Source organism: Bacillus rossius, chromosome 2 (assembly GCF_032445375.1).
Source record: "Bacillus rossius redtenbacheri isolate Brsri chromosome 2, Brsri_v3, whole genome shotgun sequence".
NCBI classification, from domain to species: domain Eukaryota; kingdom Metazoa; phylum Arthropoda; class Insecta; order Phasmatodea; family Bacillidae; genus Bacillus; species Bacillus rossius.
Genome location: NC_086331.1, coordinates 87,104,856 through 87,176,944, shown reverse-complemented (window position 1 = coordinate 87,176,944; position 72,089 = coordinate 87,104,856). Strand labels below are relative to the sequence as shown.

At 37.5% G+C, this 72,089-nt stretch overlaps 1 protein-coding gene across 1 annotated transcript; it reads left to right on the top strand.

Moving 5' to 3' along the window:
• Nucleotides 1-13,818: 13,818 nt before the first annotated feature.
• LOC134528918 (trypsin-3-like) lies at nt 13,819-70,941 on the top strand. Its single transcript, XM_063362585.1, has 5 exons — nt 13,819-13,861; nt 14,780-14,964; nt 35,993-36,127; nt 68,261-68,503; nt 70,666-70,941. Exons 1-5 carry the CDS (start codon nt 13,819-13,821, stop codon nt 70,939-70,941), a joined length of 882 nt encoding a protein of 293 aa, XP_063218655.1.
• Nucleotides 70,942-72,089: the final 1,148 nt, after the last annotated feature.

Genomic DNA, 72,089 nt, shown 5'->3' with positions numbered 1-72,089 from the left:
GAAAAATATACAAAATACAGTCAAACCTTTTTAACTAGTCTAGTAATACATATACTACTTTTAGACAACTATTATGGACGTAACCAATATTTAATATATTACATAATATTTTATTTTTGTATTGAAATATTTTTTTTGTAAATTAAATTTAGAATTTGTTTGAATGCAGTGGCCATATTAAATTTCTGTCCATATGACTAGAATGGTTGTTACACATCAATATTGAATTTTCCTCCGATATTACTTGAATTTTTTCAGATCTCGTCAAACTCTAAAGAAACTCTTGTTAAATACAGTCTTAAATTTCCTTTATGGCTCTTTCGTTTTCAAGACGCATCACATTTCGCCATGAGCCCAATGCTTTGTGGCACAGATACACCGCACATGTATATACAACCTATAATTAATCTGTTCATAGCACGTTTAGCATTTTGAATAGTAATTTTACAAATTTTAGCTAAATGTTTAATTTTTAAGTAGTCAATTCTAGTGTCTTAGGATATTTATGGGGTAAGTACAATCAAAACTATATGTTTCATGGTAATTTTTTTAATAATATTGTATTGTATTTTACTAAGTGAGTATGCTAAATGAAGTTAGATATTAAATTGGATACAAATATTTCACCCAAGTATATCGATTGAAATCATATTTTTATTATTTTACAAGCTTGACAAAAGTTATTGTTCTTTATAAAGTTACATTAAAAATTAATAATCGTTTAATAATACAAATTTTATTAATGTGAATTCACAATTTTGAATGCTGAGGATTGATGATTATATCAGTATGTTTGATTTCTAAACGTATGTATCTCTTTTTTATTCATAATTCGTAATTTATATACGTAGCCTAATTAATTTTTACTACTTCACATTTAGTAAAGCCAAATAAATTTTTGTTGCTTATTGCATGTAATTGTGGTGGAGAGCCACAAAAATGCTTAATAGTATCTTCAGTAATACTTAACGAAATCGTTACGAGGGAATCGTTGGGCGATTGTAAGAATTCGAAAGAAATATTGATAAGAGCTTAGAAATAATAATAAAATCAAATGGAATTTTTTAGGCTAAATTACAATACAAATGATTATATTAATAGTATAGGAATGGAGCTCCTGGCGATGGTGCCGGTTCGTGGTGCATGGTGCCAATGTGCGCCATATTTGATTCTAATGTCACCTCGGCCATCTTGGATTACCTTGACATATGAACATGACCTTGAATACGGTGGCAATAGTGGATCCGCCATTTTGTTTTCCACCATATTGGTTTCTAGAATATTCTGCCATTTTGAATTCTAGAACTTTCCACCATGTTGGAATCGAATGTCCCACTCTAAAATGTTGCATTTTTCGTTATAGCCGCCATCTTTAAAGTCTATAATTTTCATTTAAAAAATCGGGAAAAATGTTAACATTTATAAAAAATTTAATTAATAAAATTTTAATATAAAGACCTCGGCCATCTTGAAAATCAATCACCATTTTAAAATCCCTAAATAGGTATTATCCTATTTTAGTGGTAAAAATAAAACTATAAAAAATTAATTAAATTTTAATAAAAAATTCTGCCATCTTAAAGTATGACGTCACCAACTTATCATTTTGGTCGACATCTTAAAAATCCGAATATTTATTGCTAGAAAATCGAGAAAAATTTGAAAATCATAAAAAAAAATTATATAGTACAATTTTATTTTTAAAAAACGCACTTACATTATGCAGTCTTCAGATCGAACCCTGCGAGGTCATCCGATTAAAAATGGTGATGGATCCTTCCTTCACGGAAGCCACCAGCAGACTGACATCCCACAACTAAAGCCAAAGAAAATATTATGTCATCCAGTATGAGATGTCACGATGGCCAGCTTGTTTTTGTCTGCTGGAGTCCGCCATCTTGGTTCATGCATATTGTTTTCTTCTGCTAGAGGGCGCTGCCTCCCTATTAGTTTAATTTCCACCCACTAAAGAGCAGAAATTATTTATTCCCGTAACGCCCGCCATATTTTCTTATATCTTGGCTGCCATCTTGAAATGGTTTAATTTTTACGATAGAAGTAATCCAAAAAATTAGCAAAAAAGTCGTTTTTTAAAATAATTATTAATTCGATTGGCTACCAACAGGTATTTTGCGACGATGTTCGGCGAACAATTAAACAGGTCATTTTCAATGTTCAGATGTATAGACCAGGCATCTCCATATCACGAGACCAATCATGACCTGACTACAGTCTTGACTACGCACAATAAACAAAAAGACACACATTCAACAAAATAAAATAACACGTTTAACACACTGGTCACACAATACACACATACACATGACACACAATTAACACGCAATACACACTCCGTACATGCAAAGGACACAACAAAATTAGTTTCTACCTTCGCGGTATTTAAAAAAAACGACAATCTGTCAGGGCGTCGGCATAACACACCACACATATCGCACTCCGTCTAATAAAACATGTTCATTTGACAGATCCAGTTTTTATGATGTCTAGCATGCTGTGCTACCATAAAGGTTCTGCCACGGTTTTTGCAAACAGGTTCTTGATTGCACTTATCTGATCCAGTACAGATTTCATAATGTAGATTTAGACTATCTAGTCGTGAAATTAGTTTACTGCATTTGATGCACTGAAACATAATCCTTTGAGATTTATTCCTATATCCGCCTCTTTCATGTCTGCGAGCGTTTGAAGTGTTAGTGAATGACGCACCACAGTGTTTGCACTGATGTGATAAACGTTCGACGTCCTTTGAAGTCTCCGAGTTTGCTGACGAAACTAAAACTGATGAACAGCACCTGTAGATGCCTCCTCTGCAGCCGGTATCACAGATGTCAACGTGATCTGAGTCGCCGTCGGTGTCTCTGCTGCCGTCGCCAACGCAGCAATCTGTATCCCCAACGACGATGCTAGCCCTTCCACCAAGATATCTGCAGTTATTGGCATTCCCACCATCGAGCTATTTGATGCTGATGGTAGACCATTCATCAAGGTCGTCTTTGGAAAACCAACTAAATATTAGGAAACTTACTGCAGAGAGCCTATCCGCACTGCATAATATCAGAGATTAACTGAGGGTCCTTGTCGTCAGGAACTCGTTTGTACACCCATGGGTGCTAGTTTAAAATGCAGGTGCCATAAAACTATAGAAATAAAATAACACTCGGTCAAGTTATACAAATTTATTTTAAAAATACACAATTACATATTAGGCCAAAGCATTAAGCATTTTCGTAAGCAAAGTCTATGCTGCACGGACTACCACGACAACTGTGGGTGCTATTTCTTCGATTCCGGTTGCAACTGGTTCGCTGGTCTTGGGCTCACGAACACGGGTATCCGACTGGCCATCTTCTTCGACGACGATTGCTTCTGTGAGACATGGATGACGATGTCTGCGACCACGGCTGCGACTTGACTTTGACTTAGTGCTTGTTATGGCAACATCACTGACTGAACTACAACGAGACGCAAGTCATTTGGTCATCTGCGTGGATGTTTCGTAGATCGCAACAGGTTGCAACAAGTCCAAGTTTGGTTATTCATGTGCAGACGAAGAGACTACTTCTTCAATGGTGGCTGAAAGGATCGTGTGCGGTCTCATGTGATAGACGGCACAGTTTCCAGGTTAGCAGCAATCTAGCAGCTGCTGAGTCAGTTCATAGGACACATAAAAGTGTGACAATCGCCAGTGATGAGCGCCTTCATCACAGGCTTCGGTATATGTGCGCAGATATCCTGCATCCCAGTAACTGTTCTCGACACTGCTGAAGTTAGGTCTTATGCTCTCGTACAACTTGGCAGGATGAAACGAAAACATCTTATAGCAGGTCGGACAAAAACTGAAGGCACGAACTGTTGCATTCCTTACATATATGCAGGCTGAGAGTGCAATTTCCGCATTGGGTGCGATTTTGTAAGGCACATACTCGACTTGCCGTGTGGGTGCTCGCCATACATTGGAGCTTTTGGTTCAATTGGAGCCTTGGAGCTGTTGGAGCTTTGGAACTTTGGAGCTGTGGAGCCAAAGACATTTGTACCTTCCTTGGCGATATCAGGCAGAATATTATAAATCAGTTACTGATGACGTAGCAACAATCGCTCCTGTACAGTATAACTTGTGGTTGTACTGTATATATATGGAATGCCATATCCGTTCGATGACAAAGTGAAGAAGTGTGCATTCAAGACATCGGCTGAAGTAATTTAGTATTCTGACGATGTGAAGCAAACTGTTGGTGTCCAGAAACTCTGTCAAGAAGAGGAAGACTATGTCTGTAAAAGTTCTCGTTGATCTCTGTCCAGTATAAACCGATTGGAGCTTAGAATTAACCATTTCACGCCATTGCAGGACTGAATGTTTATAGGATTGTTAACTTTCGCAAGTGTTCCTATCGTAGATTAGAAATTATGTAATAAATTTTATGTTTGTAAAAGAACTTTCGGTGTTTTATTTCTCGAACCTGACACTTTTCTGGTAATTTTAATTAAATTAATTTTAGCTTCGTCCAGAGATCGAACCACCTATCGAGTCAATATGTAAATCAAAGAGTGATTTTTTTATGAATCTTGGGATTTTCCCCGAATTTCTATTTTAATTATGACAATTTTTCAAGATGGTGGTCGTAATGGCTTATAGGATAATAGTTGACTTGGAAACTATGCTCTTTTTTTAGGACTTTGAACATGATTTATTGAAATTAATATTTTTTTACATAAAATTAAAAATTATTGCATCGCCAAGGGATCGAACCGAGGATATGAACTGATCGAATCTATCAGTGTATTGATTGCGAATTTATTTTTAATGAATTTTGAATTTTTTCCAGAATTCCTAGCTAAATAATTACTAATTTCCAAGATGGTGCCCAAATGTCAAGATGGCGGGTGCCACAGTAATAATAAATGATTGCTGCACTCTAGCAGGTTAAATTTTAACTAATACGAAGGTAGTGCACTTCAGGAGCCAAAAACAAGATGTCAGTCTCCAGCAGACATAAACAAGATGGCGGCCATGACATAACACCAGCTGATGATATATATACCTTGTTGTTGGTGGTGGGAGGTCAGTCTGAGGGCGGCTTCTGTGGAAGAAGGAGCTATTGACCTTTTTTTTTTGCTCTTACCAGGTTTGCTCGAAACAAGGACTTCAAGGCCTTAGTGCGTTTTTAAATATTATTTTATTAAAATTTTATTAATACATTTTTTAATTTTTGAAATTTTTTCCTAATTTCTAGCATAAGAATTACAGTTTTTCAAGATGGTGGCCGTAACGAAAATTGCAACCATCTAGAATCAAATATGGCGGTCGTAACGAAACGTATAGCCTAATGGTGACATCATACTCATTCAAGATGGCGGGCGTAACGAAACATGCAACATTTATAGAATCCAAGATGGTGGCCTAAACGATATTTGAAAAGGTGATTTTTAAATATTTTTTATTAAAATTATATTAATTGAATATTTTTATAAATTTTTAAATTTTTCCATAAAAATCGGATAATAAATAAAGATTTTCAAGATGGCGGCCGTAACGGAAAATTCAATGGTGACATCATAATCCTAGGTGACGACAGATACTTATCGGAGGCTGTAGACATGGATGCTTAAGAGCGCGTGGGAGATAATATTTTCTCGCGCGCGGTCAGTTGAAGTGGTTCATTTTTTCCTCGTAGTATAGCGTTGCGTTCGGCCACGGGCGTATGGAGCGAATCGAAGTGGAGATACCGCGAACTAGTAGGAAAACGGACGTGGGGGGGGGGGGGGGGGGGGGAAGTGAGATACAAAGAAGAATGAAGGAGGGCTGATAGGGGTGGGATGAGTCAACTGTAGCAGCCAACACAACTGCTTTGTGATGTGCTGAGAAGCACAAGACGACACTGGACTATCACGCCCGTTTCATACATAACCAGGCAGAGCGGATAGAACATTTTTTTTTTTTTTTTTCGTTTAAAGGAACGCCGTTTTTATGCTTAACTGTTTCGGCGTCCGTGGATGTTACTGTGTGATACAACACCACTTCGTTTAAATAAAAACCGTACAACAGTTCTGGTACATAAAATATTACAAAGTAAATTTATCACTCATGTTTATTTTACATTTTACTGCAAGCGAAACAAAAAAAAATAGAACTTTCGATACAAGGTTACACTACATACCTAATAGTTTAGTATTGTCATCTGCCTGACAACTTCAGAACGAAACTTCTTATTTATACCTTTTTTAATACACTTGACGTTTCTGACTCGTGTTTTGTAACAAATGTACCGTTGATTTGTAGAGAATAAAACACAACATAATTTGTTAATAGTTTGAGAAGATAACAGCATATTAAACTCTGAAAAATCACCGATCTCGGCACTTTCCGCATTACAAAATATCGGCTTGACCTCAACTTTTTCTGCTCTTATCGCGCGAGGTTGCGTTAATACCAATGGCGCGTCCTGATAGGCTGGAACAGTTTTCCGCTCTGTCTGGTCAGCGTTGTCTGGCTGACCCGAATTACTAGGGACTGGCTCAGGCAACTGAAGCTGAACTACTCCAGGAAATATTATTCTAATCAGTTTGCTAGTGTACTATTTTCTACATAAACATTTGCTAATTGTTTCTCCAAATTTCGTTTCGAAGTTTAAAAAAAAAAAACATGAAGTCCGTGTAGTCTACGTTTTTGATTGAAAAGTCAAACAAGAATTTGTCCTTTTTTTTCCCCCCGCAATGGACCTAGATACTAGTTTCTATATTTTCTCTAAATCCAAATGTCCATTCTTTAATTTTAACTTTAATTTAACTTTTATAAATGTATGTTGTGTATAATTAAGAATGCCTTTTTTTATCGATCAACATAATATTTGCTCCGTAACCAATTAAGTGAACTTAAAAGTGAATGTTACTGACATTACAGTATATTACACATAAATTATTATTGCAATCACAACTGGTAATCATAATTTAAACAGAACTACTATAATCTATTTCACTGTCCGAATTTTGACGTTTAGCTTGTGAGAAAGGTCTCTGTAAACAGGATTGCAAAGATCTTATTTTACCAGAAAACTATTGGCCTGCCAGAAACTTTATAAAAAAGTGAACGTCAAAATTCGTACAACATGGACTTCATCTCAATGGAAGTTATATCGGTTTTTCGAAATTGAATGACAGTTCACTATATAATTATTGTGTTATGTTGAAATTGAGCCAACTTCTCGCTACAGAAAGAAAACTTCTGTCTCTTCACATATAACGTAGTAACGTAGAACATGGTCGTGGTAACTACCCACCTATGTATATACTACCTCTGAAGGTTCTATTACTGAACTCGCATTCGCGTTGGCCTTAGTTTAAATCATTTTCCAGCGAGTCTTGTTATATTTTAAGTAGTGTATCTATATTGCGGCAAATTTTAGACTAAATTATATGTGTCGTTAAGAGCGTCTATGGTGGAAGGCCGCGGCCTAAGGTGCGGGAGGGCTTGCTGCCTGTCGCTCAGTGGCTATTCTGTAATTGAAGCTACGGTATATCTAAATATGATACAGAGACTATAACAGCTAGTGAGCGACAGCCATTAACCCTAGCACACCACGGCCTTCCAATAAAGATGCCCACGAAAGAGCCCATCGAAAATTAATATTGAAACATGTAATAAATTTGGGTGAAAAATTATGTATTACTTTAGAATTTTTTTTCTTTCATGTTACGTAGCGTTTTCTTTCAATTTGCTAGTCATAGGTTCAGCAACTTAACCAAAGTAAGTTTACTCTTGGTTATTGAGCTGTATATATATATAATACACATATATATAGAATACATATAAAGTTGGCATATATACACAAAAACTATTTAAAACATACGTACAAACTTCGGCAGGCTGTTTCTGGAAAGAATACAAGACGAAATCCTAATAACCACTTTACTCATAAATCGAGTTACGAACCTCCAAAAATGGAATTTTCCATATCTTGAAATTAACAACATCAGTAAGTAAACTGTGGCATATGATTTTTTAGGAAGGAAACTTTACACCTTGCAAACGTGCTTTGTAATGCCTGCCCTGGTTTATTTTTTATTAGCTTTTCAGGTGATAAAATTTGCTAAAACAGAAATGCCGTTATATTCATTGAAGGATGTTCATTACCAGGGGCGTAGCCAGGAGGGGGGGTTAGGGGTTCAACCCCCCCCCCCTTTAGCACCAAATATTTAATTAAATTTCTTATTCATCACTCAAACAAATTTCATATTGAAAATTAATAAAAATTTTTACCATCAATATTTAAATTTAAGTACCGAAAACTGCTAAAATAGCACTATTTTACACCTTAAAATCAAAAATTTTCCGGGGGAGGGGCATGCTAAATAACACCCCCCATACACAAATCCTGGCTACGCCACTGTTCATTACAACCCACGTATCTCGTGGTGAACAATTTACGTTCTACAAAATCATCAGACGCAGTGCAAAGTTATTCAAGAATAGGAAAATTTTATTTTTGGGGGTTCAAAACTCCGAATCCATTTACGAGAAAAAAGTATGGTACACAGGTTTTCGTCTTGTATTTTTGCCAGGAATATTCTGCCAGAATTTGTCAGTATGTTTTAGATACACGTTGTATATAGAATGCATTAGAAAGTTTACACACACACACACACACACACACACACATATATATATATATATATATATATATAAATGGAATACAGGAAAAATATTGGTTCTCTGTAAAGTCGGTTTACGGACGATAGTTTAACGTGATAACGTCATACAAAACATTGATGAAATGATTGCATACTTTTATGAATAAAATTGAATCATTTTTATTGAATTATCACTATTTTGTATGGATACAAAGGAGTGAAATGAAATCTACAATTTAATTGATAAATTTACTTTTATTTGCAGTCATTAATTCAATTATGTTTATTACTTCAACGAAGAGATTATTTTAACTATAACTTTTATACATGTTTGATATTTAACTTCTTCCAATCTGTGTTATTCTGTTAAGGATATGACGATGATAGGAAAAGTATGAAATGAATGGGAGTGTTTCAAGGATGATGTGAAGGAAAATGGCTTACCCAACACCAAGATGCAGTCAAAAATAATATATTTGCGCCACGGACTCTGCAGCAATGCTAGGAGGAACGGGTTAGCAAAGAGCAATGAAAATGTTACATTGAAATGCATGAAAACAGAATTACGCCACGGACTCGGTCGCAATGCTAGGAGGTTCAGGTTAGCAAAGAGCAATATAAAATGAGCGTAACGGGACACAGAGAAACGGGACAATGTGCGTAACGGGACACTTTTTCGTGCGTGCAGCCGGCGTTCATTGATTTATTAGACGTGGTCACGTCAAAAATTTTACACATATAATATATAGAATACATTACTAACTTAAAAAATGTATATAGAATACTTTAGAAAGTTGACATTCCGTGTTCGGCCCTTGCAAGAATCGAAGTTTTACAATTCGCATCCACAAAATAATAAGTAATGTGTGCAGAAAAGATAACAGATTATGGAGTATATATTAAGTTAACGATATGAAATGAATTTACAGTAGGATAGGTCTTACAGTAAAGCACACAAAAACACATTTACTATGTACTTCTTGCATCAGAAAATAACTTTGGCGAAACCTTGTATTCATTCAAACCTTCATTTGAAAGTTAGCCTATCTTGTGTACATGCATCGTAGTTAAAACAAATTTTTGTTTCAATTTATACAGTTAAAATAGTAAGGAACATATTCACATATCATTATAATTTAGGTAACTATTCTATATGTAAATTAATCATGAACATACCTTACAAAATGGCGGGTTTTAAAGCATGCTTTCTTATAATAGGCCTACTTACACATTTTTATATTGAACCCTACAATACAGCACATAACATATATTTTGGGTTAAAGTTACAAGAACAATGAGATACTTAATTACTAACAATATGTAGGCTACACTGATACAATTATGATTGCTACAATGAATATTTCAAACAACATAAAAGAAAACATCTGTTGTTTGAGTTAATATGCACACAACTGGCACTTGTCAAAGCTCAACTAACCAAAAAAATTTTCATAAATCGTACGCATCTAGGTACATAAATACATATCGAAGTAGCCGTTTTATTACATTATTCTACTATTACTGGGAAGTTACTCCACCTGGCTCCACTTGCATTTAAACATGCAAAATGTTACTAAGATTACTTTCTTGTGTAACTAGAGAATTTGACTTGAAATAAATTAATGTTGTAGATAAATTCAAACCTATAATGTCGGTTTTTAAATAAATAAATGAAATTATACAGATGCTTTGAATAATAATAGACTATTATCTTCATTTTGAATACAAATAGTGAACGAACGGTGCGTGATTGTTAAAGTCGCTAGTAGCTAAAGTATTGGCGCCTACGGAGCTGTATTTGATGTTCTGAAACATTGTTAGATAGTGTTATAAATATAAGTATTAGTAACGGTTGTTCTTAAATTTCATTAAGATCTTCGGGGTATCGAATTGCTTCGAAGCTGTAGGTTCCAACAAGTCTTTGAGCGATAAAATACATAAACTTACAAGTTATTTTCCACCAATAAGTATTTTAAATTTACTATATAAAGTACGTCAAAATTTATTTTGAAATGAAGCATAATCTTAGTAGAAAACCACATATGATACCACAAATTAACGATTAATTGTTAAAAAGGCTGGAATAGTACTTTAGTAGTCATTGCAATTTGTTTTCTATTCATCTGTTCATGCGTATTTATGAAATTTTTAGACACGTGAGATTTTTTACAATGTTCTCCAGTATCAGTCGCGGTGAAAATTACGATTATTGTAATGTACTCGCACAAAACAGAACAAGGGTACAAAAAGTCTTCACCACCAAAAGTAGTACACATTAAATAATTGAAGCTATAGCATCTCGTAAGATTCGTTTGCCGTGCCCAAAAGTTTGAAATAGTCCTCACTTATAAATAAGTGTAACTATGTTACACTGCGTACTGATACAAACATTTCGGGACCAATAACATTTTACGATGTAATTATAATATTCTATTAAACTGTACTCCTCCCCCCGTGTATCCGGCATCCAGTTATCCGGAACTACAGTTATGAGGAAAAAATATGCTGGCCCGTACAACCTCACAACACGATGCCCTCCTCCCTTTACTTTTTCCCCTCTCCAGATGTAGCAATCCCAAATATGTAATGACCTAAAAGAGTCCTGGATAAATGTTTTAAATTCTTTAAACTAATGTTTTTAATAGACGAGATATATAATTGCTATGCTACGCTTATTTGATAAGTTTCCATTTACGTGTGACATTTGAAGAGTAGTATTGCATAAGGCTGTACGAACGTTTGAAATTTCGAACTCGAACCGAACTTTAAAATAGTTCGGTTCAAGTTCGTGTCAACAAATTTGGGTTCAAGTTCGTTTTTTTGTGACAACACTAGAACTTGTTAGTTTCCACATTTTAATAATACTAGAACCACGATTTTATGTATGCTCACGGCAAGGGCGCCCATATGGCAGTTTGTAAGGGGGGCCAGACTATAAAATAGTTTGTAAGAGGAGGGGGCAGACCTTCAAAAATTGACAAAAAGTGTCAAAAATTACAATTTGCCAAAAATCCTCAAAACCCCATACATTTTTTCCTCTTCCTGAAAGCTGGGGGAGGGGGCCACGGCCCTACCCTGCCCATGGGCATGGGCGCCCTTGGCTCACGGTTCCAAGGATGGCATTCGTAAAATCGCTGCCTTTGTAAAATCGGGGCTGGCCCATTTGCCCCCCCCCCCCCCTTTTTCTCCCCATTTTATTTCTTTAACTTTTCGAACTAAATATATATGGTATTACTTGTGTGTATTTTGTCGTTATAAACAACATATCATTAAATATTAACGACTATTACTGCAACGAGGGGGGAAAAAAACCTCCGGCCGCAGCACATAGAGTAAGTAAAGGGAGAGGCGCCACTCCCATAGTAATGATCGTTTACTTAAATTTGTAAACAAAACACTTGCGATCATACCATTTCTTTGCAACTTGACAACAAAAAAATTACAGCCAGATACAACTTGAGAAAGGTTTAGTGTGTGATAGTTGGCACCTTTGTAGTCGCCATATTTTATATTGTTTCGATAAAGGCTACTGACATTGTAAAATTGCTTTATGTTAGTACTTATAATGGGACGTTAAACTATTTCCGCAATAGAAAAAAAAAGATTTGATTCAAGGTGAATTCGAACCCTCAAGCGCTAGTTTAGAGTTATGACGCCTTTACCCACATGATCAAATTTATCTTGAGTAAAGTTCAACAAGTGTATGTACTTATATAATATTTTTCTGCACTAGTAAAGTCCAAATTAATTATACAGCCAGATTGAAACTGATGATCGTTTAGTAATGATTTTATTTCTGTTGATTATATTTATTTTCCATTCCATTATTAATTTTTTTTAATTTTCAACTTCAAAAACTACAGTAGCAGCCCTAGCAGGTAATATGGAGAACGACAGGCCAACGTGTTCTAATTTTCGTTTTCGGCAAAATGCCACGCAGTATCTAGTTTTCAGTGACATTTTAAATTATATACTTTTACTTTCAAATCCCATTATTACCACGAGACAATACAAAGATGGCCGTATGTAATTATAATAACTGGATATGTAATAAACTAAAGAGATCAAAACTTGTAATTTTTTTTTCCGATGTTGGTGAAACATGGTATGATCTCATTTTTAAGGATTCAGTTTGTCCTATCTACTGTCACCAGCGTGTGAACGTGGAATGCGCACTGGCTTCGCCAGCCCGGCGCCGCCCGCCCTTTCCCGCGCTATCTTCCCACGCTGCGGCCGGTCTCGGATGCCGGTCTCGGATGCCACAGTCTCTGCGCTGCTGTTTTTGAAATATTCAGATACATGGAAAGTGTTATACACTCGTTTTAAAGATTTTGGAATCAAAAACAAACTAATATCATCAATTTAAAAATAAGTTACCGAACTTTTATTTTTCCGCCTTGCAGAAAGAAGCAGGTTTCCAAACGCGTCTTATTGCTACCAATTGCAGCGTTTCCCACCTATTTCAATTTAAAAATGTGGCTTCGTGGTAGCGCGATACAACAAAACAAGTAGTGACGACCTCCGACATGTGCGACATCTGTTATGTGTTACTGCAATGAACCTCTGCGTGGGAGTGCCCGACATCTGTGTGTTGACGCGTGAACTACGATGTGTAAAATTCGTTCTTCGTCTACCGATTACAAAGGTTACGGCGGAACAGATTTTTCAGCTGGTATTGCTTCTAAATGCATCCTGCTGTTTCTAACTCATGCACACATATGTTTTGTATAATATTATTATTTTGTTTCCCATTTCCAATCAAATTATACTAGCATTCGTTTACTAAACTTCGCCGTTTTTAGGAATAATTAATTAATAAAATAAGACGCATACCAAAATTTCGAGTAATAACATTTTAAGATCCATCCTTACTCTGTAAATAATATTTTACCAAAATCCAATTTATGTCATGGTATTTACAGAATCTGCTCCACCGCAAACGTCGATTTTGCTGCTCGGAACCACATGTATCGCGCACTCTTAAGCTTATTTTAGGAATTTGTGTACTTTCTAAGGCAAAAGTATTTTGAGGTTTTTCGAAATCCTAATTTTTGAATTTTTGAGGAAGAAAACGAAAATTTTTATCCTCAAAATGGGCATTTTTGAGTCATTTAAGAGGAATTTTGAGGAATTTTTGAGTCCAAGATGGCTGCCGTGATGTCACAATCCAAGATGGCTGATCGGATCCTGGTTCCACATCCTGAAGCCTGTGCCAGTAGCCCCTTTTAGATGCTACTAATATAGCTGACAAATTTTTAAATGGAGGAATATATTTTAAAAATTTGATTAGTTATTTTTTTTTATAAATTAAAGAAATTCCGAATTTCTTGCTTAATATTTACGGATTTTCAATACGGCGGCCGTATCGAAAATTACGAAAATGGTGGTTAAGCTCCCCTCCAGTGTTTTATTGGAGGCTTGTACATGGGGAATTTAAGCCTCAATGGGAAAATTTCAAGCTTCTGGAGTTTTGGGGAATATAAGTGTAAATTTCCTTCAAAATATTAATTTTCCCTTCAAAGTAGGGAAATTTCTAGGAATTTTGAGGAATTCTAAGTAATTTTTTTAGAAATTTTGAGTCATTTTTGGGGAATTTTAAGGAAATTTTACTCCAAAATTGGCCAACGTGACGTCACAATCTAAAATGGCGGTCGGCTCCCTGCTACTTCACCTGGACCCTAGCGCCGGAGGAACATTTATATACTACTTATAGTATACTTTAACTCATATTTTATTACGGTAATTATAACAACTGTATAAAACTGCAACAATCATATATTAAATTTAAATAATAATAAAAGACAAACAGGCTATGTCTTTGAAAAACCATAGTCTGCAGTTGCATAGTGACTGTTTAAAAAATGATAATATATTAGTTTGAATTTGTAATATTTTATGATTTGGGGGGAACTGGAAAAGGAAGTGTGGGGGCTAAAGTTTATCTGCCCATAGCGCTAGCTTCCTGAAATCGGGACCTGCCTATAAACTGTTTCGGCTTGACGTTGAGTTACATTACATCCTTACAAACTACATAAATATGAGTGGTATGATTGTTTAGATATTGCAGTTTTAAATTTATGTATATTATAAAGAGTTTGAACTTTAAATAACATTTTTCTGTGAAATGTTTCAGGAATTGTTGAAAATAAGCGGGTAAAAGACAACAACTTGTTACGTAATTCGAATAAAACGAAGATTCGACAATGTGGTGTAAGTGCAAACATCAGATTTGTAGTGCCTAACCTCAAAATTGTGGGAGGACGTCCCGCTGCCAGGGGGCGTTGGCCTTGGCAAGTCGCTATTTTTAATGAAAAACAGGTACGTTTTTGAGGGTATTTGATGTACATAACATATAACTATGTCCTACATTTTATAGAACACTCAAGTAAATCACAACATTCTAAAATTAATCAAATAATAATTGCTTTATGTTAACACTTAGGCAGTTTAAGTACTACTACGCAAGGAACGTAACGTCCCAAAAACGCAACACGCAAACAACGGAAGAAAATCACGGTCGCTTTTAAAGCACGAAAGTTGCAAGACGTCAACAACCCTAGAACTTGAAACTGTTGAACAGTTTAAATCAAACGTCTTCCCCGATTTTACTTTGATGATTAGTTTTTATCTTGAAAAAAAATTATAAAATTGTTAATATTTTTTTTCAGTGTGTCAAAGTTTAACAAGTGAAAATGTGTATAATAAAAACAACACCGTGGCCATTTATGGACATAATTTCTGCATCTTTTTAAGTTTTCGGAACACTTCACTTCAAATATGGAAGACGGAAATGCTTGCCGAAGTGCAATAATTTAAAAGTTGCCCGAAGATTGCGTTGCAATTTTGCGTCTAGCTTACCTAGTTTATAAACGTGTATTTATAAACTTCGTTGTACTTTTTTAGTCTTCCGTTTCGGGCGTTCTTGAGTTTCTTGCATTTAGCTTATAAAGCCATCATTAAGCTAGTCATTGGAAATTGAGGAACATTTAATTGTTTACTCATCAGAATTTGCTCAAAATTATGTCACATATTTTTTCTCTCGCCACATTTAAATACAAACACGTCATCGTTATTAATTAGATGCGTTTATTTGAATTCATATGGCTTAAATAAAATTTCTTCGTCTAGTAGGACTTCACAAAGTTTTCCGTAAAATATCAGTATAGACCAAAAACGTTACAAGGAAAACAATGAGTGTTTTAAGGGGCCCGCCTGGCAGGGAAATGGAGATGAAAGTGTATTGAAACTCATTTTAGTGCTTTGAAGAACCTCTACAGAGCTTTTTATGGCTAAAAATTATTTCTATCACGTGTTTTAGCTAGGTTTACTCTCCTAAAAATACAGTTTAAAAAGGAAACCAGGAAACTGAACTACTTATCCGCCCTCAGCGTATTCTTGAATGCTTTTCGTAAAAAGACACCACTCAGATATATCTTGAGCGGTTTTGAAATCGCGTGGGTTTTTTTCTGCAGCTCTATGTTTGCCCAGGTAGGCGGAGCCATAAATCTCTAAATCATAGAAATGTACTGCGGTGCAGATGGTCAGGTTACATACATTGAGGAGGGCATGCAGTTTGGTTCTTAGTAACTTGGTGCTATATTGCTGGTGAAGCCCAGCGAGCCTCCAACTTGTTGGCTGCCTATTAAGGATCAGTCTCACATGCCAAGTTTTGGTCATTTCTATTATTTTAGGTATTTTTCTGTAAAATTATTCCGATAGCTTTCATGAATTGGTAGTTGGCTCACAGATTTTCTTACAAGATATTTACAAAACATTATTTTCAAGCTAAAAAAAAAATTCACACAAGTGATCTGAATTATTGATACTTCTGTGACTTTTGAACTTAATTGTATAACATCTAGAAAATGTTTGTTTGAAAAATTTCAGACGAAACATTATATGTAAGCAAGCCAAGCCATCGTGACAAATTTACAGAAAAAACCATCAGTTAACAGTAACAACAAAAATGAATTAAACAATAAAACTTGTGATACCAAACTGTAAAAACACATTTATTATGCCAATACAAGGATATTTAAATATTGTTAAATGAGACATAATCAATTTTATGAAAATAGATATAAGTAGTAGGTAGTATACGTTGGTTCCGCCGACGACATGTACAAGGCTGTAGTACCCTGATGCTGACCGCCAATTTGTATAGGGTCATCACGGCGGCCATCTTGGATGAACTTTGCCTTGTTTTTGACCTTAACCTTCAGAATTGGCCAAAAAGTCTCAAAAATAGTTTTAAAATTCGCCAAAATAACCCGTATTTAGAAAACAATTTTAGCCAAAAAAATATAAAATATCAAAAAAATTACAATTCCCAAATCGAAGGGAAAAATTGGCTTTTTGAGAAAAAAAAATTAGCATTTTATTCCACCAAAAATTTCATAAGCTGGAAAATACCTAAAAGGGGCTTAAAATCCCCATCAAAAGCCACACAAACTGCTTAGGTCATGACCTTGACCATTAACATATTGACATGGCCACAATTTTGAATTATGGTGTCACAGCCGCCATCTTGACAAACCGTAATTATTAACATAGAAAATTGAAAACATAATTTTTTTTGAAAAATATTCTTAAATCACAAATTTAATAAAATTTTAATACAAAAACAAATTTGAACGGTTAGAACCTGGTGAGAGAGAAAAAAAATAGTTATGAGTAGATGGATATAGCCGATTCTGGGACAGGCGCAGGATCCAGGATCCAGCGGCCATCTTGGATGACGTCATCGGCGGCCATCTTGGACTCAAAAATTCCCTAAAATTCCTTAAAAATGACTCAAAATGACTCAAAAATTCCCGTTTCGAGGGAAAATTAGGATTTCGAAAAAACTCAAAAGTCGTTTTGCCTTAGAAAAAACCCAAAATCCTAAAAGCGGCTTAATAATCCTTTGAGCTAGCCACTCAATTAATAAAATTTTAATAAAAATATGAGTCCTCGGTTCGAACCCGGCAAGTGCAAAAAAAAATGGCGTCCGATCCTTCCCTCTTGGTGGCTTCTGGCAGACTGACTCCCACCACTTTGTTCATAGTATATTTATCGTCAGGTAGTATGATGACATGTCCGCCATCTTGTCTTCGATGCTGGAAGCCATCATCATTGTATCGTCGGCGAGAGTACGCTGACGCCATGTTAGTTTAGTTCTTATCCGCTAGAGTGCAGTAATCATTTATTACTGTGACACCAGCCATCTTGAAATTTGGCCGCCATCTTGGAATCGTGTAATTATTTAGCTAGAAATTCGGGAAAAAATCCATAATTCATTAAATAAATCACTCATTATTTTACATATTGATTAGATCAGTTCCTGTCCTTGGTTAGATACTCGATCGATGCAATAATGTTTAATTTTATGTAAAGAAATAATAATTTCAATAAACCATGTTCAAAATTCTTAAAGAGGCTTAAAATCCTCTACTACCATCATCTTATAAGCCATCATGTCCGCCATCTTGGAAATTCGTAATTTCAATGCTAGAAATTCAGGAAAAAGTTCAAAACTCATTAAATAAATTTTTCAACCAATAAAATGATTAATTAGATCGACTTAGGTCCTTGGTACGATTCTGGATGCTGAAGAAAAAATAAATATAACAATTTAACATAATAGTGACAGGTTCGTAAATAAAACATCGCAAATTCTTTCACAAAATAAATTTTATTACAAAATCTATATTTTACTACAGGATCACTTGCGAAAGCCCTGCATAGGCGTGAAATGACTAATTCTTAGCTCCAATCGGTTTATACTAGACAGAGACCAAACGGAACCTTTACAGACATAATCCTCCTCTTCTTGACAGAGTTTCTGGATACCGTTTTTAACAGTTTGCTTCACATCGTCAGAACTGTAAATTACTGCAGCCGATGTCTTGAATGCACACTTCCTCACTTCGTCTTCGAATGGATACGGCTTTCCATATATACAGTCCAACCACAAGTTATATTTCAAAGGTCCGTTTGTTGCTACATCATCAGTAAGCTGATTGATTATGTCCTCTCTGATATCATCAAGAAAATTACAAATGTCTTTTGACTCACCTAACGTATTTAGATAATAGTAATCTTTCAATTTTCCACGAAATGCAGACTGCGCCAAGTAGAACCCATTATAATTCACTAGTAATGCACCGAACACAGTATTAGGTTTATTTTCATGTCCAGACATTATAGCAATCGGTTGCTGCACATTGGTTTTCTTGCTTGTACGCTTACGAGTCTCCAATCTAAAGCGAGGAGTCGAAATTTCTACAGGTAGTTCTTCAGTAGACACACGGACTTTACCGTTGCATTTTTTCACATGCCGTCGCAAACTATCAATACGTGTAAACCATTCATGACACTCATCACAGCGGAACTTCATGCGAGATGGATTCTTCTTGCATTTACTCCTCTCATGTCTTCGTGCTACATGAGAAAAAGTGAACGACATATCGCAGTAGCTGCAAGGATACCTTCCTGATGAAGACGAGCCTTTCAGACCCGATCCAGATACTGACGTTGCCGCAGTTGCGACATCTCCAGGCATACTCTTATGAACATCAATGCATCGTTGTTGAATAGAAACCTTTACTTTCTGCCGAACAGCAGGACCTTTGCATGTCTTCATGTGCGTTTTCATATTATCTTTTCTGGCAAACTGCTTATGGCATTTCTCACAAACAATCATTTTACGATAAAGGTTCTTGACACATTCTCTCTTTTCGTGTCGTCGAATATTGCTGTTGTTTGTGAAAATCTTGTCACAGTAACAACACCGATGTCCGTTAGTTGTTGAATCACCAGCCATTGAAGTCTCCATTGAGGCTGAAACGAAGTTCGTCGTGTTTTCCTGTGTAGCCAGCACCACCGGCATTAAATTCTCTTCTGCTGGTGGTACCACGACTGTTGAAGTCTCCTCCAGTGTTGTCAGAGGCGTTGCCGTCGAGATCTGCTCCTTCCTCGTCGCCGTTGACGTTAGGGTTCCTGTAGACGATGGTACATCCTCCATCAAGTTCGACGTTAAAGTCGGTAAAGATGCCATCGAGTTCACAAGAACAGGTAATTACGCGACTTATGCACCAGAAGAAACAAACTAGGCGATCCTTACACCGATAACGTCAGTAACAAACTGAGCATCCTGCTGTCTAGGACTCGCTTATTTACATGCACAGGATGGAATAATACGCTAGTCAAATCAAGAACCATCAACAATAATACTCGAGTCAAAACTACATTAAAAATAGAAGCCCACTCAACGAAAAAGGCAGCACATTTGGAAGCAAATTCGACATATGAAATGGACACGCAATGCACGCACTTGCAGATTTCATCACAAAGTTAACATTTAAATTCCATTCAAGCGAAGTAGCAAGCCAATGTCACATCATCATATTAACATCCTATTGGTCATACTATCCTCAAAATTTCACAGTATTATAAATCACACCAGTTATAGACGGACTTATGGTTTCTAACACACAACATTTCAGTCATTTTTCTTTAATAAATTCATATTTTAAAATGCAAAATATACATGGTAAACGAAGAACCAGGTACGTAAATATTTTATATACTTTATGTACACTGTAGACGTCAAGAGCTTGAAAGTACATATGTAAGAAAGATATTTAATAAAACTCATATTAAATTGTATATTTATTCCCATTAATACACATCAGATCAAAAAAAAGTAGGTTTTATTATATAAACCTCGAATTTCTTAGTTCATGTTTCTTTGAGGACGTATAAATTTTCAGCATTTCGCGAACCAAGTAGAAGTTTTAGTCTATTCTTCAATCATTTGGATTGTCTCTCGATGAACAATTGGTCTCATGTGCTACGGCTTCCATCTTCTTTACATATTTGTTATTATTAGTCTTAAAATCCACGCATCCGTGTCACTATCACAGACGCAAAGTTATCATCATCATCGTAGCTGTCATCAATATTATCATGAGCTGCATCAATATCACTCATTTTATGATATCGTTTCCGCATTTCAGTTGTCAGAGATTTACCACAATCTATGATCTTGTGAGCTTCACATTATTCTCTATTGTTTTGTAGACATGGTTAGTTCCATTCTCGTTTTCTTTAAAAGCGTGTGTGTCCAGTTTTATTATTTAATCCTTCAACCCATCATCCCAAACACAATTAAATCATCGTAGTATACAGAAAAAAAATCATCAAAGTTCCTTTCATTTAGTCTTAGGAACCGCATCATCCTTTCCACCTATAGTATAGTTTCTTGAGCCCAAGAGTCTTTCATTATATACCATGCAGTGTTCTTCAAGAGATGTGGTATACTTCTAGTTCTACATACAAATCCATCCTATCATTGATTTGTTGACACATTAGAAAAAAAAACCTTAAAGTTAATTTTTACTTGTTTTATTAAATTATCACTTCGGCTAAAAATAATTACCACACATAGTGTGTTATTACATTTCCTTCTTCATCTGCAATGCTAAGTTCCTTGATAATAAATCCATACTGACTAGAGAAGCCTTGGAGGTTTACACATTTCGTCATGGTGGTCGAGACGAGACTAAGCCGGTAATGTACTGTCAGGTCTTAGATAATAGATGACACAATCTACCTTGTTGCAGGATGTCTCGATGATGTCCGGAGCCTCCTCGTCACAATCACTGGTGCAGTGATGACCGAAGTTGCAGACCTCTAGTTGGAAGTAACCATCCTCGGTGACGTAGTGCACACGGCGGAATCAGGGCGTTACTTCCGCGTACTTTGCAGTTGGAACGATCAGCATTTGCTTGAATTTGTAGCAGCAGCTCTATACCCACACGACTATGTGTTGACTGCTGTGTCTAGGGTGTTGACCTCAATTTATTCCGCTAGGACCACCCTCCAGTCCAGTCACATGTACCGTTGCTTCCGTTGTTGTCCCCCGCCTTGCTGGCGACCTCCAACATTCCAACACGGTGATCAACCATCCAAGCCCTAAGCATGCTAGCATTGTGTCTTGAGATCGGACCTGGACATCCAAGTTACATAGAGTATAATATACTCTGAAATACATAATAAAGATAAAATTGATATAAATAACATTATACTTTGCTTAATAGTTCCAGAAGTAATGAACGCACTGCTTGACCAGTGACAGGTGTAACTAAATATTGAATATATTTAATATTTTATTTTCCATTACCTTTCGTGGTATTTATTAATCATTCACTCTACAAAAAACAACTCAAGACAATAAACCTGACCAACGAATTAAATACAGTACCGCTATGCCTTACATGAAAGTATAATTTTTCGATAATCTGAATAACCTATAAATCGTTCATGTACAAAGCCACACATACAGGCCAATTGTCTATGGACCATGAGACCGAGTCATGACAATATCAGACGTATAGGCTAGAAATTTCAGAACCGCAGGACCTTCTTCGTCTTTAGATAATTACAGTCATTTAGACCATCATGAAATTTTAATACATACTAAAGGACCAAGCGACCTTGAAAAATATTTTTGTAACACCAAGAGGTTTTGAACTAGTAAATATTCAGTCACTACATATTTTACTACGCGCAATCAACAAAAAGGAAGCACCATCAACGAAAAGGCAGCACAATCTAAAAAGGCAGCACATTTGTAAACACCATCAACAAAAAGGAAGCACATTTTGGATGCACCATCAACGTAAAGGCAGCACATTTTGGAAGCACAATCAATAAAGAGAGCAGATTTGGAAGCACCATCAATAAAAAGGAAGCACTTTTGGAAACACCATCATCAAAAAGGAAGCACATTTTGGAAGCACCATCAACATAAAGGCAGCACATTTTTGAAGCACCATCAAAAAGGCAGCACATTTTGGAAGCACAATCAATAAAGAGAGCACATTTGGAAGCACCATCAACAAAAAGGAAGCACATTTTGGAAGCACCATCAACATAAAGGCAGCACATTTTGGAAGCACAATCAATAAAGGCAGAACATTTGGAAGCACCATCAACAAAAAGGAAGCACATTTTGGAAGCACCATCAAAAAGGCAGCACATTTTGGAAGCACAATCAAAAAAGGCAGCACATTTTGGAAGCACAATCATTAAAGGCAGCACATTTGGAAGCACCATCAACAAAAGAAGGAAGCACATTTTGGAAGCACAATCAAAAAAGGCAGCACATTTGGAAGCACCATCAACAAAAGAAGGAAGCACCATCAAAAAGGCAGCACATTTTGGAAGCACAATCAAAAAAGGCAGCACATTTTGGAAGCAGCATCAAAAAGGCAGCACATTTGGTAACACAAGTTACGAGAACTAAGTCTTAGTTAGAAATCAGAATGCAAGAAATAAAAACATTAAATTTTTACTTTTAATATTTAATTTATTTCTTAAGATTATACAAATAGAAGTAAAATAAGCCATTATTGTATGTAGCCAGCTTTCCTCAGTTCTTCGAGTATGAATGATATTTCTTTTATGCACGAATAGTTTCCTGCACAAAGCGAGCCATGTAGAAGTCTTAGCCGGTCAACCAATAAGTTTAAATCTTTCCACGATGTGTAATCAATCTCTTCTACCACCATCTCACTTGCTTGTTTATTATAAATACTTTTAATATCACAATCGTCCCAGTGATCATAATAAGCGTTATCAGATTTATTTATTATAAGACCGCGTTTCCATCGTTTCGGTCTCAGGACACCGTTACATTCTTCGATCTTGTCAGCTTTAGGTGCTTCATCACAGTCTATGCTTTTGTCAACAGCCTCAGAGTCACTGTTACAATCACTGTAGAAGACATCCTCTTCACCCAGATTACCATATGAATTCGATATCGATGATGTCGAAGTGCCATTATCGTCTTCATGCTTCCTTTTTAGGAGTCCATCATTTTTACAAAGTAAGAAAGATCTACTTGAATTCGGCTGGAATGTATTCTCACTTTTCACGATAAGGATTCTTCCATTGTCTTCATTCTTCCATAAATCATCATCATCCTTCAATTTAAGTTCTTCGTCGAGATCGGAAGAGCTACGAACATAATCTCTCTCAAGACAAGGAAAATTATTGTCGTAATGCAGATCACTATTACTTAGTCTAGTAGATCCATCGTTGTACTCTGGCTTGTACGCAGGCTTAACGTTACAAGTTCTATCATGTATTTTTAAGCTCTCTCTCCGCGTAAACGACTTGTTACATCGAACGCAACTTATCATATTGCGTAGTGGATTTTTAACACAGTCATTCTTCTGGTGTTGTCTTCCATTCTTTCTCAAGGTAAATTCTTTGCTGCAAAACTTACACCTGTGTCCTTTCGATACAGCGACAGACACCGAATCAGGATTCATATTAGTTACTGTGACTAATGTTAGATACAAACAGACAGTTTTCCAATTGGAACCATTACTTAAATATATATTTTTTTAAATATTTCTTAAGGGAGAGTTAAGTTATCTCATGCAAAGGTACTTGTTGTAAGTAGTTCTGCTTTTCAACAACAGATGACACCACGTATTGCTTGCAGGTAAATAATATTTCTTTCTTTCATGCGGGATGCAGGATTCTCACTAACGATCGCAGTAGAGGGATGGCATCGCTAGACTCCAAGGAGAAGGTAGTTTGTTCTTCCAGTTAGTGTTTCTCAGATTTCTCAGGGTATATATTATTATTTGACTGAATAATGATTTTTTTTAAATTCCACCTAATAAAAATAAAATAGAAGCACTCAGAGATAACCATCAGGGATGATGTCGTTTATAAACATCATAAATTACCAATTTTTTTTAAAAAATTCCAAATTATCCTGCTTAAGCAAAGAGTTCACAAGCCCGCTTGTGCTAGAACTCTCATGTTGCTATAGCAAAGAGTTCACAAGCGGGCTTGTGCTAGAACTCTCATGTTGCTTAAGCAAAGAGTTCACAAGCGGGCTTGTGCTAGAACTCTCATGTTGCTTAAGCAAAGAGTTCACAAGCCCGCTTGTGCTAGAACTCTCATGTTGCTTAAGCAAAGAGTTCACAAGCGGGCTTGTGCTAGAACTCTTTGCTTAAACAGGATTTAATTTGGACTTTTTTAAAAAAAAATTGGTAATTTATGATGTTTATAAACGACATCATCCCTGATGGTTTTCTCTGAGTGCTTCTATTTTATTTTTATTAGGTGGAATTTAAAAAAAAATATTATTCAGTCAAATAATAATATATACCCTGAGAAATCTGAGAAACACTAACTGGAAGAACAAACCACCTTCTCCTTGGAGACTAGCGATGCCATCCCTCTATTGCGATCGTTAGTGAGAATCCTGCATCCCGCATGAAAGAAAGAAATATTATTTACCTGCAAGCAATACATGGTGTCATCTGTTGTTGAAAAGCAGAACTACTTACAACAAGTACCTTTGCATGAGATAACTTAACTCTTTGCTTTAGAAATATAAAAAAAATATATATATATTTAAGTAATGGTTCCAATTGGAAAACTGTCTGTTTGTATCTAACATTAGTCACAGTAACTAATATGAATCCTGATTCGGTGTCTGTCACTGTATCGAAAGGACACAGGTGTAAGTTTTGCAGCAAAGAATTTATCTTGAGAATGAATGGAAGACAACACCAGAAGAATGACTGTGTTAAAAATCCACTACGCAATATGATAAGTTGCGTTCGATGTAACAAGTCGTTTACGCGGAGAGAGAGCTTAAAAATACATGATAGAACTTGTAACGTTTAGCCTACGTACAAGCCAGAGTACAACGATTGATCTACTAGACTAAGGAATAGTGATCTGCATTACGACAATAATTTTCCTTGTCTTGAGAGAGATTATGTTCGTGGCTCTTCCGATCTCGACGAAGAACTTAAATTGAAGGATGATGATGATTTATGGAAGAATGAAGACAATGGAAGAATCCTTATCGTGAAAAGTGAGAATACATTCCAGCCGAATTCAAGTAGATCTTTCTTACTTTGTAAAAATGATGGACTCCTAAAAAGGAAGCATGAAGACGATAATGGCACTTCGACATCATCGATATCGAATTCATATGGTAATCTGGGTGAAGAGGATGTCTTCTACAGTGATTGTAACAGTGACTCTGAGGCTGTTGACAAAAGCATAGACTGTGATGAAGCACCTAAAGCTGACAAGATCGAAGAATGTAACGGTGTCCTGAGACCGAAACGATGGAAACGCGGTCTAATAATAAATAAATCTGATAACGCTTATTATGATCACTTGGACGATTGTGATATTAAAAGTATTAATAATAAACAAGCAAGTGAGATGGTGGTAGAAGAGATTGATTACACATCGTGGAAAGATCCAAACTTATTGGTTGACCGGCTAAGACTTCTACATGGCTCGCTTTGTGCAGGAAACTATTCGTGCATAAAAGAAATATCATTCATACTCGAAGAACTGAGGAAAGCTGGCTACATACAATAATGGCTTATTTTACTTCTATTTGTATAATCTTAAGAAATAAATTAAATATTAAAAGTAAAAATTTAATGTCTTTATTTCTTGCATTCTGATTTCTAACTAAGCCTTAGTTCTCGTAACTTGTGTTACCAAATGTGCTGCCTTTTTGATGCTGCTTCCAAAATGTGCTGCCTTTTTTGATTGTGCTTCCAAAATGTGCTGCCTTTTTGATGGTGCTTCCTTCTTTTGTTGATGGTGCTTCCAAATGTGCTGCCTTTTTTGATTGTGCTTCCAAAATGTGCTTCCTTCTTTTGTTGATGGTGCTTCCAAATGTGCTGCCTTTAATGATTGTGCTTCAAAAATGTGCTGCCTTTTTTGATTGTGCTTCCAAAATGTGCTGCCTTTTTGATGGTGCTTCCAAAATGTGCTTCCTTTTTGTTGATGGTGCTTCCAAATGTTCTGCCTTTATTGATTGTGCTTCCAAAATGTGCTGCCTTTATGTTGATGGTGCTTCCAAAATGTGCTTCCTTTTTGTTGATGGTGCTTCCAAATGTGCTCTCTTTATTGATTGTGCTTCCAAAATGTGCTGCCTTTTTGATGGTGCTTCCAAAATGTGCTTCTTTTTGTTGATGGTGCTTCCAAATGTGTTGCCTTTATTGATTGTGCTTCCAAAATGTGCTGCCTTTATGTTGATGGTGCTTCCAAAATGTGCTTCCTTTTTGATGATGGTGTTTCCAAAAGTGCTTCCTTTTTATTGATGGTGCTTCCAAATCTGCTCTCTTTATTGATTGTGCTTCCAAAATGTGCTGCCTTTACGTTGATGGTGCTTCCAAAATGTGCTTCCTTTTTGTTGATGGTGTTTACAAATGTGCTGCCCTTTTAGATTGTGCTGCCTTTTCGTTGATGGTGCTTCCTTTTTGTTGATTGCGGGTAGTAAAATATGTAGTGACTGAATATTTACTAGTTCAAAACCTCTTGGTGTTACTAAAATATTTTTCAAGGTCGCTTGGTCCTTTAGTATGTATTACAATTTCATGATGGTCTAAATGACTGTAATTATCTAAAGACGAAGAAGGTCCTGCGGTTCTGAAATTTCTAGCCTATACGTCTGATATTGCCATGACTCGGTCTCATGGTCCATAGACAATTGGCCTGTATGTGTGGCTTTGTACATGAACGATTTATAGGTTATTCAGATTATCGAAAAATTATACTTTCATGTAAGGCATAGCGGTACTGTATTTAATTCGTTGGTCAGGTTTATTGTCTTGAGTTGTTTTTTGTAGAGTGAATGATTAATAAATACCACGAAAGGTAATGGAAAATAAAATATTAAATATATTCAATATTTAGTTACACCTGTCACTGGTCAAGCAGTGCGTTCATTACTTCTGGAACTATTAAGCAAAGTATAATGTTATTTATATCAATTTTCTCTTTATTATGTATTTCAGAGTATATTATATTCTATGTAACTTGGATGTCCAGGTCCGATCTCAAGAATCAATGCTAGCATGCTTAGGGCTTGGATGGTTGATCACCGTGTTGGAATGTTGGAGGTCGCCAGCAAGGCGGGGGACAACAACGGAAGCAACGGTACATGTGACTGGACTGGAGGGTGGTCCTAGCGGAATAAATTAAGGTCAACACCCTAGACACAGCAGTCAACACATAGTCGTGTGGGTATAGAGCTGCTGCTACAAATTCAAGCAAATGCTGATCGTTCCAACTGCAAAGTACGCGGAAGTAACGCCCGGATTCCGCCGTGTGCACTACGTCACCGAGGATGGTTACTTCCAACTATAGGTCTGCAACTTCGGTCATCACTGCACCAGTGATTGTGACGAGGAGGCTCCGGACATCATCGAGACATCCTGCAACAAGTTAGATTGTGTCGTCTATTATCTAAGACCTGACAGTACATTACCGGCTTAGTCTCGTCTCGACCACCATGACGAAATGTGTAAACCTCCAAGGCTTCTCTAGTCAGTATGGATTTAGATAAAGAAGGAAATGTAATAACACACTATGTGTGGTAATTATTTTTAGCCGAAGTGATAATTTAATAAAACACGTAAAAATTAACTTTAAGGTTTTTTTTATTCGGATGTGTCAACAAATCAATGATAGGATGGATTTGTATGTAGAACTAGAAGTATACCACATCTCTTGAAGAACACTGCATGGTATATAATGAAAGACTCTTGGGCTCAAGAAACTATACTATAGGTGGAAAGGATGATGCGGTTCCTAAGATTAAATGAAAGGAACTTTGTTGATTTTTTTTCTGTATACTACGATGATTTAATTGTGTTTGGGATGATGGGTTGAAGGATTCAATAATAAAACTGGACACACAGGCTTTTAAAGAAAACGAGAATGGAACTAACCATGTCTACAAAACAATAGAGAATAATGTGAAGCTCACAAGATCATAGATTGTGGTAAATCTCTGACAACTGAAATGCGGAAACGATATCATAAAATGAGTGATATTGATGCTGCTCATTATAATATTGATGACAGCTACGATGATGATGATGATAACTTTGCGTCTGTGATAGTGACATGGATGCGTGGATTTTAAGACTAATAATAACAAATATGTAAAGAAGATGGAAGCCGTAGCACATGAGACCAATTGTTCATCGAGAGACAATCCAAATGATTGAAGAATAGACTAAAACTTCTACTTGGTTCGCGAAATGCTGAAAATTTATACGTCCTCAAAGAAACATGAACTAAGAAATTCGAGGTTTATATAATAAAACCTACTTTTTTTGATCTGATGTGTATTAATGGGAATAAATATACAATTTAATATGAGTTTTATTAAATATCTTTCTTACATATGTACTTTCAAGCTCTTGATGTCTACAGTGTACATAAAGTATATAAAATATTTACGTACCTGGTTCTTCGTTTACCATGTATATTTTGCATTTTAAAATATGAATTTATTAAAGAAAAATGACTGAAATGTTGTGTGTTAGAAACCATAAGTCCGTCTATAACTGGTGTGATATATAATACTGTGAAATTTTGAGGATAGTATGACCAATAGGATGTTAATTTGATGATGTGACATTGGCTTGCTACTTCGCTTGAATGAAATTTAAATGTTAACTTTGTGATGAAATCTGCAAGTGCGTGCATTGCGTGTCCATTTCATATGTCGAATTTGCTTCCAAATGTGCTGCCTTTTTCGTTGAGTGGGCTTCTATTTTTAATGTAGTTTTGACTCGAGTATTATTGTTGATGGTTCTTGATTTGACTAGCGTATTATTCCATCCTGTGCATGTAAATAAGCGAGTCCTAGACAGCAGGATGCTCAGTTTGTTACTGACGTTATCGGTGTAAGGATCGCCTAGTTTGTTTCTTCTGGTGCATAAGTCGCGTAATTACCTGTTCTTGTGAACTCGATGGCATCTTTACCGACTTTAACGTCGAACTTGATGGAGGATGTACCATCGTCTACAGGAACCCTAACGTCAACGGCGACGAGGAAGGAGCAGATCTCGACGGCAACGCCTCTGACAACACTGGAGGAGACTTCAACAGTCGTGGTACCACCAGCAGAAGAGAATTTAATGCCGGTGGTGCTGGCTACACAGGAAAACACGACGAACTTCGTTTCAGCCTCAATGGAGACTTCAATGGCTGGTGATTCAACAACTAACGGACATCGGTGTTGTTACTGTGACAAGATTTTCACAAACAACAGCAATGCTCGACGACACGAAAAGAGAGAATGTGTCAAGAACCTTTATCGTAAAATGATTGTTTGTGAGAAATGCCATAAGCAGTTTGCCAGAAAAGATAATATGTAAACGCACATGAAGACATGCAAAGGTCCTGCTGTTCGGCAGAAAGTAAAGGTTTCTATTCAACAACGATGCATTGATGTTCATAAGAGTATGCCTGGAGATGTCGCAACTGCGGCAACGTCAGTATCTGGATCGGGTCTGAAAGGCTCGTCTTCATCAGCAAGGTATCCTTGCAGCTACTGCGATATGTCGTTCACTTTTTCTCATGTAGCACGAAGACATGAGAGGAGTAAATGCAAGAAGAATCCATCTTGCATGAAGTTCCGCTGTGATGAGTGTCATGAATGGTTTACACGTATTAATAGTTTGCGACGGCATGTGAAAAAATGCAACGGTAAAGTCCGTGTGTCTACTGAAGAACTACCTGTAGAAATTTCGACTCCTCGCTTTAGATTGGAGACTCGTAAGCGTACAAGCAAGAAAACCAATGTGCAGCAACCGATTGCTATAACGTCTGGACATGAAAATAAACCTAATACTGTGTTCGGTGCATTACTAGTGAATTATAATGGGTTCTACTTGGCGCAGTCTGCATTTCGTGGAAAATTGAAAGATTACTATTATCTAAATACGTTAGGTGAGTCAAAAGACATTTGTAATTTTCTTGATGATATCAGAGAGGATATAATCAATCAGCTTACTGATGATGTAGCAACAAACGGTCCATCAAAATATAACTTGTGGTTGGACTGTATATATGGAAAGCCGTATCCATTCGAAGACGAAGTGAGGAAGTGTGCATTCAAGACATCGGCTGCAGTAATTTACAGTTCTGACGATGTGAAGCAAACTGTTAAAAACGGTATCCAGAAACTCTGTCAAGAAGAGGAGGATTATGTCTGTAAAGGTTCCGTTTGGTCTCTGTCTAGTATAAACCGATTGGAGCTAAGAATTAGTCATTTCACGCCTATGCAGGGCTTTCGCAAGTGATCCTGTAGTAAAATATAGATTTTGTAATAAAATTTATTTTGTGAAAGAATTTGCGATGTTTTATTTACGAACCTGTCACTATTATGTTAAATTGTTATATTTATTTTTTCTTCAGCATCCAGAATCGTACCAAGGACCTAAGTCGATCTAATTAATCATTTTATTGGTTGAAAAATTTATTTAATGAGTTTTGAACTTTTTCCTGAATTTCTAGCATTGAAATTACGAATTTCCAAGATGGCGGACATGATGGCTTATAAGATGATGGTAGTAGAGTATTTTAAGCCTCTTTAAGAATTTTGAACATGGTTTATTGAAATTATTATTTTTTTACATAAAATTAAACATTATTGCATCGATCGAGTATCGAACCAAGGACAGGAACTGATCGAATCAATATGTAAATTAATGAGTGATTTATTTAATGAATTATGGATTTTTTCCCGAATTTCTAGCTAAATAATTACACGATTCCAAGATGGCGGCCAAATTTCAAGATAGCTGGTGTCACAGTTATAAATTATTACTGCACTCTAGCGGATAAGAACTAAACTAACATGGTGTCAGCGTACTCTCGCCGACGATACAATGATGATGGCTTCCAGCATCGAAGACAAGATGGCGGACATGACATCATACTACCTGACGATAAATATACTATGAACAAAGTGGTGGGAGTCAGTCTGCCAGCAGCCACCAAGAGGGAAGGATCGGACGTCATTTTTATTTTTGCACTCGCCGGGTTCGAACCGAGGACTCATATTTTTATTAAAATTTTATTAATTGAGTGGCTAGCTCAAAGGATTATTAAGCCGCTTTTAGGATTTTGGGTTTTTTCTAAGGCAAAACGACTTTTGAGGTTTTCGAAATCCTAATTTTCCCTCGAAACGGGAATTTTTGAGTCATTTTGAGTCATTTTTAAGGAATTTTAGGGAATTTTTGAGTCCAAGATGGCCGCCGATGACGTCATCCAAGATGGCCGCCGGATCCTGGATCCTGCGCCTGTCCCAGAATCGGCTATATCCATCTACTGTTATGGGGTCCTTCCTCCACAGAGTCTACCTGAATGCAGAAAACCTCACCGCTTACCTCAAGTCACATATTATTTCTACATTAAGCAGTCTTGGCAGCCATCTTGGACTGGCAATTTTAATTTTTTATTCTAGAGTTTGCTGGAATTTTTTTAATTTAAGGAGTAATAGCATTATCGCCAGCAATTGCCACCATAATTATTTTCAGTACTTGCTACTAGCAGTGCTAGAGAGTGCTGCCGCCATATTGTTTTCAATATTCGATACCAGAATTGCTAGTGTCATGTAGTACACACATCTGCTAGTGAATGCTGCCGCCATATTGATTTAATTTTTAACCACAACAATGCAGTAATATTTACTACCATGGAAACCACCATGGTCATCTAGGCTGCAATGTTGATAAATCTGTAATCATCAACGAAGGAATTCTGGAACAAATTCCAAAAATCATAAAATATCATCTACTAATTTACCGATTGATTCGATAGATTTCTATCCTTAGTTCGATCCTTTGTCGATGCCAAAATGTCAATTTTAGCCTATAAAATATACTATACAAGTAAAAGGTTCGAGATTAAAAACAAAACATTAACACAAACAAATTTGTAATATGTAAATTCTATACGAACAAAAACAAGCAAATTTCTAGAGTTTATATATTTCTACAGTCATCTTAGAGTGCGAACCATGCCTTGGCATGTGTTTTCAGGGTAGCTCCAAATAACAGTTGATTACCACTTTTTTTTTTACACAGTTTAGAGTTTTAAGTTTTGTTAAAAGGACAGTGATATGTTTCATTATGTCTCGTACTGAACATGTGTACAGGCATCTTGCCACAGAAGGTAGATTTTGATCCCGATGAGTGCGCAACCAGTACGTCGCAATTCCTGGTGTGTCTTTAAATCTTCCATAGCATATAAACTGGCTACAACACCTATTGTACTTATATTTAACAAGTTTGGAGTTATTATTAAAATATTGTATTACATACTCGCGAAATTTCAAGTTTTTTTGTTGTCACAGTACGTACAGTTGATTGATGGAACACCACCAGCTGCTGCTGATGACATTACACAAATTAAAGTCTACCGTTGTGCTGTCCGTGACAATGGTACACCTTCAACTGAGATCTCTGGAGATCTCAGCCTCGTTGCCATCGGGATTTCTGTCGCCATCAGCATTTCTGTAGTCGGCATTCCTTTCAACCAAGTCATGTAAAATGTCAGGCGTAGATAAAGGTCAAGTGTAACTGAACCAAGAGGACTTATATTTAGATTCTGGTTATACCTGACGAACAGGTCATGTCCTACGACAAACATATAGAATTATCATCTCCGATTCATGAGGCCAGGCTATGTCCAATGTCAAGCGTATAGTCAAGCCGTATCCGAACCACATTACCAGGCCATGTCCAATGTCAGGCGTATAAACCAAGTGTATCCGAAGTGTAGCACTCTCTAGCAGATGATGTGTGCACTAGCCTTGCTAGTAGCAAGTATTGAAAATAATTATGGTGGCAATTGCTGACGGTGAAGATATTATTCCTTAAATTAAACAAAATAATCCAGAAAACTCTAGCAGACGAAATTAAAATGGTCGACCCAAGATGGCCGCCAAGAAGTCATAATTTCTGCCTTGACAGAAGTGGTGGGGTTCAGTATTCAGGTAGCCTCCGTGGAGGAAGGACCCCGTAACAATTTCTTTCTCTCACCATGTTCGAACCAATGAAAGTAGTTTTAGTATTAAAATTTTATTAAATTTGTAATTTAATAATATTTATCAAATAATTTAACTTTTTCAATTTTCTATGTTAATAATCACGGTTTGCCAAGATGGTGGCTGTGACACCGTAATCAAAAATGGTGGCCATCTAAATATCTTAATTGTCAGGGTCATGACCTAAGCAGCTTAGTGCGGCTTTTCAATGGGAGATTTAAGCCGCTTTTAGGAATTTTCAAGACATTTTCTGACATGGCACATTTTCCCTCGAAAAGGGAATATTTTCCTCGAAAAGGGAATTATTCCCTCAGGAAGGGAAGTTCAATTTTTTTTTTTTTTGGCTGAAATTTTTTCTTAAAAACTTAAAACTTTGCTCAGTTATGACTAAATTTTTTTTTGTCCTTTTCGACCATTTATGAGTCTTTTTGGTCAATTTTTTGGCAAAATTTAGAATGTCAAGGTTAATAGTCGAATTCAAGATCATTCTATATGGCTGCCGAGACGTCGCAATCCAAGATGGCTGTCGTCACCACGGCACCACAGCCGTGACCTGTCCCCGGTGGAACCAACATGTACTACTGATTTAAAATCCTAGAACAAAGAAGAATTCAATTATACATGCATTTAGTAAATTTATAATTTAAAATAATGATTAAAAATATTATTACAAAATTATTTAATTCTGTTTACAATGAAAATGACTACAAAAACGTCTACAAAACGTATTACAAAGGGGAGAATATTAACATCTAAACAGAGAACTAAGTGATAAACATAACGGGATGGACACTATCGACAAAATAAAAACAATTTTTAATGAACAATAAATAACATAATAATACACATAAGATTTAAGATAAAGTAGTGTTCGTAAACTTAAAAAAAATTGTTTTCTTACTATGTGCATTATATTACTAACTAACAGTGAAATGCAGTGGACAGAATAAATGTTCTATGTAAATATGTATAATATGAATACCCTAAAAGTTCCACTATACAAGATTGTTTATTTTTTTATACAGAAAAACTTCAAATAACAAATTTTTTCAAATATATTTAATATTTTTTTTATTAAAAGTAGTTGTAAGTAAATATTTTTAAATATTAAAAAAAAGCAGCAAAACTGAATTCCCTTATATTTTTATGAGCTATAATTTTCATATTCTTTCTCAGTTTAAGCACATGTGCCATATTTACCGCTGTATTTATTTTTACTCTTTTTCTCTTTATCATTATTTTTTATTTTTACGTTATTTTATACAAAGTTAAAAAAAAATTGAGGAGCTGGTATTTGTAACGATATGAATTTTGTTTGAAAAAATGTAAGTAAATATATTTTTAAATTTTAGAATAAATGTTTATTTGATATTAAAACATTCGATCTCTGTAAATGAAATTAAAGATTTACTGAGATTGGTAAAGAACATTATGGCCGTTACAATTTTTGTCAAAACCTCAAGACAATAATTTTTCAGGTATTAAGAAATGTTTATAAGTAGAATATAAAGGTATAATGAAAAAGTAAATAAAAAATTTAAAATGTGACCAGATAAAAAAATTATAAGAATCATAAATATGAAAAATTAATTATTCAATTATTTTATAATTAATTTTTCTGAACCACCAAACCCACATTCTTGTTATTATTGCACTGTTGAGCGTCTAAGGTCTCTCGTACATGTAAGCGAATTTTAATAATCAAACTATATCTTATTTTCAACTGAGTGAAATGGCGGAGAAACGAACTCAAGATATTATGTAGTTGTTAGTCTAACGTATTAACCTCTCGATCAAGGTGCATGATTGAGGAGAAGTTAATATAATTATAAATTGTTTTTTTTATCACCTTTATCTTAATTTGTGTTAATAATATAATTTTCAAACTACTTTCTAATAATGTTTGTTAAATATAATATTTTACACATTAAAAGTCTGTTAACCAATTAATATTAAAAGAGTTAAATCATAGCCAAGTCATCATTGCCTTTAACTTAAAAATTGTTTTAAAATGAGTTTTGAAAAGCGGATGGATATAAAAGACATTACAAATTTTGCCAAATCGATTTACAAAGTTCTAATCAATCTGTAACACAGTGCCCAACCAAAAATTTATAATTATCAAAACAACAAGTGTTTAAGAAAACGGAATGCTAGTATATCAATAATTTACTTTTTGAAACGCGGATGTATATGAATTACATACATATTTTACAAAAACTATTTACAAGATACTAAACCTGTAATAAAAAATATGTTCGCAAAACACTTAACTAAACTAAAAATATATGATTTAAAAATATTTAAGGTCATATTTCAAAATAACTTATTAGTAGTAATAATTAAACCATGAAAAATAATTTAAAACTCATAACATATTTTAAACTGCCCAACCGATTCACTTACAACAATTTATGAAAATATTTAACATAGACAGCAATCGTTTTCTAGGACGTGTATTGCGGAGGAACTCTAATTGCACCGAAGTGGGTCCTGACTGCAGCTCATTGCTTTCGAACAACAATGTACGTGAGGATAGGAGAGCATGATTTGAACCACTATGAAGGAACCGAGACTGATATAAAGGTAAGTGTCCTTAAGAAATCTTTATTTTTGTAGTCAGTATTGCATAAAATTAGCTGCCGGATTGGATGTTATTTATTTATGAGCTAGTCTAAGGCGGTTTATAATAATTTATTTTTTGGTAAAATATTAATATGTAGCCACACTGGATAAATCGGTGGATTGAATAAAACATCTATAATGGGTTCCATCTAACTGAAACTTTTGGAATAAACTTTTAGCAGTCATCCCCATCATAATTTGCACACCGTTCACCTTTAACATAGCCTGCCTTACGCGTGTTCTAGCTGAAAACCATAAAGGGTACAATGTTTTTAGTGATCAGATTTGTTGGAACGAACCCGAAATAGTTTGAAAAATAATATTTTCATCTAAATTTACAGCTACAAATAGTTTCGTACTTTATTCTAGACCATGCCAAGCTATTCGATGATTCAGTTAATAAAGCAGCAATTTTGTCCAATGGCAAAACAATCTTCATACTAATAAAGCAGTTTTTAAATGGTCAAACACAACGTTCTTCATTGTAATCGTTTGTAATTTTAATAAATTGAGGATGGGTGTGATATTGAATAATGCCTAACGTGTAGAAAAAAAAACTGAAATTTGCCTAGAGTTGGGATACAAAACGTATGAGATGTATAATCACCCAGGACATATAACATAAGTATACAGATTGAGTCTGAATCCGGCCAACAGGCTTCGGTTGCACGTTCATAACGGAAAAAAATAAGTTGGAAACATCTATACGACCCAGGGTCTAATTGCTTTTCAAGGCCGGCATACGTATTTGAGTTGAAGCTCAACAACTGGTTTATTGCTAATCACATAGAAAGTATTTAAGACGGAATACTAAACGTCGGTATAATGAATGCTTAAACAAAATTATAAAACCACTGCAAAATGTTTTACTGCCGTGAAATTATTTAATTGAAATAATTGGGTCCTTTTACATTTCATAAATTTTTGTGACATGTTGGTAATAATAACTGTTTGGGAAACCTATGTTGCGCACGAAGGTATTGCTATCTAGACGCTTTTATAGTACAGTTCGACTCGACAGATATCGATGACGATTCGCACGCCTCGGCATAATAATTGTGATTTATTTAATTGACAACTGCTTTGATGTCAGGATATAGTGTTGCGCACTAGGTGATTAAGACATCATACTTCTCTATTTGGCTCGTAGACGAGTACCTCCACTGCAAAATGTTTTACTGCCGTGAAATTATTTAATTGAAATAATTGGGTCCCTTTATATTTCATAAATTTTTGTGACGTGTTGGTAATAATAACTGTTTGGGAAACCTATGTTGCGCACGAAGGTATTGCTATCTAGACGCTTTTATAGTATAGTTCGACTCGACAGATATCGATGACGATTCGCACGCCTCGGCATAATAATTGTGATTTATTTAATTGACAACTGCTGATGTCAGGATATAGTGTTGCGTACTAGGTGATTAATACATCATACTTCTCTATTTTGGCTCGTAGACGAGTACCTGTTTTTATTACTACGTGGGTGTTTCCTCACATATATGGAGACTCAAGGACAGTATTGTTGTAAGGACAGCTGTTGTAAAACCACGCTTGAATCTGCCAGTGAAAGTTGGCCTGCAATCTAAACATGAACCTATGGAAACTACTGCAAATTAGTGAAATTTCATTGGCAAACTGTTAAAAATTCTCCATTATTCACCACTTCGAATAATTGTATAAAATTTTAGAAGTGCATTCCAAAATTAAAGATCCAGGGTCAACTTCTGACAGTATGGTGACAAATTCAATAACCGAGCTTAATGCATCGTGTTTCCCAAGTTAACACCGTGGAACCTGTCCAGCACGTGCTCAACTATATTACTCGCAAATCTTTCAACTGTAAAGATTTTTGTGACATCTGAGTTTCTTAATTTACATCAAAACATGAAAACTGCCTCGTTTTACGCCATTTTTCATGCTTGTCAGTGGCAGTACCATGGAAGAGGCGATAGGGGCAATTTATCTCTCCCCCCTCACAAAATAACCATCGTAATTAATAATAATTTAAGATAATTTAAAATATAAAGAAAATTTAAATACCTCAGACATTTTTTAAATAGCTTAGAGAGATATAACTTTTTTTAAATTTATAGCTCTCTATTTAACTGGGAACTGTTCCATACCTACCCCCTAAAGCGATTTGGCCATCCGCTTCCCCCCCCCCCCCAACACCCCTCCCCAAAAATTGTGTCCCACCCAAATTTATAAGCTGGGTCCTTCCGTGATGCTTATACATTTTAGTGATTGTATGATACGTCTGTGATGCGATAGTGCCTGAAATCCCAATAGTGGAAACGTTCTCTGAATAACGAAAACATATTATTGCGAAGTTAAGAAAACCTCTTATCCTAAGTCTTAAAAAAATACTTGATATCTTTTGTTTTGAAGTGAAACTTCTTGGCTGAGGGGGTACAATTTTCGAGCGTTACGAAAATTCCGATCGCATGAGGGGAAAAGTTAGATACGTGGTGGGGGAACCGGTAGAGGAGAAGAGTGCGTCAGCGGCGACCCCACTCCAACTTATGCACTAGCGGTCGAATGGGAAGACGGCAAGGTTCGTAGCGTAGCATGCTATAAGCTATTTGTGACGGTCGGAAGGGGAAAAGGCAGGTGTGAGGTAGAAATGACGCAGCAGTGATGCTACGGAATTCTCGTAACGCTACTTGTGTTTGTCTTCTCCTTAGTTTTTTTTTATTGGAGATCATACCGTATTCTTACTATTCTCAATTATTATCTCTTATTCAATAAAAAATACTAATAATTTATTTTTTCTACACCTAATAAGCATGAAGTTCCACTTCTGTCGCACGTGGATTTCACGCACACACTTTTTTTTTAATTTTAGAAGTTATACTTATTTAAGCTCATTTAGGGTAAAATTTTAGAACGGAAACGGATAGATTTGCGCGCGTACCAAGGACAGATCTTTATGATGAAGTCTATAAAGCGCATGCGCCCACGAGCCGTAGTCTTCTTCCGGATAGCCGACCGCATGAGGTGTCATTAGCCTATATATATTAGCTTTCATGAACATCAGGGGACGTACCAAGCGTATCGGTGTGCCAAATAAATATTTTTTAAAAACTAAACTATCCTGGAATAAATTTTATAAATGTGAATATTCTAAAAAATAAATAATCTAAACCTTAAAAAATATATTTTTATATTGAAATTACGCAATTGATATTCTAACATTTCTTTCATTCTGTTATCGTGACTGATAGCTCGGTTGACAGTCCGGCTTGGGAGTACAGGCACGTGGACGTGTGTACATGTGAGTGTGTTCGACATACGTGAGAAGAGACTGTTTCAGCTAGACTCTGCCTGCACACATCTACCTACCTAACAAACACCGCCGTATAATCCTGTTAAAGTGGATGTGCACACACCTACAAAACGCGTCAACGTGCTCTGCGTGAAAGCCATTGGCTAGGGATGTACACAACTGGATGGACGTGACATTTCCCATACACGAAGACGAACTGGTGACTGTCCAGATGGACGGTCGCCAACGATGCGTATTTATCAAGCAGACTTCCATGACACACTGCGAGAGGATCATTCTGACGTCTGGCGATACATCCCAGATTCTAACAGCGTCGGGTGAGTCCATTTTGACCGACTTTGCAATTTGCCTGGATAACCCATACGTATTTTTATCAACCTGCCTGTTGAAGTTTAAAATGAAAATAGTGTTAATGCTCTAACAGTGTCTTTAACTGACGGCCTCTGGACGAGATGCAAGGTGGAAACCGGAGTAGGTGTTGTCAAGATACGGTTAGATAAAGACGTACCGTCAACGCCGACAGTGGAAGGTCGCCCAGGCGTGGCGTGTATGGCGGCCAGCCACAGACGCGCCGTCTGTGCAAGGCGCCGGGTCACGCGCGGACCACCTGTCCCGCGACACGCGCCTTATACGTGCATGCTCCTGGGCGCTGGCGCTTGCTGCGTGAGTGCGTGACAGGCTCCGGGCAAGCACGGCACACGTGGCACCGCAGCGCCGCTCCGGAGAACACCGGTCCAAACACGGGAAGGCGAAAACACGACCCGGGATTCTGGACACATGGTTGCCATTCAGCGCATACTGTCAAACACATCACCCGTGCTGTAACACGACATGGTGTAGGTGAACACTCACAGAGACAAGAAATTCGGCTCAGATCAGTGCTCATGCTGACAACACAGTCTACGACACATGTGCCGCGGACTGATTACATCATCATAGCCAATGCGAGCCGTCAGGTCGGAAGCTCATTTGTGGTTCGGATCTGGGGCTCGCCAAGAGTCCCAGGCCGCGGAATGCCGCCCATAACCTCTGGTGTTCAGTTGAGTCCGTTCAGGTTTGGCGTGTTTTTATGGAAATGAGGGTGGTTGCCAGTTGCTGGTTGTTCTGGTAGGCGCATGGGGTGCGAGGAAGGAGTGCCTGCGCGCCAAGGAGGTCGCAAGTTTTTTTTTTATATAGATAATTTATAATTTATTTTGTGCAAGATAGCAGGGGAAGATGTACTGGCTAGCCAGAGCCCCCGGAGGGCCCAGCACGGGCCCAGGGCACAGGATCCGTCCGAGGTCACGCTGTTGTGGTTGGTCTGAAACTGGGGACAGTGGAGTCAGTCCGGTCGTCGGCAGTTTGACCTCTTGCGCCGCACCGAGTGCTGTTGCCCCTTGGTTGATCTTTGTTTGAAGGGGATGGGGGGGTGTTTCCTCGCGGCGTGGTCAACAACCAGGAGGGGGGCAGCGCACCCCGCTCCCGGGCTGTTCTGTGCCGCCACAGGGGGGCCACTCAGGCCGCAATGATTTGTCACTGCCCGCCTCGGGTACAGCCCGTTCGCGGGTCAGATGTCCGGCCTGCCCCTCGGAGGACTTCGCAAGGAGGACGCGCGTGGGCGAGTTGCACTTTGTGGGTGCGCATCGCGCAGCCTCGTGACCACAGAACAGTAATAAGGGTATAGAACGCTCACTCAAGTGTATAAGATCGGAACCATAAAACGCTACACTAGCGCCGCTGTGGCCGTGAATTGAACTAAAATTTAAAAGGCGGGCATTTGAATTTAAATTGCGGCGGGAAATTTAAATTCCGTAAAAGAATGCACAAAATAATAATGAACTACAATTTGCCTGCAAAACTAAAATGTTTTAATAAACACAAAAAGGTGCTAAAAGTGACCAAACATTACCAACAGAAGAACTCAAAGTTCCACCACAATTAAGTGTGAACAGGCCATGCTTGCTTTTGCCCTTAATTTTTATTTTCATTCAACAACAGTTATATTTTAATATATTTTCACAGACAAATTTCATAGAAGTTACCATCATAAAAATGTTTTATTTCATGAAATCTAATTCACTTACAATAAATATTGACACAAGTTCTACCAATGCACTTGTTAAATACCACTTTATTAAACAATCTCTTGATAACTTCAGTCAGATCACATAAAAAATGAAATTACATATAATTTAAAGCATGATAAGAAATTTTATTTTATAAAAAAAGTGTGTGTGTGTGTATGTATATGTATGTGTATATATATAAATTAAAATTAATAATATATTTACCTTTATTATACTAATAAAAAACAGCACCAAATAAGCAGAGCATAAAATGTTTGTTAAAATTGAAGCTCCTTTGCGAGCAGTTTTTATTTTAAAAACTGAATGGGACAAAAAATAGTTTTTTTTAGTTAGTCTTTTTATTTTTTTAGGCGATATAAAATGTAGGGATGTGTAAAATCGGAGGGAGTGGTGTGTGTGTAAATACGGAGTGCTACTGTACTTTACTTTATAATTTGTGTTTATCACAAGGAAAAGGGAACAGAATCAGAATTTGATCCAATTACAATGCCAAAAATACACAAATCTGAAATATAATTTATTGATCACTGATGGTCAACACATATGTAGGACAATACAAATACACACAATTCAATAAAAAACATTAAACATTACTGTCTTGCTATTTTATACACAGGTAGCATGTTATCACACAAAAAAATATAGTACCTAAATAAGTTAGGTGAACACTCATAACATTGTACACTAACCTAAGTACACAAATTCAAAGTTGGGATTAACAAATTGTTAATGATAATGTTATTAAAGGTGCTTCGACTGTTCCAATCCTGCAGTCATCAAAAAAGACTCGACACATATATCATTGTAAGAATATCATATTCAATAATGTTACATAATGCTAACTACTAGAGATGTGAAAAAGCTGTTTTATTTTTATGCCGATTTCGTTACAAAAAACAGTCACTTCGGTGTTTTGTGTTTTTACACAAGAAATTAAATTCAATTAACAATTTCTCATGTAAAATAATTGTGTTTTTTTAGTGCAATTACGTGTCATTTTCACTTACAAATTTTAGACACTCTAGACATAAGGACAATATTTAATGGTATTTTTTTATGTTGATTTTCATTAGACACATTTTTTATTTGCCAAAAATATAACTTAAAATTTAATCATTCTATTTCATTTTAGTCTCACTGACATTTACTTACCTAACAAAGATTAAAATTCACATTAATTCAAGGAGTACATATTTTTACGCAAAAAGCTAGCTAAAGTAATTATGAGTATGAAATGCATTAGTTTAGTTACAACTCGTTAAATTTAACATTTGAACAACAATTTCAATTTTATGGATTGATATCAGTTTGCCTTTTATTATACTATTTGCTGTATTAACTGCTGTATTGGTGTTATGAGGTGTATCAACATTCATTTCGGTGATATATCAGTTTTATTTCTGTGTTATTATTTACACTGTAAATTCCCATCACTTCTAATTACTTTTTTTCAGTGATAGTTTATCGACATAAGTTCTCCAAAAATTGACTTAAAACCAGCAAAAATGTATTAATATCATGCTTACGATTTCATAAAATAATTTTCAGTTGTATAATATCAACTTAAAAAGATGTACTAAATCCTCATTGATTTTATAACTACGTACCAATGTATATATTATTTTTTATTTTTACCAACTGAAAATGTTTGCATGTATATGTTGTGATTTAATGCCGTGTATGTGTTAATAAAATTTTTTGGTGTTTCTCATTTATAATATCACAGTTTAAACTATGAACTAGTACATACTGTACATTCAATCTTTAAGTTAGCAACAATTCTACTAATTTGTTTCAATACTAATAGGTATGTTACAAAACAGTATAGTTGTTCAGTAATTCACACCCAACATTTTTATAACAAAATCACAAGAATACATTTGTGTACTGATAATACAAAATATTTTTCCAAATAAAACTTTTGAAATGAAAATAAAGTAATGTTGAATTGCTAGACAAGAAGTATTGCAGTATTGGGATTAAAACTGAAAAAAATTAAGATGACATTCATAGCACTTAAAACCATCGGCATATTTCTCCCATGCCAAAAAACTACCAGAAACATTACAAAATTACCGTTCTCTGGTAACTGAACCTTACATAAGCGACACAATACTTAATGGAACATTTTTATATTCCTTTGTTTTAGATTTTGTTGTAGTGTCATGTTACTTTTCCTATTATGAAATACACAATCATGCAAATGTTACTGAAGTATGCATGCACAGACTTTATACTCTGTCAATGTTATCACTGGTGCTCTTATTCGTTTAGTATTAAATATGTCAATACACAAATTAAAGTTTAAAGTTTGGCTTGCTGTTACCAATAATTACAGTTTTATGGATTACTCACTGTTTTTGTAGTACAGTATGAGAACATTTTTTTCCCCCAACTCTCTACCATGTCCAGTTATGTTGAGATACTAAGTAAGTTTACTAAATAAATGGGAAACAGATAGTTTCATTGTAAACTGCATGAAATGATACCAAAATGTTTATATCTGAATTATTGCAGTCAATAACTAAAGAGAAATATTTTGCTTGTGTTTGAGCCTTTACAATTACTTTTTCTAATACCACATACACCCATTAAAAAATGCTACAAAAATATTTTTGGAAAAGTAACATACATACAACTATAAATATGTTTACAATTAAACTAATTATTGCTTCACAAGCATCAATCAGCCTTTATTATTTTATTAAATTTCTATGTACAGCAGAGCAGAGTTTAGGTGCTACACCTAAAGCTGACACAGGAAAAATGCAATGACTATCTATGCTTGCTAAAAGTGCGTACATTTTCTTTTGTATAAATTTTTTAATACTTATATGTAAATGGGACCATTAAGAAAGGGGAAATTTGTTGTACAAAATGTGTAAACCTTACTAGCAATGTAAAAATTATTTTCAATCAATGCATTTACATTAATGGCAGACTGAAAACACAACAGGCTAAATTTTACTGTTCAAATTGAAATATGTTAATAACAATTCTCCATTCTGTACTGGGTTAACTTATAAAAAGAAAAACTTTTGATTATGACCCATTGTATTCATTGTAGAACTTTTAATCATTTTCCAAAACATGTGTCCTAACAGCATGACATTATACAATTCAATTATACCTAGGTCAACTTAGCTAACAAAATAATGAATTCCGTAAAATTAAAACGGTAGTGTCATACTGTCACTATCAGTATGAAAGTAATCTTTTTTGTTTGCACTGAATTATTACGTGAAACAGACTAATTTGTGCATGGATAGTGCATTCACAGCAACCTCCGACTTTTTGAAACCAACCAATGAAAACTCACTCCAGAAAAAAATTTACCCACTCGATACAAACCATACTAGCTTCTTATACAACTGTTACCATTAAGGAAATAAGTTTTTATGATCACATTAACTTTCACTAAAGCTTTGTAAATAATTCATCATACTGTTTTTATTTTGTAGACACACAAATTAAGAACTGTGAGTGAAGAATGATGTTAACACTGGCTATTACGAAATAGTTTGTGCGCAGAAATAAATTGAGTTTTGAAAAGTTAATTGTTTATTTAATATCTTATTTACATGTTCGCAGTCATTGTTGGAACTAAAAATCCAACATACCTACTTTTTTTTAATATTAATATTGTGGATAAACAGCACACCTTGTTTCAATCAGGGAGTTTTTATGTGATGATGCCAGCTAGCGTTCATTTTTATTTTGTGTGATTATGAGTAGCAAATATAGCAGGTAGCAAAGATGGTGTTCATTTAAATGTTAATTTGGTATTTAGTTATCTTTTTCAGATTAACATTGTTTTAAATTACCATTTGCAAAAACATTGTAACTTTCATCTATAGTACTACAATGGAAGCACTCAGTCATTTGTGTCCGTCCCTGTTTTATTAACAAGCAACAAATTGTTGCAAATTCTAGTTACCTTATATACATATATATGTACACACATATACATACATATACACACATAAACAAACAACACATTAAAGATAGATGCTTGGCTTACTGGTGTAAACAGTAAGCTCTTAAGGAATATATTTATAACAAAATAAATAGGGTCTGTAAAATTTGCTAATAAATTGGGGCGAAGAAATAGGCTTTAATTTTTACACTGTGGACAGTTACAATGAGCTACTTTTTGCCCTTATTTTTATATTATTCTTGTAAAGATCATGTGCTTTAATTTTTATACTGTCTGTGCAGCGAACATGCAAAGACAACTTTCCAGTCAAAATTTTGTTTACACTAGTAAGCCAAGCATGCAACTTTAGTTTAACTAAAATCTTAATTGTTAACATCTTGACATCATGCTCCACACAAGAAAATGATGCCTGAACGCTTTTCTCGACACAGTTCTGTAATGAGGCCAAAACACTGAGCTTATTGCAAAAAAAAAGGGCAAAATTTCTTGCACACAAGTGCTAACCTTATTGCAGAAGTGAACAAATTTGGTATTAGGCAAGCACAGAGCTTTAAGTGAATAGCGCCGAGCAATTATTAAATCATGATGACCCTCTTCAGTACACGAAATGAGTTCAGCTTTGCATTGTGCACAGTCACGTGTAGCCAAGAACACCCTCTTTGCAACATATCCACTAATGTACGAGTTGGTGGCACATGCTGGTTTAGAATTATGAGATTTTTTTTAGTACCATGAAAATGAAACTCTTCCTCTGATAGCCCAACTTGTGATGTTTCCAAACAAACATCTGATGCAGTTTCGGTTTCATTCATTGAGATGAATGACAATACGGTATCTAGAGCACCATCAGACTCATCAATTTCACAGTTCGCCCCAACTGAATGTGAAGAGACAAAATTGGTAACAAGAAGTGATTTAAAAGCTTTTGTAAATGTGGCACAAGTATGATTGACATTCCGAAAACCATTACTTCGAATACAACCAAAAAAAATTTCCAATGGGTCTTGCTTAAAATTTCTCGTACATACATACTTGAAGCATTCTTGATGCAGCTCTTTGCACAAATATTTAAGCCCTTGCAGTGTCGCAATCCAGTGTGTTACAAAAGGTGGTGGATGGATATTCAAAAACCAAAGATGAGAGAATCTGAAGGGCTTCATTCCAGAAGTTCACATGTGGAGATGTCTTTGTCACTGCGCATCGTAACGTTTTACCTTGTATCGGAATATGACAGCTCCCATTGACACTGTCAAACAGCTGATCCATAAAAAGTAGGTCAGCTGTATCTTCTGCTAATGGATCCAACATTACTTCTTTACATCCACTTAGAACCAGTTCTGAAACCAAATAGAAAGGAAGCATGTCAGGAATGATGTCTCATAAAATCTAATTTCACACACCTTTCTTTAGCAATCCTTATTTTAATATGTATACAACAAAGAGCTGAACCAAATTTAGGAAAATACAAGCATATACCTTAGGTTTAAAGTTAACTGTAATAGACAATATGTTTGTCACGTTAAAGTTGTTATAGACAAGTGCCTTGTAAATAATTTACAGCAGGGGTAAATATACATTACACATAGTGATTGTGCAAATATTAAGCTCGCACATAAAATATGTTAATGCATAGAAAAAAGTGGATGATGAAATACAAAAGAACATTAAAACTGTTTCGAATATAAAAAAAACTTTGGTGGAAGGGGAAAAAATAGTATGTATAATTGTTGAAACTTCTTGAATTAACGTCAAGTACTTATATGGTCACCTTGTCAAATCTGTCAAAATTACGAATTGGAAACAAATCAGTCATCAAAACAAGTTTAATAATAAATGCGTTATATCAAAAAGTTTCAAATTATAAGTAGTCACAGTAGTAACTTTTTAAATGACAGCTATACATGAAGTTGACTCCAGAATATTAACTTCCTTCCATTCAAAACTGGACATAGAGAGTTTTGTAAATTATAGGCAATACATTTTGGAATGACATTCAACAGTTGAAAGTAGATTATGTGAAACAATATAATGCAATTCAATTAGTATGTTATCTAATTTGTTGTGGACATATTCTACATATCGTATTTTGATTTATTTAAAGTTCTGTATTTATTAATATTTATTTTTCCTCAATATTAATATGAACATGAATATTTAGTTTAAAATAATCGAGAAAGTAAATATTAAGTTTTAAATAAGTTGTGATTAAAATGCTAATTGCAGCATGATAGATGCTAATTTATAAAATATTAGATGCTAATTTTCCAGCCCCTATAAATTAGGCTAATTAAATAAGATAAAGTTTTACTGGGTAGGTCTGAGAATGTGTAAACATACAATATGGCTAAGTAAATTTGAAAAAGTACCTTTCTGTTCAACTTATTTTAAATTTGGCTGGTATCCAGCGGGACGGCAAGCTGTTCAACATTTGCAGAAAGTTAAGTGTGCACAGCAAGGTACTATCCTCTTGTAGGTAACACAATAACATGGTTGCTGCTATTCTGCAATCCATTATGCATTTGATCTAGTGAAGACCTGGCTCCTCTCACAAATTCTGAAATAAAATAAAATATGTATAATATTAAGTTTGATATGGACTGACATTTACCAGGAAAAAAGATAAACTATGCATACAGTTCTGTTAATAGAGTATATTTCTCTACTAAAACAAATAATTAATTTCTTGAAAAAACTTCAGTAAGGAATTTGTAAAGGTTACCTACAATAACCTCCAATTATTATTTATTCGAACACTGAGAAAACAAATATAGCTCTAAAGTATAGGTAACTTAAGTAGTCTCCAAAATTTGCTCCAAAAATCTGAACAGATTAGTAGGTAAAAATAATAAATAATAAAAATTACAAGAACATGCTTATGAACGAAAATACAAACGAAAACAATACGTAACAGGCAAACCAAGTGTAGGCAAAGAACCTATATTTAACTTCTTCGTTCCAGGGTTACGGCAGTTATCAGCAAAGTGCGCATCACACACAAAGAAATCCCTGTAGATCTTCTGGTCATCTAATTTCATCAAATTCCTGGTTGGCTATACGGGTTACCCATATGTTAAAATCGCTTTCTTCATATACGGGGAAACGATGCCTTACGATACCATGCACGTATTCACAACCCGGAACGCAACACTTATTTGACATGATGACAAAATTTTCTGAACACCTACATTATTAAACAAACTAGTATATAATATAAAAATATTACAATATTTGTTCACATTCTTAAGCAAACAAGCAAGCAAGCATAACAAAAACCAAAAACAATATGGCGATGGCACTGTGGCGAGTCATTCTCCTTACTTGTGATTGGATGTAAACTAAGAAGAAAAATTCGACTAGGGCGCTCATGTGGCCGTGAAAATAAGTTCGTTTGGGTCAGGCATTCCCTACTACAGTGAACTCCCCCTGCTCGTGACTGAGATTGTGAGCACGGTGTCGGCCAATTTGTCGGTTTTGTGGCCGCGCTTTGGCCGGCATTGTACCCTTCCCCTGCGTCACCTGGCAGTGGCTGCTTCCCCCTCATGGCTGCCATCGTGTGTGTGGAGCTGGGACTTGGTCCCCTAGGGAACGGGCAGGCAGCCCGACCCCCCTCCCAGGGCCCGCAGGACCCTGTTCTGCGCCACCTGTAGTGGGCGAAGCACTCCTGCCGCCGCATAGCCCCACACTTCAACCGCGTAGAACATGGCCGGCAGGATGGTGGCTAGATATATGCGTAGTTTTGCTCGGTGTGGAAGGGGGCCCCCCTTTAGTAGGGGATAGAGTACTCCCACCCTTTTCCTGCATTCGAGCACTCTATCCGCTATGTGGTGGCGCCAAAGCAGCCAGGAATCCATTTTCAGGCCCAGGTATTTGACAGTCTGTGTAAGTGGGACTGGTGTCTGAAAGAGGTAGAGAGGCTCTGGGGGCTGCGGCCTGCGACGTGTGAACATAATGGCGGAGGACTTTTCGGTGTTGGCCTTGATGCGCCATTGCTTCAGCCATTCTGCCAGGGTCCCGAGATAGTCTTGGACCCTGTTGTGAAGTTGGGCCGCATCCGGTCCAGTGGCAAATATGGCGGTGTCGTCCGCGAACAACTGTACCTGGAGGGCCGGTGCCGTCGGTATGTCTGCCACGTAGAGGGCGTAGAGGAATGGGCTGAGCCGCGCTGCCTGTGGCACGCCATTTGTGATGGGACGCGGCTCCGAGAGGGCCCCATCGACTTTGACCCGGAAGGTCCGGCCCTCCAGGAAGCTGGAGACCAGCACCACGTACCTGGGTGGGAAGTGCAGCTGGATCATCTTGTGGAGAAGGCCCTCGTGCTAGACCTTGTCGAAGGCCTTCTCCACATCTAGGAACACCGCCAATGTGTGCTCCCAGTTGTTGAATTCTGTTGTGGCCGTTTTAATCAGTCGCGCCAGCACGTGGGAGGTAAAGTGCACTTCTCTGAAGCTGAACTGGAAGTCTGGGAGGACCCCCAGTTCCTCGGCTTGTTCCCTCAAGCGGCTCAGTATGACCTTTTCTAACAGTTTGCTAAGAGCGCTGAGGAGACTGATTGGACTTATATTTTGGGGGAAGATGAGGTCCTTTCCCCGGTTTTGGTATAGTGATGACGTGCACCTGCTTCCAAACACGTGGGAAGGAACCCGTGCTCAGTACTCCTCTCAGGAGTCGAGCCAGAAAGTCAGTGGCGCGCTAGGGGAGCCTCGTAAGCATGGTGTTGGATATGTGATCTGCCCCCGGAGATTTGCGGGCCGGTAGGTCTCTTATAGCCCGCACCACCTCGGCCGCTGTGACGTGCTCAAGGGGAGCAAGGTCTGGTGCAGTGAGCCCCCTGAGGTGCCTTTTCACAGATTCATTTACCTCTTCAGTAAAATCTTCATCCTGGGGATCTTCATTTGGCGAGAACTGGCGCTCCAGGACCTCTGTGATTGTCTCTGCCTTTTCAGGGGCAGTGTAGGCCATCCCGCGCAGGCATGTATCGTCGGAATGGCACGGCGGGAGCTCCCCCCATTAGAGTGCCCGCCAGCCTCCACACCCCGGTCAATGACTGGCCTGCCTCTTGGACGTGGTTCTCCCATTGGGCCACTTTGAGTTTCTGTGTCGTGCAGCGCAGTCTTGTCTTAAGCCTGTTAAATAGCGCCTTGGCCGCCGCTGTGCGAGTTCGCTGGTACTCATTTCGCGCGGCATTTTTATGCGCCACCAGGACTTCTACCTCAGGGTGCTCTGCCCGCAGGAGTTCCCTCTGTGTGACTGGTTGATTGGCTGCCCGTTCTGCTTCGCGAAGCATAGTGGTGAAGCAGCCCACTGCCAGGTCCACGTCATAAGGGGTCGTAAACTCTGTGTCTGGGTAGTAGATGTCGTCTTAGAAGAGTGTGTACTCTTTCGTTCGTCAGTGTGTGTGGTCTGGTTACCCTGGGGTGGTAGGCGGCTGCCATTTGCATTTCGCAGAGGACCGGGTCGTCGTCGCTGTCGAGCTCGCATAGCGATGTCAATTCAAAGGTGTGACGTGTGTCGTTTTTTATAACTATGTCCAGGACGTCCCCAGGCCCGCCCCCATATGGGTAGTGAGTGGGCGTCTCCGGGGCTCGAACCAGGTAGCCTTGGTCCGTCGCGTAAGTCGCAAGTCGGTTACCTGCTGGATTGGTGCGCCGGGAATGCCAGTCAGGGTGGTTTGCGTTGAGGTCCCCTGCCAAGAAGAAGTTAGGGCAGCGACCCGCGACCACAGAAAGGTCGGCTTCGTGAAATTGTTTGCGGGGAGAGCGGTAGACCGCAGCCAACAAACAGTAGCTCGCCCGCTGGTGTGGGGAGCACCACCGCCTGCATCTCCAGTGGTTGCAAATCAGCAAAATTATTTGGGTAGTGGGGGATGCCATGTTTATTGACTACAGCTGTACCGCGGCCTGAGTCATTGTGGTAGATTGTGTAACCTAGAATGCTCAGGCGCTGAGTCGGGGAAAGGACTGTTTCATTTACTAGGGTGATTGAAATACCATAAGTAGTGAGCACCTGGTTGAATTCCCGCAGTTGATTTCGCAGGCCATTCTCATTCCAGTACAGTACATTAAACTATGAGTCGTGGTACGCATCCCTTTGGCTGGCCGTCTGTGAGACGTCTGTGGGGGCGGGTTGTCCGCCAGTCGGTTTGTCAGGTGGTATGTCGGAGTTGTCCGCCATGTCACTGAAGTATTTCACTGATTGCCTCCAGGAGTAAGAGCAATTATTCCTGCGGGTCTGGCGTGCTCAGCAGTCGTGGGAGGTAGCGTGATAGCACTGCCAGCAGTCGGGGATAGTTTATCGCTCTGAGGATAGTTAGGAGGTCCCCCCAGCAACGTCCCTGTGTTTTTCTCTGCGCTCGGGCGCGCAGAAGGCACAGCCTGTCCGTCGCAGTGCTGTTCCCGTGCGAGCTGCGCGGGCAGCGGTGCAAGCCGCAGCGCGGCAGGCCCACTCGCGGGGTCTGTGGTCCCCTGCGGGCCGCCTGTGGCGAGTTGTCCTCATGATGAGTGGGGCGGAAAGGGGGCGGGAGCGCAAGCCCGCCCTCTCCTCTCTCAGGAGGCGAACCGCACCCCCGGGGCTCGCCACCACCAAGGCCGCGTGCTCTCCTCAGGGAGAGATTGTCCGCACGCGAGGCATGAGGTAGCAGAGAGGGGCCCACCCGCGCCTGCTCCAGGAGGGCGGAAAGCGACGGGATCTCACCCCGCCCCTCGGGCTGAGCGCTCGCCCTGGCTGCTACAGGAGGAAGGGGGGGATCTCCTACCCCCGACACAAGGCCGTCGCCAGGGCCGCGAGGACGCGCGCCCGCCGCCGCACCGGCCAGGGATGAATGGGGGCGGGGGTCGGCCCCACCACCCTCCACCCCAGCCCCGCAGGACGACGAGGGCACCGACCCGCGCAGCCCCCACACCTCGGCCCTCCCTGCCGCAGGCCCACGCCCAACCCTCTGTGAGACCTCTGCGTGCTGAGGCCTAGTCTGTGTTTCTGCGGCCGAGTTTTCACCCTGCTGGGGAATGTGAGGGTGGGCGGGGCCGTGTCCGCACTGCGCCTCTTTCAGTCGTTGTTGGTACTTTGGGCATTTCCTATAATTTGCTGTATGTGTGTCCCCGCAATTGCAGCACTTGGCCGGTGCTGTTGGTGGCTTTTTGCACTCACTGAATAGGTGGTCGGTAGCACACTTTACACAACGAGGGGACATGTTGCATCCATTTATAGTGTGAGTGAATCTCTGGCACCTGTAGCACTGGGGAACTGACAGAGATTTTGGTTGGAATGGTTCGAACTTGCACCTAATGTACCCTACTCTATTGAGAGCTAGCAGCTCGTCTGTCATTGTTCCTGGCTGTAGGCGTATAACAAAGTCTGGGGAGCGGATGGCTATTTGCTGTTTTGAGGCCTGATCTTCCCTTTTCGTGATGATCTGCTCGCATTTGATAGCTGGAATATCAATGTTTTGCAGAGCTTCCAGGAGTTCTTCCGGCGTGATGTATGGAGGCACATGCCTCGCGCAGACACACACAGGCTGATCCCTATCGGTGCAGTACCAGTATGCCGCGATACCAGTGGCCCGTATGCGGTCGTGCACAGCAGTGTAGTCAGATAGTGATTGGATATTAACACGCAGTGTTCTCCCCTTGGTATAGCCTATGCTATAGTCTGCCCGGCGCAGTCTGCCTATGACTGGGTACTGCACCTCGTTACCCACAATCAGCTCGTACCAACGGAATCGGCGGTGTGCCTGGGTGGGCTGCTGGGGAGGGGGTGACCCTGCTTCTTGTCGCGGGTGTGACTGTCTCTCTCGTCTCGGTTTTGGCCTTCTTTCTGTTGCGGCCGCGGTGTGCCAGGACGAAGCCGTCCTGGTCGGTGTCTGGTACAGGTCCTCATGGTCTTGAGGGCTGGGTGCAGCCAGTGTGGGGCTGGGTGGTGGGGGTGCTGGTCGCTTGTGCCTCCGGGGAGTCCGGCGACTGCAACTGCCAATTCTTTGAGCTGGTTGCCTGTTCGTCCCTAGAGGGAGTGTGGAGGGGGTGCTGGTGGGCAGTGACCAGCAGGGGGTGGGGGGCCTGCCTAGGGGTACCCTGAGGGGTGTCCAGAGCGGCGTGTGCTGGCCCTGAATCCCCCGCGTCTAGTAGTTCTAATTCCCCTTGGGAGAAAGAGCAATTTACGACATCGATTTCGCTCTCGCTGCTGGAGTGTGGGGAGTCCTCCCCCTGTTCGCACGCAGCCTGTGGGGACTTAATGTGCGGTTCTGAGGTTGTGGGGAACTTTTTCCTGTCCCCTCCGGGAGCGGTGCCCACGCCAGAGGGGCAGGTGGAAGCATTGCCTGGTATGAATTGAGCTACCTGCTCTGGTGATAGCTTCTCGTCGCCTTCCGCGGGGGCGGCGCCCGCGCTGGGAGGAATTGTTGGGGCCTGGTCTCTCTGGGTGTGTGCATTCCGCACAGGACTCACCGTTGATGCACCGCATGGCGCCTTCCGGCAGTGCGTTCGAGCCCTTGCCTTCCTTTCCCGCACGCTATGTGATGGGCCATGGCAGCCCCGGCCGGGGGAGGGGGATGAAGTGGCCCCGCCCGGCATTCCTACCTTCCTGGTGGGCCCCTCTGGGCCTTTTCTTCTTACAGGAACGGATGTCGAGCAGCTCCTGAAAAACATGACCGCTCGGCCCGAGTGCCAAAGCAGAACTGAGACTAGAAATTTATTGCAGGAATCTTAGACACACTAATGAGGAAAGAGGAATTGGAAGATGATGAGATGTCAGGGGGAGTGGCAGGCAAATGTGGAGACAAACAAAATGCAAGGGAAAAAAAGTAGTTTCGAGGATTTGCATGGTGTAGGTTGTAAAGATAAAACATTTCGTCATTACAGTCGTAGACCCCGATGAAAGCCCTCAACCACAAACAGCTCACTCTCTAACCATAGCTAAGCAAGCCGTAGAACACAGTAAGGAGGCCTCCCACGGCTCGCCTTAGGTATGAACTCAGTAAATGTAGATAACAAGCCGAGTGTAGTGGTCAGCATCCTGACAGTAGCAACGGTGGATGTCTGTGCCATGGAAATGGCATATATATATATATCATGCATTATCCAATCTAGCATATGCACACGCCATAGATGTAACTTTCTCCAAGAATTGACTCTGACTTCGATAACTGCAATGTTTATACAAATGTTGGCACCCAAAGAAGAGGGACGGGCATCTTTACTTGGAATGGTTATCAGTTCATAAATATTAGAACACATCCTTCAGGACTGATCCTATCTGAAACACTTGTCTTGCCTTCACTGCTTTCTGAAAATGACTTGGTGAAACTATCTCTATGTATCAATGTGTACTATCCTTCGGGCATACAAAACAAGCAAGCCAGTACAGACTTTCACAGACACAAACTTGTATCGTTCTTAGAAGGTGACCGAAACCAGATAATATTTGGCAGTGATTTTAATTGTGTTGAACCCTACTGACCACCATGGCGGAGCATATCAAAATAAAGCAATGTTACAGTAATGGTTCACAGCCATGCAAGTTGAAGATGATGTTTATATGCTACAAGTCTCTCGACCCCACTTTTTAATTCCATGTTGTAAGTACGAGTTTGGACTGTTTTTACTATTCAAAATAATCGCAATTCAGTTAGAATCTATGATGTCATCCCAGGAGCTATTTCAGATCATTCCCTAGTCCCATGCACTGTCTCCTACCCCACACTAAACCAAATTCACAGGCAATACTACTGGCACCTACAGAGAAGATTACTGGGACAAGACGAGGTGAATACGGAGTTTCAACAACGATGGACTAAATGGACGAGGCTTAAACCGGGATGTGCTGATGTAGCGGAATTGTGGGAACATTGTGTAAAAACGTGTATCTGGCGCATCTTTAAATACCGCGAAGCACTTGTGCGACGGAGCAAACCTCACTCCTGTACTTATACAAGAGGGCTCTACGAGACCTCGACGTTGCATCATCGACATTGCTGTTGAATCAGTACATAGTAATAAGAAGGAATTACAAGCAACTTATGAAGCAGAAAAGAAAACAGGTATGGTAAACTCTGGTAACCACCATTGGAAATAAAGATCCTTGGGGTAATGTTTACGAGATATACTCAGGGAGGACTAGGAAAAGGAATGAGATACCTGGAATGGTTAAAGAAACAGGCAAAATACATTATATAGCAGAAAATCTATCTCATATCCTGGATGTTTTACTTCCAGATGACACAATAATTGATGAAACTGATACACATGTAGTTAAAAAGAAAGCCACGAATGAGTGCATAACTACTGAATATGTGACTCCTTTTACCATTAAGGAACTAGATGAGATTGTGAAAGGTATAAAACCCAAAGATAACACCAGGGAAAGATGGCATTACTACTGAAATAGTCTGGAGAACCAACATTAAAGCACTCTTTATTAAATATGTACATCATGTGCCTTATGACACATATATTCCCTAATATATGGTGTGCCGTTTATCATAATATTCGGGCACAAATTTTGAATTTTGAATTTAATTTTGAATTTTTAAAGAAGGAAACCAAATAATAAATTTGCATTTTTAGTTTTCATTTAATTTTGTTTCCATTACTCTACACTCCGACGTAATCTTGTGAAATCCAGTGCACCTGCGCTTGTTCGCAGGCTCCAATTAGATACTGTTTGCTGACGATTTGTGATCGCAGCATCTCAACCACGGTTTGAATCACGTTTTCCCCCTGTAACAGTATGAATTTTCGTGCTAGCGAACGCTACCCCAAGCTCACTGCTATCAACTTTCATTTCTCGGAGACAAGCATAGGTAAGGCTATTGCCAGCACTTCCAGGACTATGTTACAGCCCTCGGCGACGCCTCGGGACTGTCCACACGACGCCTTTCCCAGGTGACTTAGCAAGTTTAGACCCCCCTCCCCTCATCGCCCACCTGTGGCTTCACGAGAACTTCAACTCGGAGCATCGACCCCCAGTGAACCCAGGCGGGCACATTGTCTCTTCAAGGACATTCGCCCTTAGCAAAAATAGCCCTCAGCGAAGTCTAGCGGCGGGAAAAATCCCTAACCTCGCTCTGTCCGCCGGTGGCGAGTGCCCTCAGTGCACTTTAGCGGACGTTTCTGTGACCCTCCAGGCAGGTTCTTATTTTGGCCACCAGAGCACACTACTCATCCTTCCCATAAGAGACAGCTTGTCACAATCGACTGTGACTCGCGTGAGAGCACGGCGAGCGTGTTGCAGTCTGCTTCGCCCCTTCGGGCATCTTCGGAGACCTTCGGGCCATCACCAACCCCCTTTCTTTGGATGGGCGCAGTAACTTTTTTTAATTAGGTGCCACGACGACATTTTTGAACATTCGGCGGGCCGCATCTGGTCAGTAAGGACCACGCATCGCGATTCACGAGAGTCAATCTCAGTCGTACGTCAAAGAATCGACACTACGTCATGTTGTTGCGAATGGCAAGGCATAGATGCCTTATTTCTCTAATTTGTTTTTTTGGCTGCCTGTATTAGTTGTTTTATTTTATCTAAATTATTTCTTCTTTCCTCGTCATGGCTGCCGCGAATTTCCGCGCCGGGAGTAACCTACTCGACTCCTGGAGCCAGCTAACGTGACTTCTTCCCGCTGTTTGGGTAAGTGATCGTCATATCTCCCCCCCCCCCTGCCTTTTGCCTTTCCCTGGGCATAGTTTTGCCCAGCCTTAGCCGCCTGTTAACCAGTCTAAGCAATTTGGGACTTTGGTTGCAGGCGGGGTCCAAGAATTAAGTAGAAGAATTAGAATGGAACTTCACTGCCAAACTAGCAGTCCGTGATTGGGCTCATGTAGTAAGAAGTTTTCTCCCCACTCCGGTCGACATCCATTTTCTTAATAAAATGTTTTCTTCAGGACTTTATCTACCGAAACCTCCGGCGCCAGGACCACCAGTTTTCAGGACATAAAATTTTAGTTAAAGTAATTTCAAAAGCCAACTAAAAACAAAATGTAATTGTCTTGCCTTTGAGCCTGCGAGCTCACTTAAAACCAGGGTCAAGTTTAAGATAGATGGTTATTTTACTTTTATATGTATTTTGTTGCCCCGTATAAAGGTTGAACTTGTTAATTTCATATAACAAGATGGATGAACAAAATTAATGTAGCATATTTATAATTTCACTTCACTACACATTTTATTTCTCTATGAACCATAAAATCAGTAATTTGTATTTATATCTTTGAAGTTAATACTTCTTTGCTCAAGTAATGATATTTGTTTAACGAATAAGAATAGTTTTGTCACAGTTCAGATGTAATATTATATAACGAATATTTGTAAAACAATCTGGTATTGGTGGAAAAGATTTAACAAAAATTATTGCTATCTAATAAAAGTTTTGTTTGGAAGGAATAGAGAAAACGAAAGGGAATTGATATAGGAACTTCGAATAGGAAAGACATGATATTTTTATGACTGCATAAATTGAACTTATAACTGGTGAAATATTTTGAAGAATTATAAGAAATGATAGTAAATAGTAATAATATTAATGATTTGAAGAGAGTTAGGGAAATAAAGAAGAATTATTATTTATAAGAAGATTTGAGTACTACAAATCGATACCAGGAAGAAGACTACGAGTATAAACTACGAAGACTGAAATCAGATTAAGGCGTTTCCAGGACGAAGAAAGAAGTATTTTTAATTTTCAACTGTACGAGAACATACGGAAACGACGCGAGGCGTTCCCAGGACGAAGACGATCAACGATAGGCGTTCCCAGGACGAAGACGATCAACGATAGGCGTTCCCAGGACGAAGACAATCAACGATAGGCGTTTCCAGGACGAAGACGATCAACTATCGGCGTTCCCAGGACGAAGATGGTCATCTAGAGGCGTTTCCAGGACGAAGGTTTGAAACAACGAAAGGCGTTCCAAGGACGAAGACGACTCGTTAATACTAGGCGTTCCCAGGACGAAGGTACAAGACAGCGAATGGGCATGCCAAGGATGAAGACGCAGAAGATTCATTGCTGAGGTCCTGGCTGAAAGAAGGCAAACCTAGTAACGCATAGTTCGTTACCACGGAACTATAATAACAGGTCGGTTATATAATGATGAATGAATGTCACCACATTTACTAGCTTGCAAAACTGACAATCGGGAATAATTAATATCACTTGAAATCCCTTACTAAATCTTTTCACACTACCAGATTGCTAAAGTTAGAGACAACTTGAGTTAAAATTCACAAAATCGTTGTATACAAGCTAATCCAAGGTTTTACGAATTTTTCCACGACATACCCAACTCTACCCCTGAATAGTCCGGACAATAATAAAATATATTTTAATTAATGGTGTGTATTACAAATTAATTAAAATAGAAGTAATTGTAATGGTTATTCATTATTACAACTTCGTAGAAGTTGTTGGCGCTCACAAATTCAACTAAATGATTCGTTCTTTTGTTCTTATCATATAAATACACCAGAACGAGTCTAAGTTCTTTCGAGTTTTATCAAATTAAACATATTTATTATAAATAATAAAGAGTTTGATAGCTAAGGCCCGTTTACCCGGGGCTCCCTCCTGTTTGTAATTAATTATATTTCAATACATGTGTACTTAAAAGTTAAAGATAACAGAAAAGATAAAGCTAAGCAAATAAATTTAGTAAAAGGGCAGTTATATAAATCAAACCAGCAGCCTTGTTATTTCATTATTATTCCTCCCCGATTCACATAGCCTCCTAGAGATCCTAGTAGGTTATAAGTAATTTCCTTTGTTCGACATCTGGGCACCTCTGTGGTAATTGTTTTTGTGTTGTGTTGTTTTCTGGGCCGACGCTTCCAAGGCCTTATTTTTTAATTATTCATTTTTGAGTGTTTACCTGCAGCCCAGTGTACGTTACAATGGAAGACAGAAGTACTGAGCAATCTGTATAAAGGGAAAGGAAAAAGGTTGGAAGAAGCAAAATTCTATCGGCCATTAATGATGTTACTGACATTAGGCAAAATATATGAGAGGCTTTTAAACAAGAGTCTTTATAATTATTTTGAAGAAGCACAAACTGCTGCACAGAAGACAGTATGGATTCAGAAGAGGCCAAAGCACAGAAACTGCAGTAACCAATATGAATAAGTTGGTAGAAGTTACAGAAGAAAAATATGTAATAGGCTTAACTATAGACATATCGGGAGCATTTGATATGCCTGGTGGCCTGAGATAATGTGGAGACTTCCACACTTTGAAATTCCTCGGAATTTATTTAAGGGACTTTCTAGATAACCGAAAATGCGAATGCCAACTTGATCATGTGAAGGCTGAAAAACAACCAACTAAAGGGTGTCCACAAGGTTCAGTGTTGGGACCTCTGCTTTGGAATGTTATCTTCGATGAGCTGCTCAAGTCTGAGCTTTCAGAGGGATGTGACATCTTTTGATATGCAGACGACGGACTGTTGATCGTCCCTGCTGGATCAAGGCATGAATTGAAAAATAAAACTGAAAGTGCACTCAGAACAATAGTTGGATGGGCAGATAGAGCCAATTGGCAATTGCCCCAGAAAAAACGGAATGTATAATACTAAAAGGTAACTTACACAAGCAAAGACCTCATATGATAAGCATGTCTAGAAGAGTCCTTCAAATAAAAACATAAATTAAGTATCTTGGTGTTACAGTTACATACGGATGTAACTTCGAAGAACATATGACACAGGCTTCGGAGAAAGCACTAACATTATTTCAGAAGATAAGATCTGTAGCACCGTTTGGGTGGGGGTTGAATTCAAAAACATTGATGGTAAAGTACAAGGGAGTATACATTAGCATTATGTCATATACTGTAATCGTCTGGAGAGATTTAATCAAAAACACTCTCATAAAGCGAAAGTTAATATCATCACAGCGAATTTGCCTAATATCAATCACAAAGGCATATCGAACAACGTCTGCAGAAGCATAACAAGTCTTGCCCAGTGCAACACCAATTGACTTACTTCTGGAAGAAAGGGTCAAGATTGCTAAGAAGATGTTGGAAGATGGCACAATCAAAAAAGAAGAAATTATCTTAATTAAAGAATCCACTATTGACAAATGGCAACAGCGCTGCGATGCAAGTGAAAAAGGAAGATATACTTACAATCTTTTTCCATCTATAAAGAACAGATTGAAATATAAATGGATAAACATGGACCATTATACTTCACAATACTTATCAGATCACGGTAGCTTTACGTACAAACTTTACTCCATGAAATTAGTTGAATCTCCTATCTGCATTGTATGTGAAGAAGATGATGCAGCACAACATGTTCTTAATACATGTACTAAGATTGCAGACATAAGAGATTTGTACAAGTGGAAGTTAACGCTAGAAGACTCAGACTATGAAGACCTACAAGGGATTATGCAATGCCAAAAAACATTTTTCATGTGGAAAACTTTGTTCAATAAACTGAGACGTCGCCTGGAATAATTTAATAGCTGGCATGCAGAACGAAGAGAAAATGAAGAAGAAGCTGAAGTACATGAAGACCTTATCAACTTATAACAGCAAGATACTGGACCCAAGAAAGAAACAAAAGAAGAAAACTTCCTAGGTCCGGTAAAGCTCCTGCCCTAAGACCAGAAGCCGACGGAGCCAAGCTGAAGACGTCATATCAAGTTCAGAAGAGCTCCAGAGCCCAAGACCGGAAGACGACGGAGCCAAGCTTCAAGACATCTAAAGAAGACTGGGAGAGGACTAGTACCCTAGACCGGAAGATATTCTATAGTTATATGCAGAAAACCGGAAAAGTATATAGTATTCAATATTGGAAGATTATTAAGTAGATCTGATGGCAGAAGGGACAAGAAATTGGAATTGTATTTGCGAAGCTCATGTAATATTGAGAGGAAAAGTTGAATCACTCACAAGTTCCTGTAATTAAAGAATATGAATCTGTTTAGGATATAAGGAAGTACGTAATACAGCAGAAAGAAGAAAAGATACCAAATAAGGATAAACAGAACTTCCTGCATAGGTTTCTTGGTGGTGGTTTTTCCTATGCATGGTAATCGAACCACCGGAGCAAGTATAAATGTGCTGTTTAAAATGGATTATATGCGGACCGGCTTTAAAACGGATTTGATTAACGGAAATATACATACGCAAATATATGTTGCTGAAATATATATACATATATATGTATATAATCGCATTTAATCATATATAATCATATAATCAATATAAATAATTATAAAAAAATATATAAAGGAATTATGACCTTAAACCAAAATAAAATAACTAAAGAGAATGAAGTGGCTAATAATGTTATGCAGAATCAAATTTGGAAAATAAATTCCTTCTTGCATACCCCTCGGGGTTTACATCAAAAAGATAAAAGTTTAAATAAATGCATATTAAGAATAGGATTAGTGTGTGTGTGTGTGTGTGTGTGTTGCGTCATCGACAATGACAAACATTAAGGGAAAAAGATTGCAGGCTCAAGGAAAATATTTTGACCATTCATTATATATATATATATATATATATATATATATATATGAAAAAAATGTCTGAAATTTCTTAAAAACAATAGCACCTTACAAAATGAGACTGTAGAGTAGAGAGATAATGCTGGTTCTAGGACAGGCGAAATGAAGATTATGATAATTAGCAAAGGGAAAATTATCTCGTCTAAAAGGCCCCCAAAATGTTTGAACAACCACTCAAAAAGTCAAAAAAATAAATAAAAACAAATCCCATTTTCGAGGGAAGAATTCCCTTTTCGAGGGAAAATTTCTTGTTTTACTATTAAAAAATCTCGAAAGCTTAACAAATTCCCAAAGTGACTAAATACTCCCCTTTTCTGCCACCCCACACTAAATTTCATTAAAAAAACTTTTAAAATCAACAGAAAGGCCCCAAAAGTTAGGCATTTGAGTAAGGAGTCAGCCATCTGGTTGACCTTGACCTTCAAAATTACCAACAAAAAAAGAATACGTATTCTCCATAAAGATTATACATGCCCATTTGCAAGGGGAAAATTTCCCTTTGCAAGGGGCAAACTCCCTTTTTGAGATAAAAATGTCCCACCAAAAAATCTAAAAAATTCAAAATTCTACATAATGCCAGAAAATATTCACCTTCATGTCACCAGTAAGTAGCTGACATCATCTTGTCCACCATCTTGAATTCAAAAATATAAAAATAGTAAAACTTAAAACTACTGAAAAATTGTAATAATTACATAATAAAAATATGTTTTACATATTCGCATCCATTGTCTACAGTTTGAACCGCACAGGTGGCAATTAAATAAAAAATATCCCAAAAAATCATAAATACTGTAAAAACATCCCTTATGAAAATTCTGAAACTTATTTAAAAAAATGTCCTTGCATCATGAAGTTCATTGCTCTCAGTTATTTCCCAGTTACAACCTAATGAGCTAAATGTAATAAAATAGTATTAACAAATGTATAAAATATTACAAAATTATTTAAATAAAAAAGTATGTACGGTACTGCATGGACTTTTGGAGTCCATGGTTTGATAACCAGTGTAAGTATTTCTAAAAAAAAATGTCATTCTATCCTTGGTCCATGGAACTATCAGCAGACAGTCACCAACTACTAATATCAAGACATATGTAATTCTTACCATTGTGATGTCACAATAAACATACTGGCTGCTTACCTGGATTTATTGTCGTCGTTAGTGTTTTATTGCGGTGATCGCTCGTTGAGACTAAAATAATATTATATGCGCAAGCCAAATGCATTAAGTGTTTTGAGCTGCATTTGTCAGGGTTTATGAATACATTGTAAATTTTACTTTATTTTAGGGTTTTCGAAGCATTGAGAAAATATTAATTTTTATACATAATCTTAGAAACTTATGTTATTATGTTTTACAAAAACATTTTTTAGACATGGCCCTCCCATCTTACATTATGTACAATCAAAACATTGCATTTTGGCCGTCGGATAAAGATAACTTTTGGTTTTACCATTAAAGGACTATAGTTCTAAGCCCCCATTGAGTAGGGTTTTTGTAGTACACCTAACCATAATTTGATGGAAAAACACAGCAAAAAACACGTACTTGGTAAGTAATTTGCCTTGGAAATACGTCCACACACGACAGTGTTAGGACCACTAATTATCATGTAGGGCTCTGATGGGGAAGGATCAATATGTATCAAAACGATGCAATAGATTCCCTCCTCCCCTACCCAACTTAACCATCCATTTCAGGACCACTGGGCACTATCTGGTCGTCAAATCTCATCCCGAATGGGAAAGTCTGGAAGATTGTGTGTGTGTTACATAAATAATGATTGTCCACAGTGTGCAGTAGATATCTGTCTACCTGATAGTGTATCCTCCTTGACCATCATTCAGTTTCCACTTAAAGGTTGTCAGGGAGTGATGAATTATGAGTGCTGAAAAGGAAATGACCATTGTCCCCCCTAATGTGTCCTGTCGGAGCCTATCCCACCAATAATAATAACCATATACAAGAGTTTGGGAATGTCTTTATTCTTCAAATTACAGAGAATACCCTAGGCGCCTCTCCATTGCACTGTCAGGGCTTATCCCAGCAGAAATAGTTCATCTGCCCTATAGTGCCCAGAAAGGAAAAGACATGCGCTCTGCGACTGTAAGAAACTATAGTTTACCAGTCAGGTACTGACCTGCGCTCTCGTGAGTGAACACATTCATTCAGTGCCAAAAAGGTTCAGACCTGCGCTCTGTGGTCGTGGGAAACTAAAGTTAAGAGTATTTTTAGAGTGGAAACATTATTGCAAGATTAACATATATATTTTCGGATATTATAAAGACGAAAATCACACGTATGTGTGCGAGGCCACTAATCCCAAACACGGACGTGTACATTCTTCAACACAGTAGCTAAGCACTTCAAATATACCATTTATAAGAGTTCTTAGTTCCAAAATAAGATATAATATTAAAACTTGAATTTTAATACATGCCACAAATGTAAGTATGTGTTGCAAATAAACAGAAATTTAATACAAAAACCAGAACAAGTATTCGGTTAGATTCCCAATGAAAGCACCTGTAAATAAAAAAGCCAACACATCCTTCCTCATTGCCCATAAGTAGACTGATTCCCATTACCTATACCAAGACATATATTATTGGTATGTTTACCATCGTCAGCAGAGATTGGGTGGTGACATCAACATTCATGCAGAACTCGATGTAATGTGTACCATCGTTAGCGAAGTCCTAGGTGGTGTCGATGTCAATGACCACGCATAACTCAATGGGAGGTGTACCATTATCGGCGTAGATATATGTGGCAGCAATGACAATGTTAAGGCAGGATTCGATGACAGTTATACTATCATCAGCGTATACCAGGGTGAAAGCGATGACAAAAACCACTGAGCACCCCATGGTTGCTGTACCCACTTCACATATTGACACAACAGAACAGGTTTACTTACATTTATACAATGCTTTATGTTCTGTTTCTACTGCATAGTTCTCTGTGGTGATGACTCTGTTTGATGGTGTGTTTTAGTGAGTGTTGTACAACAAGATGGTGGATTACTAAAATAACATATTATCTATTTTTTACAGTAGTGCACAGCAAGGAATATGATCACATCAATGGATATGATCCCATAAGCAACCCCATCAAGGGATACAATCCCATCAAGGGATACGATCACATCAAGGGATACGATCTAATCAGAATGGATACAATAACATCAAGTTATACGGTACCATAAAGGATTACAATCACATAAGGGATACAATTCCATCAAGAAATACGATACCATTAAGGGACACGATCACATCAAGGGATACTGTATTATTAGTAGGGATATGTTCACATCAATGGATAAGATACCATCAAGTGATAAGATACAATCAAGGAATACGATCATATTAAGGAATACGATCACATCAAGGGATATGATCCCATCAATATAATACGACCCAATCAAGAGATAAAAACTCACCAAGGGATATGATATCATCAGTGGGGATACTATCCCATGAAAGGAAATAAAACTTCATCAGTAAGATACGATCAACAGGATACATTAGGATACTATCCCATCAGTAGGATACGATCGTAGGGTACATTAAGATACGATCCAACCACAGGATAAGTTACTACAGACATGTATACGCGCATTTACACGAACATTCAACTTGGTAGGATACAATGCCTCCAACTGTGTTTGTCTCCAACTGTCTTTGGCTCTAACTGCTCCAACTGTCTTTGACTCCAATTGTCTTTGTCTCTAATTGCTTCAACGACATTTTTTGATAAAGCTACAATTATAATTGGCTACAAAAATACAAGTCTACGAGGCTACAAGGTTCAAGGCCACCATGCTACAATTATACAAGGCTCCATTCAGCAGTGAGAGTTAATTTATATCAATAAAAATACTTGTTGCAAGTAGTTGCTATTCCTTCTAACAGTGTCCATCACATGCTGTGTTGTACAGGCAGTCGCTCCTTCATGTGGGATCCGAGATGCTCACTCACGATCGCAAGAAAAGAAGGCTTTGCTAGACCTCAAGGGGAAGGAAAAAAGTCTAGCATGAGAGTGTTTCTCAGGTGTCTCAAGGCATAGTAATCGACTGAGTAATGAATAGTTTTTTTTTAACTCCACAGGATAAAATATATTTCATGTGCTGATTCGGTAACAGGAATTTAGCAATCAAAGGAAATTCTGAATACAATCAATGCATAACTCATATAGAAAAAAATGCATGCAGTGATTGTTTTCTCAGAAATAACCAGAAATACTCGGAGAATATCAGCAGATGTCTCACCAGGAATAACTAGGAGCACACGAAGAAAACTAGCAGATGTCTCGCCAGGCTTAACCAAAGCACTTCGAGAACACCACCAAAATATTAACAGGAATAATCAGGAGCACGTGGAGAAAACCAGCAAAATACTGCCATGAATAATCAGGAAAACATGGAGAAAACCAACAAAATACTGACTGGAATAATCAGGAGCACACGGAGAAAACAAACGTGTGTCTTTCTAAATCAAGCTCAGTGAATCATGATAAATTATAATAAATAATAAAAATTACAAAACTTCTATCATCTTACGAACTTCTCCTTTGTTCAGCAATGATAGAGTTCTAGCACAAGCCTGGGTTTGAACAGAGGATTCTAAGCTCCTTTATGCAAGTATATTTTTTGATTAAAATTTAAATAAATATATTTTAATTTTTTTTATAATATTTATATATTTTTTCAATATGGCGGATGTGACATCCTTCAAAATGACGGAAATCAAGATGGTGGAAAGTTATAGATAGTGAAATAGTGGAATGGTCTAAAATACAAGATGGAGGCTGTGACATCTAAATTCAAAATGGCAGGACCAAGATGGCAGCCAGGTTCAAGGTCACTCAAAGTTCAAGGTAAAGGCCATCTAAGATGGCGTCCAGCACCACGGCACCACAACCATGAACCTGTAGCAGGCAGAACCAATATACAGGATATCCACAAAAGAATGTCCCGGATGCAATGGTACATTTAACAGTTTAATTTAGACTGTTTGCAATAAATCATACATCAAATTGAAGGTAAACTAACCTAGGTTTTCTTACAAATGTTCAATATGTGCACCTGTAGTTGTATAGCACACATCCAACATAAAAGTCCAATCTTTTCCACATATTGGTTAACACGCCTGGAGTAATGGAAGCAATAGCCTCTTAAATTCTGTATCTTAACTCCGGAAAATCATTAGGTAGCGGTGGAATGTAGACATTAATTTTTATAAAGCCCCAAAGGAAAAAAAAAATTGCATGGCATTATGTCACATGGCCAGCGAAAAAGAGCTCTGTCTTCTCGACCATTATGACCAATCCAACGATCGGGGCATTCGACGTTTAACCACTCTCATACAAAGATATTCCAATGGAGAAGGGCTCCATACTGTTGCCGAATAAAGTTTACAGGTTTATCCACTACTAATTGGGGAAAGAGCCAGTCTTTCCACATATCCAGATAAGCCACCTCTGTTATGATAGCTTCAGCTTCAGCTTCGGGACACAAAGGAGAAAATGTTTTATTTTGAGGAATCTCTTTGGTGTTCTTCAAGTTCATAGGGATATTCTGACCTCCACATAAGAACATTATGGGCACTTACCTTACCACTTAGATGAAAATTTGACTAATCGCTGAACACCACACGATCAAGAAAGTCATCTTCCCGCTCAAACACTTGAAGTGCAAAGTTACAATATACACCATAGTGCATGCAGCAACTGCAACCGATATGAACGCATGAGTAAACGTGTTCTTAAAACCTTCAACTCGGTCGTCTTCACCAACTGAAGTTCAAGTCTTGCTTTCCGAACAGATTTCTTAGGACTGCGCAGGTAAGGATGCTCTAACACGGTCAACATCCTTCACAGACACTTTTGGTCGTCCCGTGCTTTTTCCTTTACAAACACATTCTGTCGTTTTGAATTGTCTATACCATCGGCGGTTGTTTTTGCCACATGGGTAATCACCAGTAAATTTTAAACGAAACGTAAGTTTAACTTAAATTACAGATTAACTCTTTGCAAATTGCAGAACACAAAATGCTTTATGCTCAGTAGTTGCCATTTTGCTTAGGTGGTGCTGAAAGCGAGAAAATAACAAAGCGGTATACTCGCGAATGCGCTTATGTAAAATTGTTTGAGTGACTCTTTAATTGTGGCATTGACCAGAACTATACAATGCTTAAATTTGACACTATTAAAATTTATAACTGGGACATTATTTTATGGACATTCTGTATACAACTATCATAACATGAAATAATCTGACGCTCTCAGATGTTTGCAGGTGTCCAAAGTTGTGGTTCACCCCAGTTATAATCGAAAAACTGTGGACGCAGACATCGCCTTGCTGTTGCTGTCCCGCTCAGTGGGAGCCGAAAGCAAGGGCAGTCAGACATCGGTGCTAGGGATAGCATGCTTGCCTCATCACAGACAGCAGGTGCCCGTGAAACAACTCTGTGTGACTACCGGCTGGGGGAAGAGTGACTTCGACGATCTTCATGGTACAGATGTTTTGCATGAAGTCCAAGTAAGTTTTTTTGTTTTTTTTTTAGCTTTAAAAACCATGTTAGTAATATATTCAGACTTTCCAAAATTTATACTAATATCTTCGTTTCATCTGACTGCATTTATTTAAGGGGAAATGCAACACAATGTGTAAAGTAATGCATGCACAAGATTTAACGGAGTTGCACGTGTTAGATTCCCAGTTGAAAAAAAAAAGCCATGGGATTGGCATTTACTGTTGAGCTTGTTTGTTTTATGTCGTATAAGAGATCACTGTAAACCAGTTTTTCTCATAGTATTTATGATTCTGACCACTGACCTACATTTTGTAAAACAGTCTCTAACCGTTGACATGGTAGGTAGAAAAATTACTTTTCTAGTTCATAAATTCATTTAGATAAAGATTTGTTTCATCATGTATTCTGCACCACAAAGCCATGTGCCAATGTCCAAATTTGGAGATTTTGGTTTTATTGCAGTTTATTTTTAAGTATTAGTTTTCTATCGAGCTATAATATCGTAACTCAACAATAATTTTTTATAGAGCATTTATCGAGAGGTATAAAAGCATGATTCTGAAGCTTTAGTTGAGCCAGACAAACGTCAGTCCAGTTACAGTGAGAAGGAAGTAATTTTTTTTTAAAGAAAAGCCAGCAACACACATATGGAGGTTGATGGAAAACATTGAAAGAGCAGTTTTTTTTTAACTCCCTTGTAAATTTGCTCAATTGTGACTCTGAATCGTTTGGTTCTGAGATAGAACATGTTTAGTATGCTTCAGTATTTTTTAAAACCTGAGTTTTTAAATTGGTTTTAGTAAAAATTACTTTAGCCGATAAATAAATTTATATTCCCTAGGAGGGCTATTAAATACGGAAGCGATACTTCTTCCTTCCATCCATCTTTAGAGCTGTGTAAAATACAGCCACATTCTTGCCTAATATTCTCACAAAAAAAATATCCAGGTGTGATGGGGAGAGAATGACATAAGTTGAGAAAGTCAATTCATTTTTAATGAAGTGTTTCTTAAATAAAACTATTAAAATGCCGCATAATCCTAGAGCTTAGAAGAATTTTTAAAACATACTTTTGATAAAAGTATTTTATTAGGTGGGGATGTATTCAAAGTTTTGGTAAGAAAGTCTAACAATTATTTTTTTAATAATTGAAATTAATACAATAAATAGTTAAAATGTTATAATAAGATGTAAAACTTTTGTTAAATAATTGAATGTGTGTTTCTTTTGGTTCAACTTTTCAAGCAAATATTACATTTTATGTATACCGTTACTATAAATTTACATGAATAATACATTTTCAGATATTTTTACCTGACAAATGAAAACATCTAAAACATTGTAAAAAATTATCTACCATTCATTCTAATTGCGTATAGGTCTCGATGAATATTAAGAGATATGAGATTTTCGGATATGCTATTCCGAAGAAAAGATTTTATTATTCTCAATTTGTAAAATGAATATTCAAGTCTAGTAATGGTTTGCGGACAAGCATACCTAATAAGCTTTGTGTTAACAGTTGACCATTTATTTAATTTATGGCATCTTCCTCATCCAAAGACGTAAAATCATTTGCACCCACCTGTCTCTTATTATTTTCCTCAAAGTCAGTACTTCTTCTTGTTCCGCCTGTCTTCTTTTCTTCTCTTTAAAGTCAGAACTTCTTCTTGCACCTACCTGTAACTTATTCTTCTCCTCAAAGTCAGTACTTCTACCTTCCATCCACCTTTAGCAATGTGTAAAATGGAGTCACATTCTTGCCTAATGTTCTCGCAAAGTTTTTATAATTTTTTTCTTGGGGGATGGGAAGAGAATGACATAAGTTTAAAAAGTCAATTCATTTTTAATGAAGCTGTTTTCAATCAGAACGAGAAGTTTGCACCAGGAAACAGTTAATGTGAGATAAGAAAATATTTACAATACACTTAACTTCTGGGGAGAAATATACCCCTTATAATTGAATTACCTTAAGCATTACTCTCAAGGAATTTTTTGTCATTTGATTATATTATTTTCTCTAATGATAATTTTTATTTTTTAAATTTTCGGAAGGGAGTGTTTTGGAACCCCCAAAAATACGTTCGTGTGAACGGCCAATGTGATAGTCATACGAAAGCACAAAAATTAAAGTTTTTTTTTTTTTTTTTTTTTTTACTGAAAACAGGTTTCAATACTGTCGAGCGAGATGTGTCAGAATGTTCACCTGCACTACCTCATCACAGACAACATGTTCTGCGCCGGCAACAAGAGAAGACCTGCAGACTCATGCACAGGAGACTCGGGAGGACCGCTTCTGTGCAAGAACCGCCAAGGTCGCTGGACAGTGTTTGGCATCACTAGCTTTGGTGACGGCTGTGGGACACGTGGCAAGTTTGGCATCTACGTAAAAGTGGCTAAATTCGCCAAGTGGATACACTCTATCATGTCTAGATATGGGTGAATCATATTTATGTTTACATTTATGCGATATGGTTCTAAATATTATATCCAAATATTAAATTATATTGTCAAATATAAAAATATTGTTGCTGGATTAATTCATTTGCATTTTTATTTATTTATCCAAGATTAATTTTAAGTTTAACGTTTTCAAGAAAAAATATTGTTCATCTTATGTGAACTCCATATATTAAAAAAAAATTAGTAAGTCTACATATTTAAAAATAACTATATTTTATGGAAGATTTAAAAATCGTTTTGGCCTACAATACAAATATTTAAATTTATTTTTAGACAAAATTTTTTTCCAGTTAATAATCCTACTCTATATTATTCACTTTACCAAAATTCTTTTCTTTGAATTAACTTCAACAATTTCATTCAATAAATGAGTAAATGATCATCAGCTATATTCGTATCATTGTAAAAAAAAAACATAAACGTAAAACCTAAACTTATTACCTGTGTTAAAGAAAAGAGTAATGGTATTTTTTAAAAAATTCCAATCATAAAATTATGAACAGCTAAACGTTAAAACGATCAAAACAATACAGTTTTTAGAAAATTAATGAACCTCATACTGCAGTCTCTGGAACGTCAATATAAACATATTTTATTAATATAAGAACTAGCAAAGATTCTACCTTGATGTAAAACAAAAAAAAAGTTATTTTAAAATATTTTTTTCAATTATTACAGTAATAAAAATTAACGACAAATAGTTCAGTAGTATGAAATAAGAAGGTCTGGGCCAGAATTCATGATGGGGAACATGAAGCCGGTCTATAACCTGTCACCATCTTGCATATTTTTTTTTTATTTTCCATTTTCCTTAAATAATGACTTCAAAAAACTTTCTAAATAACATAAGATTTCTCATTTTATAAGGTAAATTTCTCAATTTGATAAAACTTTTCCCGTTTTATCCTCAAAGAAATTACAAATGGTTAAATGGTGCTAGGGTTCGAGCCCCCGATAAAACTCCGGCCAGCAACCTTCAATCAGGGTTTCTTAAATAAGTTATAGAAATTCTACTTATTAAGGCGCAGAACTGTAATGCCCCGTAATAATATGGGATAAAGTCAGATCTGTGTGTCCACAAGAATAAATTTATATTAAGGAAAATTCAGCATATTACCTTAATGATTT

Bases quoted from the DNA above. Each gene is read 5' to 3' on its own strand.
- LOC134528918 (XM_063362585.1), top strand. From the start codon at position 13,819: ATGGCTGATCGGATCCTGGTTCCACATCCTGAAGCCTGTGCCA. The intron at 13,862-14,779 runs GTAGCCCCTTTT...GAAATGTTTCAG, and splicing joins ACATCCTGAAGCCTGTGCCA to GAATTGTTGAAAATAAGCGG. The intron at 14,965-35,992 runs GTACGTTTTTGA...ATCGTTTTCTAG, and splicing joins CTATTTTTAATGAAAAACAG to GACGTGTATTGCGGAGGAAC.